At 43.5% G+C, this 72,089-nt stretch overlaps 2 protein-coding genes across 2 annotated transcripts; one reads left to right on the top strand and one right to left on the bottom strand.

The window, feature by feature from the left end:
- Positions 1-22,466: 22,466 nt before the first annotated feature.
- NR2F6 (nuclear receptor subfamily 2 group F member 6) lies at positions 22,467-53,060 on the bottom strand. The gene is made up of 4 exons (XM_044285225.1): positions 52,242-53,060; positions 37,465-37,559; positions 24,726-25,253; positions 22,467-24,585 (listed from the first exon to the last, which is right to left on the bottom strand). The coding sequence occupies exons 1-4, from the start codon at positions 52,511-52,513 to the stop codon at positions 24,311-24,313; spliced, it is 1,170 nt and encodes a 389-aa protein (XP_044141160.1). The 5' UTR covers positions 52,514-53,060; the 3' UTR covers positions 22,467-24,310.
- Positions 53,061-54,347: 1,287 nt separating this feature from the next.
- LOC122931194 (E3 SUMO-protein ligase ZBED1-like) lies at positions 54,348-59,122 on the top strand. The gene is made up of 3 exons (XM_044285213.1): positions 54,348-54,610; positions 55,937-56,848; positions 56,939-59,122. Exons 2-3 carry the CDS (start codon positions 55,966-55,968, stop codon positions 57,976-57,978), a joined length of 1,923 nt encoding a protein of 640 aa, XP_044141148.1. The 5' UTR covers positions 54,348-54,610; positions 55,937-55,965; the 3' UTR covers positions 57,979-59,122.
- Positions 59,123-72,089: the final 12,967 nt, after the last annotated feature.

The raw sequence follows: 72,089 nt of genomic DNA, 5'->3' as shown, positions 1-72,089 counted from the left end.
TATTATTGTTTTTGCCTCCATGTATTTCTACCCACAGTGACTCCACATGTTCATGTCCCTCACTTATATCTTCCTGGAGTGTGGGCTTTAGACAGGACTTTACATAAAGGCAGACCCCTCCCCCTTTCTGGTTTTGGTGATCCTTTCTAAACAGACTGTAACCCTATACATTAACTTCCCAGTCATAGCCATCATCCAGCCATGTCTCAGTTATTCCCAATGTGTCATGGTCCTTCTCACACATGACTAATTCCAGCTCCCCAGTTGTATTAGTCAGGCTTCTGGCATTAGTATACATACATTTAAGAGGTTTATGTATATTTTGTACCCTACACTATTCCTTCTGAGCTGTTCTAGTTCCTCCTTCCATTTCTCCCCCCGTCCCATTAGCTCGCCCCCGGTCTCTATCGGCACTATCTTCCCATCCGTAATTACTAGTGTTGATCGAGCACCAAAGTGCTTGTGTGCTCGAGTAGAGCACTTCCCGATGCTCAGGTGCTCTACCGAGCACAATGCAAGTCAAGGGGAGAACCCGAGCATCAAACCAGGCACTCCCTGCTATGAAGAGGGGAGGGTGTCAGGACTCTAGTTCGGCTTATGTGTCCCTGCTCTGACTCCATATATAGCTATGTCCATATATGGAGTCAGTGCTTGGGAACACCACAGTCTACTTAAAGGGAACCTGTCACCGGGATTTTGTGTATAGAGCTGAGGACATGGGTTGCTAGATGGCCGCTAGCACATCCGCAATACCCAGTCCCCATAGCTCTGTGCGCTTTTATTGTGTCAAAAAACGATTTGATACATATGCAAATTAACCTGAGATGAGTCCTGTATGTGAGATGAGTCAGGGACAGGACTCATCTCAGGTTAATTTGCATATGTATCAAATCGTTTTTTTGACACAGTAAAAGCACACAGAGCTATGGGAACTGGCTATTGCGGATGTGCTAGCGGCCATCTAGCAACCCCTGTCTTCAGCTCTATACACAAAATCCCGGTGACAGGTTCCCTTTAAATATAATTTAGCCTGTATTTCAGAAAAGTTTCTGCTGGGATTCGAACTCACGACCTGCATTAGAGGCAAGACACTTAACCACTGAGCTATAATAGCTGCATAGCTAGTTTAAAAAAAATATGAGACTTCTACTGTACTTCTACTGAGACCTATACAGTAAAAGTCTTTTTTTTTTTTTTTGATGACTGGCTACGCAGCTATATAGAATAGTGGCTAAAGTTCTGTGCTGTGATGCAGAAGCTGTGAGTTTAATTCCTGTCACAAACTTTTTCAGAAATAGAGGCTAAACTTAAGATATATATATATATATAGATATATAGATATATAGATATAGATATATATTTATTTATTTTAGCCATAATATATTTACACATATATTTAGAATTTATAATAAATTATAATATAAGTAAATATATTATGGCTAAAACATCAGTAATAGTTTCCCACATATTATGCATTCATATACACTCACCTAAAGAATTATTAGGAATACCATACTAATACGGTGTTGGACCCCCTTTTGCTTTCAGAACTGCCTTAAATCTACGTGGCATTGATTTAACAAGGTGCTGATAGCATTCTTTAGAAATGTTGGCCCATATTGATAGGATAGCATCTTGCAGTTGATGGATATTTGAGGGTGCACATCCAGGGCACGAAGCTCCCGTTCCACCACATCCCAAAGATGCTCTATTGGGTTGAGATCTGGTGACTGTGGGGGCTATTTTAGTACAGTGAACTCATTGTCATGTTCAAGAAACCAATTTGAAATGATTTGAGCTTTGTGACATGGTGCATTATCCTGCTGGAAGTAGCCATCAGAGGATGGGTACATGGTGGTCATGAAGGGATGGACATGGTCAGAAACAATGCTCAGGTAGCCCGTGGCATTTAAACGATGGCCAATTGGCACTAAGGGGCCTAAAGTGTGCCCAGAAAATATTTCTCACACCATTACACCACCACCAGCCTGCACAGTGGTAAAAAGGCATGATGGATACATGTTCTCATTCTGTTTACGCCAAATTTGGACTCTACCATTTGAATGTCTCAACAGAAATCGAGACTCATCAGACCAGGCAACATTTTTCCAGTCTTCAACAGTCAAATTTTGGTGAGCTTGTGCAAATTGTAGCCTCTTTTTCCTATTTGTAGTGGAGATGAGTGGTACCCGGTGGGGTCTTCTGCTGTTGTTGCCCATCCGCCTCAAAGTTGTGTGTTGTGGCTTCACAAATGCTTTGCTGCATACCTCGGTTGTAACGAATGGTTATTTCAGTCAACGTTGCTCTTCTATCAGCTTGAATCAGTCGGCCCATTCTCCTCTGACCTCTAGCATCAACAAGGCATTTTTGCCCACAGGACTGCCGCATACTGGATGTTTTTCCCTTTTCACACCATTCTTTGTAAACTCTAGAAATGGTTGTGCGTGAAAATCCCAGTAACTGAGCAGATTGTGAAATACTCAGACCGGCCCGTCTGGCACCAACAACCATGCCACACTCAAAATTGCTTAAATCACCTTCTTTCCCATTCTGACATTCAGTTTGGAGTTCAGGAGATTGTCTTGACCAGGACCACAACCCTACATGCATTGAAGCAACTGCCATGTGATTAGTTGACGAGATACTCGCATTAATGAGAAATAGAACAGGTGTTCCTAATAATTCTTTAGGTGAGTGTATATCAGAAGTATGAGATTATATGTATATATATATATATATATATATATATATATATTTTCTATTTTTAGTAGTAATTACACATTTATTTACACATAGTAGTAATTACACATTTATTTTGTGCCATACACTTTTTACAATTAAAATATATAAATCTAATTTAACCTCTCTTTCTGAAAAAGTTTGTGACAGGATTTGAACTCACAGCTTCTGCATTATAGCCCAGAACTGTATCCACTACACTATATAGCTGCATAGCTAGTCACAAAAAAAACCTCACACTGTATAGTACAGTACAGAAGAAGTCTCTTTTTTTTTTTTTTTTTTGTTAGTAACTGGCTATGCAGCTATTATAGCTGAGTGGTTAAGTGCCCTGCCTCTAATGCAGAAGTTCGTGAGCTCGAATCCCGGCAGAAACTTTTCTGAAATAAGGCTAAATTAGATTTAAATACACTGGGGTGTCCCCAAGCACTGACTCCATATATGGACATAGCTATATACGGAGTCAGAGCAGGGACTCCTAAGCTGCGGACTCAGACTGAGGGATTCCCTCACTGTACAGCGATCTCCTGCATAGAAATAGAGGCTAAATTTAATTTAGCATGCTCGCTCAACACTAGTAATTACCCCCAAGGTAGATGTGCAGTCCGGAGGCGGCAGCGCTGCGCACAGTCACGCATATACGCGCATGCGCAGTTCGCGCCGGCATTTCGTAGAGGGGGGTCGGGTCACCAGCCTGTCAGCCAATGATCGCGGCTGGCAGGCTGGCGATTTTTAAAAAAAACAATCAAAGGCCAGATATCAGATCATATTAGTAAATATGATCTGATATATGGCTGCCTGCTCCTCTGCCGGTTCTTTTCGTCGGTTGGATCCAGCAGAGGAGCAGGCTTCACAGTGAGTACACCAAACAGCACACTTTAGCCCCAGATCACCCCCCTGAACCCCAATTAACCCTTTGATCACCCCTTTGTCAATCACTAGTGAAAGAAAAAAAGTGATCAGTGTAAACTGTCACTTTTTTTTTTCACTGGTATTGACCGTTAGGTTTTAGGTATAGTTTAGGCCCCTTGGTTAGGTAGTTAGCGATCAGTTAGCGCCCAGCCCACCGCAGTCCGTTATTCGCTGATTAGCGTATCGCTAATCAGCATTTGTACTTTTATAGTATCTGGAAGTGATCAAAACTGATCACGGTCAGATCTATAATAGTACTAGTGTCACTTTAGTTCGCCCTCCACCCAAAACGCAGTGTTTGCCCGATCAGGCCTGATCGGTCGCCCACACGTGCGTTCGCCCACACCCGCCCCACCGCAGTGACAAAAAAAATTTTTTTGGGGGTTCACTGCACAATCACTTTACACGCACTGCGGCGATAAAAAAAATCAGTTTTGATATTTTTTATCAACCGCAGTGGCCTCCGGTACTTCGCTAGCCTCCCCTTTGTAAGACAGGCTTGCTTTTTTTTTCTTGGGTAGTCTCAGGAAATACCCCTAAATTTAGTTGCCCACATGTCTAACAGGGGGTATTCTTCTGAAGAGGCCTACAGGCTTCTGACCCAGTCGGATGAGGAGTGGGAACCCTCATCTGATGAATCCAGCGGGTCAGAATACGAACCTGTAGAAAGCAGTGGCTCTCTGACCCAAAGTTCGGACGAGGAGGCTGAGGTCCCTGATACCACCAGGCGTACCCGGCCCCGTGTCGCTAGACCACAGGTTGCGCAGGATCCGCTTCAAGAGCAGCAGAGTGGGGCTGGTGCTGTCGGATTACGTGGTGAGGCATACACCAGCAGCCCAGCCCTCCCTGGACCTAGTACTAGCACTGCCGTACAACCTGGTGAAGTAGCGAGCACCAGAAGGGCAGTTGAAGCTGGTACGGTGGCACGTGCAGTAGTGACCCCGTCGCAGCCACCGCAAAGACGTGCCCGTAGAGCCCCTAGAATCCCAGAGGTGCTGGCAAACCCTGATTGGCAGTCCCCAACTTCAGCCGCACCCGTAGTTTTCCCTTTCACTGCCCAGTCTGGAGTTCGGGTTGAGACAGCTCAGATCGGTTCGGCCCTGGGATTTTTTGAGCTGTTCTTGACTGCGGAGCTTTTAGACATAGTTGTGGCCGAAACAAACAGATATGCCACACAATTTATCACCGCTAACCCGGGAAGCTTTTATGCCCAGCCTTTCCGGTGGAAACCAGTCCAAGTTTCCGAAATTAAAACTTTTCTGGGCCTCCTCCTCAACATGGGCCTGACAAAAAAGCATGAATTGCGGTCATATTGGTCCACGAACCCGATTCATCACATGCCCATGTTCTCTGCTGCTATGTCCAGGGCACGTTTTGAGGCCATCCTGCGTTTCCTGCACTTTAGTGACAACACCGCCTCCCGTCCCAGGGGCCACCCTGCTTTTGACCGGCTCCACAAAATTCGGCCCCTCATAGACCATTTCAACCAGAAATTTGCAGATATTTATACCCCAGAGCAAAACATCTGCGTAGACGAGTCCCTGATACATTTTACCGGGCGCCTTGGCTTCAAACAATACATCCCAAGCAAGCGCGCCCGGTATGGGGTCAAATTGTATAAGCTCTGTGAAAGGGCCACAGGCTATACCCACAAATTTCGGATCTATGAGGGAAAAGATCAGACCCTGGAGCCGGTCGGTTGCCCTGACTACCTGGGGAGCAGTGGGAAGACAGTTTGGGACTTGGTGTCACCCTTATTCGGCAAGGGGTACCATCTTTATGTGGACAATTTTTACACAAGTGTGGCCCTCTTTAGGCATTTGTTTCTAGAACGGATTGGCGCCTGTGGTACCGCGCAAACTAGTCACGCGGGCTTCCCCCAACGGCTCGTTACCACCCATCTTGCAAGGGGGCAGAGGGCCGCACTGTGTAACGAAGAACTGCTCGCGGTGAAATGGAGAGACAAGCGTGACGTTTACATGCTCTCCTCCATTCACGCAGACACGACAATACAAATTGAGCGAGCAACCCGTGTCATTGAAAAGCCCCTCTCAGTCCACGACTATAACCTCCACATGGGAGGGGTGGACTTCAATGACCAGATGTTGTCTCCGTATTTAGTTTCCCGCAGAACCAGGCGCTGGTATAAGAAGGTGTCTGTATATTTAATTCAATTGGCTCTGTACAATAGTTTTGTTCTCTACAGTAAGGCTGGGAGAACTGGATCCTTCCTCAAATTTCAGGAAGAGATCATCGAGAACCTCCTGTACCCAGGAGGTTCCGTGGCCCCATCCACCAGTGTAGTTAGCCGTCTACACGAGCGACATTTCCCCAATGTCGTTCCTGGTACCTCAACCCAACCGTCACCCCGAAAAAGATGTCGTGTCTGTAGCAGGAGTGGAATAAGGCGTGACACCCGCTATTTCTGTTCTGACTGTCCTGACTGTCCTGACCACCCTGCCCTATGCTTTGGAGAGTGTTTCCGGAAGTACCACTCACAGGTACACTATTAGCATAGGGATCATCTCACCAGGATAGGCACACAGGGCTATTAGGGCCCATTCACTCACTGCTGCTGCAAATGTCTCCTTTCACATGGGACAAAGTGCATAACGCACTTCGCCACATCTTTGGGCGATTTGCGCTTTGCACATTGACCCATGGGGAAGGAGAGGTTTGTTCTATAAAGGTAAAAAAACAAAAAAAACAAAAAAAAAACACCAGTAAGCAAAAAGGTTAATGTTCAGTTAAAAAGTTAAAGTTACATGTTCTGTTGCAAAGTTAATAAAATTATTGCGTTGCGGCCTGGTTTTTTCTTTTTTTTTTTTTTGTCTTTTTACCTTCCAGGTGGACCAACCGATCGACCAGCTGCAGCACCGATGTGCATTCTGACAGAAGCATTGCGCTGCTGTCAGATTACACGCAAGTCGGTGTATGCGGCGCTGCAAGACGGGATTTTCTCCTCTGCAGTAACAGATATGTTTGCCGAGGCATACGAGCTGAGGAGGAGGCGGCGTTCCTATGCTTTGGCAAACACTTTGTACATATATATATATATATATATATATATAAAAAATAAAAAATCCCGGCAATGATTTATTCATCCACATCGATTGATGTGAATGGAGAAATCTGGTTTGCCAGGGCATACGAGCTAAGTGGGTATGGATGTAGGGCGGAGCTCCTATGTCCTGGCAGACGCCTTTCCCCTCCATCTTTTTTTTTTTGGCAGAGATTTTTTCATCCACATTGATCGATGCGAATGAAGAAATCTGTGCCGTTCATTTTTTTCTTTCAGCCCAGAGGCTGAACGGAAAAAAAAATCTCATTACCTGTATGCTCAATATAAGGAGAATAGCAGAAACTCCTAATGCTGGCCATACATGTAATGATTGCGGAGACCCTCAAATGCCAGGGCAGTACAAACACCCCACAACTGACCCCATTTTGGAAAGAAGACACCCCAAGGTATTTGCTGAGGGGCATATTGAGTCCATGAAAGATTAAAATTTTTGTCCTAAGTTAGCGGAAAGTGAGACTTTGTGAGAAAAAATAAATAAAATCAATTTCCGCTAACTTATGCGAAAAAAAAAAAAATTCTATGAACTTGCCAGGCCCCTCATTGGATACCTTGGGGTGTCTTCTTTCCAAAGTGGGGTCACATGTGGGGTATTTATACTGCCCTGGCTTTTTAGGGGCCCTAAAGTGTGAGAAGAAGTCTGGGATCCAAATGTCTAAAAATGCCCTCCTAAAAGGAATTTGGGCACCTTTGCGCATCTAGGCTGCAAAAAAGTGTGACACATCTGGTATCGCCGTACTCAGGAGAAGTTGGGGAATGTGTTTTGGGGTGTCATTTTACATATACCCATGCTGGGTGAGAAAAATATCTTGGTCAAATGCCAACTTTGTATAAAAAAATGGGAAAAGTTGTCTTTTGCCAAGATATTTCTCTCACCCAGCATGGGTATATGTAAAATGACACCCAAAAACACATTCCCCAACTTCTCCTGAGTACGGCGATACCAGATGTGTCACACTTTTTTGCTGCCAAGGTGGGCAAAGGGGTACATATTCCAAAGTTCACCTTTCAGATTTTGCAGGCCATTTTTTACACATTTTGATTGCAAGGTACTTCTCACACATTTGGGCCCCTAAATTGCCAGGGCAGTATAACTATGCCACAAGTGACCCCATTTTGGAAAGAAGACACCCCAAGGTATTCCGTGAGGGGCATGGCGAGTTCCTAGAATATTTTTTTTTTGTCACAAGTTAGCGGAAAATGATGATTTTTTTTTTTTTCTCTTTTTTCCTTACAAAGTCTCATATTCCACTAACTTGCGACAAAAAATAAAAAATTATAGGAACTCGCCATGCCCCTCACGGAATACCTTGGGGTGTCTTCTTTCCAAAATGGGGTCACTTGTGGCGTAGTTATACTGCCCTGGCAATTTAGGGGCCCAAATGTGTGAGAAGAACTTTGCAATCAAAATGTGTAAAAAATGCCCTGCAAAATCCGAAAGGTGCACTTTGGAATATGTGCCCCTTTGCCCACCTTGGCAGCAAAAAAGTGTGACACATCTGGTATCGCCGTACTCAGGAGAAGTTGGGGAATGTGTTTTGGGGTGTCATTTTACATATACCCATGCTGGGTGAGAAAAATATCTTGGTCAAATGCCAACTTTGTATAAAAAAATGGGAAAAGTTGTCTTTTGCCAAGATATTTCTCTCACCCAGCATGGGTATATGTAAAATGACACCCCAAAACACATTCCCCAACTTCTCCTGAGTACGGCGATACCAGATGTGTGACACTTTTTTGATGCCAAGGTGGGCAAAGGGGCACATATTCCAAAGTGCACCTTTCGGATTTCACCGGTCATTTTTTACAGATTTTGATTGCAAAGTACTTCTCACACATATGGGCCCCTAAATTGCCAGGGCAGTATAACTACGCCACAAGTGACCCCATTTTGGAAATAAGACACCCCAAGGTATTCCGTGAGGGGCATGGCGAGTTCCTAGAATTTTTTATTTTTTGTCGCAAGTTAGTGGAATATGAGACTTTGTAAGGAAAAAAGAGAAAAAAAAAAATCATCATTTTCCGCTAACTTGTGACAAAAATAAATAAATTCTAGGAACTCGCCATGCCCATCACGGAATACCTTGGGGTGTCTTCTTTCCAAAATGGGGTCACTTGTGGCGTAGTTATACTGCCCTGGCAATTTAGGGGCCCAAATGTGTGAGAAGTACCTTGCAATCAAAATGTGTAAAAAATGGCCTGCAAAATCTGAAAGGTGCACTTTGGAATATGTGCCCCTTTGCCCACCTTGGCAGCAAAAAAGTGTGACACATCTGGTCTCGCCGTACTCAGGAGAAGTTGGGGAATGTGTTTTGGGGTGTCATTTTACATATACCCATGCTGGATGAGAGAAATATCTTGGCAAAAGACAACTTTTCCCATTTTGTTATACAAAGTTGGCATTTGACCAAGATATTTTTCTCACCCAGCATGGGTATATGTAAAATGACACCCCAAAACACATTCCCCAACTTCTCCTGAGTACGGCGATACCAGATGTGTGACACTTTTTTGCTGCCAAGGTGGGCAAAGGGGCACATATTCCAAAGTGCACCTTTTGGATTTCACCGGTCATTTTTTACACATTTTGATTGCAAAGTTCTTCTCACACATTTGGGCCCCTAAATTGTCAGGGCAGTATAACTACCCCACAAGTGACCCCATTTTGGAAAGAAGACACCCCAAGGTATTCTGCGAGGGGCATGGTGAGTTCCTAGAATTTTTTATTTTTTGTCGCAAGTTAGTGGAATATGAGACTTTGTAAGAAAAAAAAATAAATAAAAAATCATCATCATTTTCCGCTAACTTGTGACAAAAAATAAAAAGTTCTATGAACTCACTATGCCCATCAGCGAATACCTTAGGGTGTCTACTTTCCGAAATGGGGTCATTTGTGGGGTAGTTATACTGCCCTGGCAATTTAGGGGCCCAAATGTGTGAGAAGAACTTTGCAATCAAAATGTGTAAAAAATGACCGGTGAAATCCAAAAGGTGCACTTTGGAATATGTGCCCCTTTGCCCACCTTGGCAGCAAAAAAGTGTCACACATCTGGTATCGCCGTACTCAGGAGAAGTTGGGGAATGTGTTTTGGGGTGTCATTTTACATATACCCATGCTGGGTGAGAAAAATATCTTGGTCAAATGCCAACTTTGTATAACAAAATGGGAAAAGTTGTCTTTTGCCAAGATATTTCTCTCATCCAGCATGGGTATATGTAAAATGACACCCCAAAACACATTCCCCAACTTCTCCTGAGTACGGTGAGACCAGATGTGTCACACTTTTTTGCTGGAATCATGACAGGTGCTCAGAAAGTCAGAGCTGTTTCAAAAAGCGGAAATTCACATTTTTGTACCATAGTTTGTAAATGCTATAACTTTTACCCAAACCATTTTTTTTTTTGCCCAAACATTTTTTTTTTTATCAAAGACATGTAGAACAATAAATTTGGCGAAAAATTTATATATGGATGTCGTTTTTTTTGCAAAATTTTACAGCTGAAAGTGAAAAATGTCATTTTTTTGCAAAAAAATCGTTACATTTTGATTAATAACAAAAAAAGTAAAAATGTCAGCAGCAATAAAATACCACCAAATGAAAGCTCCATTAGTGAGAAGAAAAGGAGGTAAAATTCATTTGGGTGGTAAGTTGCATGACCGAGCGATAAACGGTGAAAGGAGTGTAGTGCCGAAGTGTAAAAAGTGCTCTGGTCATGAAGGGGGTTTCACCTAGCGGGGCTGAAGTGGTTAAACACTCCGCCAACCTTCTAGCCATCTTCTCCCCTAAAACAGCTGTCCCTTCCCCATTGAGGTGCAGCCCATCCCTAGGATAGAGCCTGTAGCCAACAGAGAGGTCGGCCCAGTTCTCCAGGAACCCAAACCTCTCCTTCCTACACCAGTTCTTGAGCCACTTGTTGACCTCCCTAATCTCCTGCTGCCTTTCTTGTGTGGCTCGTGGTACCGGTAGTATTTCCGAAAATAAGCTTTTGTCCTAAATCCCTAAAATCATTTTTAAGGATGTTCCACCTACCTCTAAGTTTTTCATTGGTTCCGATATGGACCATGACCGCTGGATCTTCTCCAGCCCCTCCCAGTAATCTGTCAACCCGATCCGCGATGTGTCGAACTTGAGCGCCAGGAAGACAACACACTGTTCGACGATCCCGGTCTTTGTGACAGATTGCCCTATCTGTACCCCTAATAATTGAGTCTCCCACTACCAGCACCTGTCTGGCCTGCCCTGCTCTCCTGCTTACTGGAGCTGACATTCCCCTGACTGGCAGAGGAAGTGTCCGGCTGCAGCAGTGCTCTACCTGAACTGACATACCCCTCATTTGCCAACCGTGCAAACTTGTTGGGGTGTGTCAGATCAGGGCTAGCATCCCTGGCACTCTTCCCTCTACCCAGCTTTTTAACTGCTACCCAGCTAGATACCTCATTATCCTGAGTCTCCTCGCTACCACCCTTCCCCACATCTACCCTATAGAGTGCTTGCTCAGAGAGCAGCAAACTCTTTTCCAAATTGTCAACACTTCTCAGTGTTGAAATTTTCCCGTTTAGATACTTGATGTGCGACTCCAAACAGGCAATTTGCTCACATTTTGAACAAATATATGCACCCTCAAACGGCTGTTCCAGGACTGCATACATTAGACAAGATGTGTACTGGACTGCGCTGTCAATAATGGAACACATACTAAGTGGGGATTACGCAAGAAAAGAGAAAAATACAATATAGTGCATTGATAAGAATCTAACTTACTGTAGTCCCCTCCTACAGTCCCTGAATCTGAAGTCACGTAATCTAAAGTCACACACTTAATAAAAGCACACACTTGAAATCTAACACGCGAACGAGGAAAAGTTCCTATTTAATCCAGATAACATAGCAGAGCTGAAAGAGTAGATATAGCAGAGCTAAATGTGTTTGCCTGCCATTTTCATGCCTAAACCTGCTAAAGACCAAGATAAAGTTGGAAGAAATTACAATTTTGGTGTAAAGGTTTGTCAGGCCAATAGTTGGTGTTAATGTGGTTGTCAAGGTCAGTTCCCAGTGGGTGCCACAAATTTTGATGCACGAGCAAAAAAACTTGTCAGCAATTTAGCCAAGAGAATTTAGACATGCTTAGAGAAAATCCAGGAGACTTCTATTCTCAAATTATTGTGGGTGATGAAACATGGGTCCATGCTTTTTTGGGATACAGAAGGCACTTTATTGCTAGAATTCATGCCACACAAAACAATTATTGGAGACACCCAAACAGTTTTTGATTGAGAGTATTGTGCCTGACATATTATTTAGCATCACAATTGTATTCTAATGTGTGTGGCCCCAATGGATCAATGGACAAACCCATATACAGGGAATATGCTGAAGTCTGGGCAGGCAGTGTACATTCAATCCAAAAATCTGTGCAAAAAGGCAGGCAGTGAAGGGTCAAATCCAGAAAACAGACCTGAGTTCAGGCACAGGCCAACAACGAACCATAGTGCACCTTCGCAGAACTAGCAAGTAAGACAAACCCATTGCTCAGGTTAGGAAGATGTAGAGGCAGATATGCAGGTGCAGACTGCTGGAGCAGAACTAGGCACCAGAAAAAGAAAGACTCGAGTTCTACCTGGCAATCTGCAAAGGGGAAAAAAAAATTAAGGATTCCTTTTTTCAGACAAGTCCTCCCGCCCGTCCACCCAATGAAGACAGAAGTCCGGTCAGGGGAAGGTAGAAACAATATGTTCAGGCCTGGGAAAGTATTCACACCTCCGTGAGCACTGTCTACAATAAAATCAGGATACCGGCTGGAACTAGCAAACATTCCCCCACCCCTCCCCCGACAAATACCTGGAAAATGTAAGATTGAAAGGAGAAAAGCAGGAAGAGATGGAATTGCAAATCTCGCTTTTCCTACAAAAAAAAATTATCAATCTTTCTAGTCAAGAAACCAAACTGTTCATTCCGTGCAATTATAAATCTGGAGGAACTTAAACAAATATGTAACATAAAAAAATTCAAGATGAAAACGGTGAGATCCACAATCAATCTTCTGTCAAGAGACTGTGAAATGGTAACAATAGACCTTACTGATGCCTACTACCATATTCCGATCCATACAGTTTACCAAAAATATTTAAGCATGGAGGTATGGTTTCAGGGATATATCAACCACTTCCAGTTCCAGGTTCTCCCTTTCAGTCTGTGTTCTGCACTGAGAATATTTAGGAAAGTCATGGAAGAGGTATCGGGTTTCTTTCATCTATCAAAAATTCTTCTGATTCCACATCTGGACGACCTCCTGATTGCAGCTCCAACGAGGTTGGATTACCAATGCTCAGAAGTCAAATCTCCTTCCAGATCAGATAATTTTTTCTAGGAGTCCTTCTGGATTTTCAACTGATGTCCTCCTTCCTTCCATTAGACAAACAGGACATTTTAATCCAGAGAATATCAAGTTTCCATCAGATGCACAAGGCTTCCATCAGAGAAATCATTGCAGTCCTGGGTCTCATGACGTCTACTATACCTTTGGTGAAATGGGCTCAGGCCCATTCAATAATTCTACAGTCCTTCCTATTACAATACTTGGACAGGAAGCATACATCATTGAACAGAAGATTGAAGATCCCTTCCATAGTAAAGCGCTCCTTGGCATGGTGGCTCAAAACGAAAAATCTTTCCCAGGGAGTAGAGTGGCGCCAATCAGAACAGCTGGTAATAACTACGGACCCAAGCAGACAGGGCTGGGGTGCTCATCTGAACAGCTCGGTAGGTCAGGGAGTATGGCAGAAGATTCTTTCCTAGGCTTCTTCCAACAGCTATGTGCAGTATGGTAAGCCTTAAGGGTTTTCGCCCCTTCAATACATCAAAATCATGTAAAGATTATTTCAGACAATTCCACTACAGTGGTGTATATAAACAAACAGGGAGGGACAAGAAGTCATTGTCTCTCTTCAGTAGCAAAGGAAATATTTGCTTGGGCTGAGAGTAACCTGAAATCTCTGTCGGCTGTTCACAGAAAAGGGGGGGAAAAAATCAACTGGCAGATTACCAGAGCATAGAAAGGTTAAAGCAGGGAGAATGGAGTCTGAGAGTGTTCAAGGAAATCTGTGCGAAATGGGGTGTTCCTATATTATTATTATTTGCTTCAAAGAATAACAGAAAACTTAATAACTTCTCCCTCTCATTCAGGGACCATCCCCTTTAGGTGGATGCGCTAGCATGCCAGTGGCCATAGGGGCTCATTTCCGCCTTCCCACCATTTTCTCTAATTCCCAGGGTTTTGACAAAAACAGTAGAGAACGCTCAGGTCATCTTGATTGCACCCTTCTGGCCCAGAAGAGCATGGTTTCTCATTCTCAGAAACCTTGCAGGAGAGAATTACTGGATTCTCCCCCTCTTTCCAGATCTGCTGTCCCAAGGCCCGATACTTCATCCAAGCATCCCTTAACTTTGACGGCTTGTATGTTGAACGGTCTAGTCTAAAGATGAAGGGTCTTTCTGACAGTGTAATATATACCATAACCTAATGCAGTGTAGAAAACCTATAACATCTAAGATATACCTAAGATCCTGGAAGGTGTTTCATTTATTTGTTGAAGCCTCTTGGGACCCATCCATACCTCCAGAGGTCAGTTTCATTTTGGACTTCGAGTCTGGTCTGGTTAAAGGACCAAGAGTAAGTACACTGAATGTTCAAGTAGCAGCTCTAAGTGCCTTCATGGGTATAAAACTAGCAGATATGGACTTGATTAGATGATTTATTTTTATTTATTTTTTTAAAAGGAGCAAGTAGAATATGTCCTGCCTTCAGATCTTCTTTTCCTCCTTGGGATCTTAATCTAGTTCTTTCTGTCCTCATGAATTCCCCCTTTGAATCTCTTTAAGATATACCTTTGAGATTTTTAACTCTTAAAAACTTACCTGGCAATTACAACAGCCAGAAGAGTAAAGAGAAAAAGAAAGGACATTCAGAAACTAGGACGTAATAAGATGTGTCCTTCAATATTTAGATACAACTAACACCTTCGAAAAAACAAATCAATTATTGGTTTTAATACCTCGGGTGAATCGGGGTAGAGCAGCTAGCAAAGTGTCCATAACACATTGGATTGAGTCTTGTATTATTTTGTGCTACAATGATAAGATTGCTCCCCCTTTAGGACTAAAAGCCCATTCTACCGGGACCTTAGCTACCTCATGGGCAGAGGGTGCCTCTGTGTCACTTGAAGACATTTGCCGGGCAGCCACCTGGTCAAACCCTTCTACTTTTTTTTTCAGACATTATAAACTGGACGTGCTATCTAACAAACACTTGGCCTTTGGTAGGCAGATTTTGTCTATGGTGGCCCCCCTAGCGGTTTCTTTATTATTCCTCCAGGTTGTGCCGTTGTGGAGGCCTGGGGAAAAGATGAAATTTTTTTTTTTATCGGTAATTGGATTTTCCTTTTGCTTCCACAATGGCACGGGGAATTCCCACCTTTTTTTTTTTAAACGTCTTCAATTTGCATAATTTTTCTTCTTCGGTTTACAATGTTATGTTGATTTACTTTATTATATCGTACATCTATTTTTGAGTCCTAGGCTATTAACTGGTTAAGGTAAAGGGGAGGGGCCTTGTATAGGCTGATCTCTGTTGTTTTCCTCTCCCTGAGCAGGCGGGGTACCCTCCAGATGGTGCCGTTGTGGAGGCTAAAGTAAATTCAATTACTGGTAAGAGTAATAAAAAAAAAAATTTTTCACTAATCCCGGCCCAACAGTGTACAAACCCAACTTGAGACACTTTAAAAAAAAAAATGATATTTGGCACAAACATATTAGTAAAGCTGGGCTAGTGTTTACGAATGGGTAATAGTAACATAGTACATAAGGCCGAAAAAAGACATTTGTCCATCCAGTTCGGCCTGTCATCCTGCAAGTTGATCCAGAGGAAGGCAAAAAAAAAACTGGGAGGTAGAAGCCAATTTTCCTCACTTTAGGGGAATAAAAAAATTCCTTCCCGACTCCAATCAGGCAATCAGAATAACTGCCTGGATCAACGATCCCTCTCTAGTAGCTATATCCTGTAATATTATTACACTCCAGAAATACATCCAGGCCCCTCTTGAATTCCTTTATTGTACTCACCATCACCACCTCCTAAGGCAGAGAGTTCCATAGTCTCACTGCTCTTACCGTAAAGAATCCTCTTCTATGTTTGTGTACAAACCTTCTTTCCTCTAGACGCAGAGGATGTCCCCTCATCACAGTCACAGTCCTGGGGATAAACAGATGATGGGATAGATCTCTGTACTGACCCCTGATATATTTATACATAGTAATTAGATCTCCCCTCAGTCGTCTTTTTTCTAAAGTGAATAACCCTAATTTTGATAATCTTTCAGGGTACTGTAGTTGCCCCATTCCAGTTATTACTTTAGTTGCCCTCCTCTGGACCCTCTCCAGCTCTGCTATGTTCACTGGAGCCCAGAACTGTACACAGTACTCCATGTGTGGTCTGACTAGTGATTTGTAAAGTGGTAGGACTATGTTCTCATCACGGGCATCTATGCCCCTTTTGATGCAACTCATTATCTTATTGGCCTTGGCAGCAGCTGCCTGACACTGGTTTTTGCAGCTTAGTTTGCTGTTTATTAAAATTCCTAGATCCCTTTCCATTTCAGTTTTACCATTTAATATGTACGGGTGACTTGCATTATTCCTTCCCATGTGCATAACTTTACATTTGTCAGTGTTAAACCTCATCTGCCACTTTTCTGCCCAAGCCTCCAGTCTATCCAGATCCCTCTGTAGTAGTATACTGTCCTCTTCAGTGTTAATTACTTTACACAATTTAGTGTCATCTGAGAAAATTGATATTTTACTAGGCAAGCCTTCTACAAGATCATTAATAAATATATTTAAGAGAATAGGGCCCAATACTGACCCCTGAGGTACTCCACTAGTGACAGTGACCCAATCTGAATATGTATCGTTAATAACCACCCTTTGTTTTCTATCATTGAGCCTTACTTACCCACTTACAGACGTTTTCTCCCAGTCCGAGCATTCTCATTTTATATACTAACCTTTTATGTGGTACAGTGTCAAATGCTTTGGATAAGTCCAGATATACGACATCCATTGATTCGCCGCTGTCAAGTCTAGAACTTACCTCCTCATAGAAACTGATTAAATTAGTTTGGCATGACCGATCCCTCATAAAACCATGCTGATATGGCGTTATTTTCTTATTTCCGTTAAGATGCTCTAACATAGCATCTCTCAGAAAACCTTCAGTTTACCCACAACAGATGTTAAACTTACCGGCCTATAGTTTCCAGGCTCTGTTTTTGGATCCTTTTTGAACATTGGCACCACATTTGCCATGCGCCAATCCTGTGGGACATTCCCTGTCAGTATAGAATCTGCAAATATCAGAAATAAGGGTCTGGCTATGACATTACTTAATTCCCTTAGGATACGGGGGTGTATGCCATCCGGTCCTGGCGATTTGTCTATTTTAATATTTTCAAGTCGCTGTTGTACTTCTTCCTGGGTCAGACAGGACACTTTTAATGGGGAATTTATTTCAACATTCAGCATGTCATCTGACGGTTTATTTTCCTCAGTGAATACATTGGAGAAAAAAATATTTAACAGCTTTGCTTTCTCCTCGTCGCTCTCTGCGACTCCCACCTCATTACTCTTTAAAGGGCCAACACCTTCAGATTTATACTTTTTAACATTTATATAATTGAAGAACATTTTAGTTTTACTCTCTTTGGCAATGAATCTCTCAGTCTCTAGTTTGGCCGCTTTTATTTGTTTTTTACATGTTCTATTTTTTTCCTTATAGTTTTTTAGTGCTTCCGTGCTACCCTCCTGTTTTAGTGTTTTATATGCTTTCTTTTTGTCATTTATTGCTTTCTTTACAGTTCTATTTATCCACATTGGTTTCTTTTTGTTCCTTAACCTTTTATTCCCATACGGTATGTACCTCTCACAATGAGATTTTAGGATGCTTTTAAAGATATCCCATTTTGTGGCTATTTTTATTTGTGAGGACTTTATCCCATTTAGTTAGGCCTATGGCCTCTCTTAGTTGGCTAAATTTAGCTTATTTGAAGTTTGGTATTTTTGTTCCTCCCTGTAGAAACGCTCTTTTGAATTGATAATATAAAACTAAAGGCTAGGTGGCAGTAGCACAAGTAGGAGCAGCAGTACTGTCAGTACCAGCTGTCCAGCCGGAAGCAGCAGGCCACAGCTGTACTTCACCTTCAGTAGTCAATGGCGTGTTTTTGCTAAGAAAGTAGATGACATTGTGGACTCGATGAGTTACTCATCAGCTCAGTCACAGGTGAATGATGTTGATGCTACCTCTGAGTTTGACACTGTGACTTGAAACTAGCGTTCAGTACATTCCTCCTATATAACAGTTCATTTGATTGACAAAATTTATTTTCTGTGCAGGAACCTACACTAAATACTACCCCCACTGAATCCAGGTTCCACATACTGTACATGCTGAGCCCACACTGTATTATACTTTTTTTGTTGCCACTAATTCATTAGCATTAGTACATTTTCTCTAGTATGGCACTATGGTATTTACTTTATTATTTGTGTTTGCAGAGTGCTGTTGCATTGTGTTTGTTTTTCCTTTTCTTTGTTACCATTGGCTATCATCACCTTACCTGTACCCAAGTAAGACTAATGAGGACCTGGATTTTAAGAGCTTGAAAGGGGTAAAGGGGTTAGATACAGTCCTAGGGGGAGCCCAGAAGGTCATAACTTTTCAGGGCAACTGCAGCACTTTTTGTTTGGAGGTGAATTTATTTGTACTGAATCAAAAGGTGACAGCTAAATTGATAGAATCAGAAACTAAAACATACTGTTTTTCAGGAAATTCTCTCATCTCTAGTAATAACCATCATATTCCGCATTTTTCCGTCGCTGTGGACTCAAGTTTTACCGGAGAGGAAAGCCCCTGAAAGCACAGAGACTTTCTATAAACTGCACACACAGAAGAGGAGCCTCAGCTGCCCTGTCTTTATCTGACACACAAAGAAGTGCAGAATAAGTGACATTATACAGGAGAACAGCACAGTGCCGTGGTAAATCCAGCCCTGGGGTATCATAATAACTTAATTCTGCAGAATGCAGTTTTTCTGATTTCTCTTATAGTAATGCCCTGCATTTCTGACAATATAGTATGTTATTAAGCATGAACAACCTTTCCCCTTTCGTGCAGATACAACATGCTATAATGCCCCTCCCTTTTCTTTGCTACCTTCTTGATCCTTCTTTCACCTCCTTAAAGGCCCTTTATTTTTTTTGCAGCACACTGGAGTGTAACTGTTATGCTGACATCTAGTGATCAATATGAAAACTGCATTTCAGTGTTCTTTTATAGTACTTATTTTACGCACACAGCACTGACAATCTGCAGTGCTTTACGGAATATGCCTAAAATATTACCTTATTTTCTCTTACTCATTAAAAATACTGAAACATACCTTTTTTTGCAATCTGTTTTTATCCTCTGATTTTATTTGTTCTTTTATTATAAAGCTGGTGGTAATCACCTCTTGCACCACATAGCTTCCAGGGAAATATATTTGTACAGGTAAATCTGACTTGTCCTATCCACTGCCCCCTGGTGAGAACCTAAAAAGCTACATAAACAGTTTTTCAATGGGGCTACACAAATCAGTACTATCTGACCAATCTAAAGTACAATGGTAACAACAATGTACATGTTCCATTGCTTAATTTTAAGATATTATACTTGTTTGCCTTTTGCAAATGTGTAATAGTATACGTCTAAGCAAATGGGTATTCTTCTCAAAAAAATAACTTTTGGAGAAGTTTCACTTTATACTTGTGTGTTTCGTGTATTGTCTTCCTCCCACAGCATGTCTTGATAAAGAAGATATATACTGTTATATGCAGATTAAAAAAATACTTTCCATACTTCCATGTAAGTTTCTTTTTTTTTTTATTATCATCATTTGTTGTTTTCAATCTGACATTCCTTCTTTGGCAAAATTCCCTTGCACCCATTTTTGGCATCAGCAGAATGTGAATACACACACATTTAAGAGTAGAAATACACAGAACAAAAGCTTTGCACAAACACAATGACCTCTTGCCTGTCCGAGAAAAACTGCAGTCAACAAAAACATTTATTGATTTGGAATAAGGATCTTTGGTGCCAGAATGGCCGACTCACAGGTATAGTAGAAGAATAATACACAAGACGGAACCGTAGTTTCAAAATATACATAGCAAATGGTCATAAATGAATAGGAAAATAAACCATCTCAAAACAAGACAAGTGAGTGACCATCGTGGGCAGGGTGCATCAAGACTACCAGCTAGCACATTTGGCAGAAGTATATTTCAAAAAGCCCCACGTTTTTTTAGGGTCTAATTCACACTTTTTATTTTTTCATAGCAGCATGTTTTTCTTAGAGCATGTGTAATGATGGAGAGTGAGGCAGACATATTTTTCACAATATGATGTTTACTACATAATCCACACACTGGGGCCTTTCTTCTAATGCATTAAGAAACCCAACATGGCCCACTTTGGATGCACATTATTGGCATAATCAAAATCTACTTGACAGTTCCCACAAATATCAGTGTGCACTAGTGTATTATATAATCCATACTTTATTTTAAAAGGGTTGTCTCACTATTAAATATTATATTCATTACAGAGATGATAAGAGTGGAAAATATTTGGCCGTAACGTGCTGTTGAAAAGAAAAGTTATCCAGTGAGGTGAAAAGAAAAATTATCCAGTGAGGAGTTATGACATTTTACCAAATGCAACCTTTTACTGCAAATGTGACAGGTCCACCAGACAACTTAATATTTGTACTGATGACCTATCCAGTATCCGTGGGGGTCTGACACCTGAGACCCCTACCGATCTGCTATTTGAGAAGGCACCGGCTTTTGCAGTAGCACTGCGGCCTTCTCTCCGCTTTCCCTAGGCCATTTGATGTCACAGACATCGGTCACATGGCCTAGGGGCATATCAACCCCCTTGAAGTGAATGGGGCTGAGCTGCAATACCAAGCGCAGCTACTATCGAATGGACGGCGCCTTCTCAAACAGCTGTTCAGTGGGGGTCCCGGCTGTCAAACCCCCACAGATCAGATACTGGATAGGTCATCAGTAAAAATATCTCGGAAAACCCTTTTAAAAACTACTGAACCACTGTAGAACCTACCAGAGTAGATGGTTCTGAGAAGAGAAGACTGATCCTGGGGCGTTTCTTCCTGTATAAGAAAATACCCACAGCGTCGGCCGTGTCAGATACAGTTCCAGATAGTCTTGGGAGCAAGCCCTGGCCAGCAGCATGCTTCCCTTACTCCAAGCTCGTGCTCTGTACAGTGCGAAAAGTGACGTCACCAGCTCAGCACCAGCTACAGATGATCAAAAAGTAATCCAACGTGTTTCAGAAAATACTGTAGTTTTCCTTCATCAGGGAGTTATGAAATTTACTTACATAGTATGATATCACCTAGTGGTCAGAGTAAATAGCAGTGTGCGCATCCATTTACTATGCAGAGTGCTACTGGTCAGACATGCTCAGTCACTCTCTCCGCCGCCAGGTCTCTGCATAGTGATCCGCTGTTCACTGCAGAGCAGCTAATAGAAATTGCCCAGTGTTCTACAGAGAAACTTATAAAAATGTCCCTCTTCCCTGCAAAAGGTGACGGAGCTTGCCTGACCACTCATTAGGCGACTATGCACTTTGCTACACTCTCACCAGCAGGCAGTGCTATACCATATAAATTAATATCATAACTCTTCACTGGATCATTTCAACAACATGCCAATTAGCAAATATGCTTCATTTTTTTTAATGATCTATACAATGAATATGAACGTGTAATGGTTGAACAAGACCTTTATTTCTAGCCTTGAGCGTTCAAGTTGTACAAAGTTATTCTATGCTGGTAGGAGAAAGTAAATAATTGGGGAGAAATCTGCCCCCACCTTGTTTTGGGATTTGCCAGAAATAATTTCAAATATCTACATTACATTTGAACAGACGGCCACTCAAGTGACCTAGAAGTGAAATGGGCCAGGTGCTTTAGTCAACAATAAAATGCATGAAGAGAGGGCCAAAAATGTCACTTAAAGCGAACCTTTCACCTGCATTTCACTTAATAAACTATCAAAAGTACCTTATAGATTATTCTCATTGTGTTATCATACAGTCTTGTCCCGCTTTTCTGCCAAGTATATGCATGAAAAAAAATCGCCTTATAAAGTACTCTTCTCCAGCTCCACAAGTCACGATAGAAGTCAAGGGGGTAGCCCTTCTCTCACTCCAGGCTGTAACTCCCCTGCCCTAACCCCGCCTCTATGCAGTCTAATTGACACCTGGCTCAGTCGCCGGGACAGCGCTTGTACAGGCGGCGCATGCGCCGTCAGCCTCAGTAGCAGCGCGCTTGAGTCCACGCGATAGACGGGATCAAGCTGCTACTGAGGCTGACGGCGCATGTGCCGCCTGTACTGAGCCAGGTGTCAATTAGACTGCATAGAGGCGGGGTTAGGGCAGGGGAGTTACAGCCTGGAGTGAGAGAAGGGCTACCCCCTTGACTTCTATCGTGACTTGTGGAGCTGGAGAAGAGTACTTTATAAGGCGATTTTTTCATGCATATACATGGCAGAAAAGCGGGACAAGACTGTATGATAACACAATGAGAATGATCTATAAGGTACTTTTGATAGTTTATTAAGTGAAATGCAGGTGAAAGGTTCGCTTTAAAGGGGATGTCCAGAACCGAAATATTGATGACCTATCCTTAGGAGTCTGACCCCCACCGATCTGACACTAATATGCTATGCTGGGGACAAGTCATAATCAATATTTCAATCCCATACAACCCATTTTAAATAGGTTTTCCCACTTTAGTAAGTTATGACACATGAATAAGTTATGGCATATAGTAGAGTGAATGCTCCACCTGCTGCACATCCATGGAAACCAAAAATGAAGAGAACATGACCCATACGGCTTCCTCTCTGAATAGCTTTCTTTCCAACCCTTGCTGTGCTTAAAATTGCAACACAGCCTAATTCCAGGATCCAAGTGAATGGCAATGAATTGTGAATGCTACACAGCACTGGGTTTATAGTGGTACTGTGCTTAAGGGCCCTTGCACATGACCGTATGCCCTCCGAGACATGCGGTCTGTGAGCGGGCCATATGTTCCCGAGCGGCATTGATCGTGCACACAGGAGCACACAGCATCATAGATTACAAATGATCCTGTGCACGTCAGGCCACCCGCGGTGCTATTCTCCTGCACTCATAAGATCATATGTGTGCAGGACAATAGTCCCGTGGGCTGCCCGACGTGGCTAGTATCACAGTAACCTATAATGGTGTGCGCTCCCCTGCACACGATCAATGCCGATCCGGAACATATGGCCCGCTCACGGATCGTATGTCTCGGAGGGCATACAGTCGTGTGCAAGAACCCTTATTAGCATAGTGGCCCATTTTGGCAGCAACTGATGGAGGCCCTGAGGTTGTACCACCATGATCAGTTATGACATATAATAATGCTATGCACAACTTACTATAGAGGGAAACACAAATGGATATACCACTATGCTGAGAGAAGTAAAACTGTATATACAACCCTATCTTCCCTCTCCATTTTTGCTAAACACAAAATAACATGTAAAAATTATTATTATAGAAATTGTACTTCCTATGTTTGCCTGGACTATACTCTTATTCTGTCAAGCACCAGAAATCAAATAAATCATACAAAGAACAGACCGATTAAGAACCTTTTAGCATAAAGGGAAAAAAATAAAAATAACTCAACTGTATAAATCTTTCAATGCACTTAAAAATGCAACGCATTCGATGGAAAAGATGAATACAACCAGAGTTTGTGTTTGGCCTGTTGATTGATTAGTCAAAAACTATGACATATTATAAGGAAGTGAAGAATAATAAGAAAGGAAATTAAAAAGTTATAACGTTATTACAACAAAGTAATACAACCAAGAGAAACGTTACCAGGTCTTCAACCATATTATGTTAGCATTTCCCTGCTCCTAAAAGACAGGGACCTTGTCTAGTCTGTTAATATAATAATAATAATGGATTCCAAAGAGCTGCCTTTGATAAATGTTTATAATGGCAGTTTTTCTTTTTTTAATCCTTGGTGCAGTCTTCTTCTTGGACAATAAAATGTAGACATTCAGGAGGTAGAGAGGATGCAGAGTGAGCTATACACTCAAAATCAATAAAACGCCTAGGGTTTTCATGGAAATGGTTTATTGAGAGTGTGTTGTAGAGTGCCTCTTGCTACTGCTAGAGGCCTATTTAGTGCTTTTATCAAAAACAACCAGGCTAAACATAATGGCTTAGTTCCACAGACAGGGTACCAACAGTATGTGTGTGTGTGTGATATATATATATATCTCACAGGGGAAGCCATTTCTGGAAGTGCCTTGGCAAGATGCAGAAGAAACTCACAAGGAGAAAAGTGTATTAAGCTGTCTCCATGTAGTGTAGAAGATTCAAGCAACTTTAGAAGCACCCAAGTGCTAGCTGCTGTTATTGACCAGTTGAGTAGGGCCAATTAAAACTGCTTCCAGAAAGAAGCATGTCTCGAATAAGTGTCTCTATTGGAGTTTTGCCAACAAGCCTCATAAAAAACAGCTGGGAAATGAGGGAGGCAGGTACAGCTCTGAGGGCAGGCAAGCGCAGAAGAAGCCTTCCAAATCGTTGAGGTTGAGAAGGGTACTGAGCACGGACATACTCTGTGAGAGCAACTTGGGCTTTTTCCTGTAAACTCTCCACATGGGCTGGATCTGTAAGACCACAGGCATCTAAAGTAAAAGGAAAAAAGGTAAAAGAAATTAGAAAAAAATAGAATAAAAAAATCATTAAAAACAAGAGAAAATGCACTAAAACAAAACAAGAACTGTATTGGAAGCAATAACTCTGGTATTAATAGGAACTACATTACCAGAAGTGAAGAGAGCAATGGCTTTCAGACAGGCATACTCCGCAGAATCCACTTGGAGACGATTTAGCTTTTCTACCTGGTCCTGAAAAACACGTATCTGGTCCATAAAGGAGACCACCCTTTCAGCAGACATTGGAGAAGCATGGAAACCAGCAGCAGCCAGCAGTGGAGCCATGTGTAGTGGAAGGGCTGACTGTGCTGCATTTAGGACAAACAGTTCGCTCCAACTTAATCTCAGCAGGGAAACTTGATCTGCCATGGTAAGCTCTGGAAAGTAGGGGATGTTCCGGGACCACTCCACTGTGCTAAAAAGTAGTCTGGCAGCCAGCTCGCAGATGTTGTCAATGCCCATAACACTGCCCTGCTGAGCATACTGTGAACCATAACGTGATGCTGGGTAAGGCTCTGCTCGAAGAAGCTGAGAGATAAGTTCAGAAACTGGCTGTCCATTAAAATATTCAGCTCCCCCAGGTGCTGTAGTGGGGCTTGCACTGGAGTGAGAAGGAGGAATCCGTCCACGCTGGACAGCTAGAAACAAAATAAAGGGTAAGTGGAGAAATTCAGTCAGTCAATCTGTAAAACAAGCGATTTTCTTGTTTCATTTCAGGTAAAATGAAGGTTCACCTTTACAGCCACACTATAGTTTAATACAGTCATGTTCCCTATGGCTGCCCTGTTAACTTACCCCAAATGCTTCCTCTCCAAACAGAATAAAATGATATATATATATATATATCAGGTTGATGTAGAGTTTTATGGGAGAAGAGTCAATAAAACGTAGTATTTTCCGTCTGGGTGCAACAACCAAGTGGGCGTCCTATCAGTGATTGGCTGCTATCTAAGTACGCACACTTTTCCAGGGAAGGCTGTCGATCACTTGGCTAGTGAACCCAGAAAAAGCAGAGATTGTCCTGAATCTTTTATTTAAGGGAGCATTTTTTTTTTTAAATGTAGGTGTATGGGAACTTGTGTTCCCAACTGCACTATTTTACTTCCCTATTACTTACTGATTAGTTTGCATAGACTTTTGTGAGTGGGGGTGAAGGGTTATAAAAAAAATAAAAATAATAAAAAGCACTGTTTAACGTTTTATACTTAGTGCCATTCACCACCAACCATAAATAACATGTTAACCTTTTTCTACGAGTCAGTTTTACAATTATTGCAATACCAAATTTATGTAGTTGTTTTTGCATGATAAACTTTAGAGACAGAAAAAAAAAGGGTTTTTGGTGGGACAATCTGTAGTTTTACAGCATTTACCAGGGTGGATAAATAGCATAATATAATATAATATAAGGGCTTTGACGGCAAAGCTAGAACCATTATTTTGAAGGTGTTTTCCAGGATTTCTATATTGATGGCCTATTCTTGGGAAAGAGACTATTAGCACCCCCAGCGTTCAGCTGTTTGAAGAGGTGGAGTTGTTCAACTGGACAACTATACAACACAGAGGACAAGGGGTTGATGACAGCAAGCAGAAAACCAGAAAAATTACACACAAAAAACTAAACTAAAACAGCACATTTTTGCATAGTTCAATAAATAAACTATTTGCTGAAAGTGGAATATTCCTATCAAGTAGCTTTAAGGACAAATACTGCGTTAGAATATGCCAATGAGGTTGGAAAGCAGAGGTTCACTGAAAACAGCTTTCTAGTATTAATGGCATTATTTAAAAGGGGTAAAACACCCTTTGTTGTATCGCTCTACAAAGCAGAAAGAAACTAAAAAACTTTGCATCAGTCTTTTCCCTGATCCTGATCTAAATGAACAAGCCTATGTTGCATTAATGTTTTGCCACACATCAATGACACCAAACACTGGGCCTCATTAACAGGCCACAGGCAGAAACGTTCCCATTGTGAGAGGATTATTAGCAATGAATAAGACTGGCAGAAGGGTTCTGATGGAGGGGAAAGGATTACAGAGTAAAACAACTGAGCAAGTTCAAATCTGTGAGCAGTGATGGTAAAGTTAAAAGGACACTTCTGTCAAAAAGGTCTATCATTTCTGAACACAATATTCATAGGAAACTGTTTTTTAGAACCTTTGGCTACTTTTCAGCAGAACAATACACTGAAAACGATATGCAAAATGTTTTCCTTCTGTAGCACCGAGATAAACCTCTCATTCTGCTGTGAAAGATTATCTGATAGTATAATAGTAGACTGTAGAATGTGGATAACAGTATGACAGCTCTATTCTCTTGATAAGCCTGGCTAAAGATGCCAACAGAAGGGCATTGCACATATCAGTGTAATGCTCTAATTGAAGCTACTCATCTCCCTTCCCTCTCTGGTAGGAGTGAATGGTCCGAATGACAAAGTCAAGTGAGACTATCTGCCGTGCTAACAGTCCAAACAAAGAAGGAAGCTGAAGAGCCAGGACAGGATGTAAAATACAGTGGTCAGATTTACTAATGTGCCTGTGCCAAAAATGGCACATCTAGGGTTTCTGCACTTTTTCCCCCAACATGCTTGACAAGTGGACGAGGGCCTAGTAGGAAAGGGGCAGCCTGAGATGTGCCATAATTTTGCCACAATTCTAGGGTACAAATTGGCCTTAAAATAAGCCAACCTTTAGTTGGTATATAGCTGTGATGGCTAACCTCTGGCACTGTAGCTGTGGTAAAACTACAACTCCCAAGATGCATACTTGCTTGGCTGTTCTCAGAACTCCATAGAAATGAATGGAGCATGCTGGGAGTCGTAGTTTCATCAAAGCTGGAGTGCCGGAGGTTAGTCATTACTGGTATAGAGTAAGAGAAAGGTGTCTATCCTTAAACCAGATTTATCATCCTCCCTGAGCCCCTGTGACAAATTACAAATATGGCATTGGCATCCTCATTCACTTCTATGGGACGGCTCTGTAGTATTCACTTGAACAGACAGAGCCGTCCCAAAGAAGTGAATGGTGAGGCCGTACTTGTAATTAACCTGCTCACTGCTGCAATTGCAGCGTTGAGCAGGTAAACAGAACAGAGATGGCAGTGTTTGTACGAGTGCTGCCTTCTCTTCACACAACTGATCGGCAGGGGTGCTGGGTATCAGGCCTCCGCAGATCTGAAATTGATGACCTGAGGATAGGTCATCAATGGTGAAAAAGCAGACAACTCCTTTAAGGACCAGTAACATTTCTCATCTGTGTTCTAGCGGTCACGACTTTTAAATTTCTTCTTCAATGTTGCAATAGCAGACGTTGGATTTTATAGGATGTGTTGTTTTTATTTGGAACCATTTTTGGGAACATACAGTTAAATCACTATTTTTTAGGAGGGACGATAAAAGATACCAATTTTAACATTTTGCGGGATTATTTTTTATGTCAATCACTGTGTGGTATCAATCATTTAACTTTATTCTTTGGGTCAGTATGATTATAATGATGCCAAATTTACACAGTTTTTATTATGTTCTACTACATGTACAATAAAATAACTTGTTTTTACAAAATAATGTATTTTAGTGTAAATGCATTACAAGACCCAGAACATTTTTATTTTTCTAACCGACACAATGTATTAGATTCCTCTCTAGTGATGATCATTATCGCCATTACTGTAGCGTGTAATGGATATCACTAGAGACGTTAGATAGAATATGGACAGGAGAAGCAGTGTAAAACATAAGCTTCATTGAAGTTTGTGTGTGCATGGGGGGGGGGGGGGGGGGGGGGAGAGACGAGTGTTCGGTGCGACTTATTTGATGCTGTAATCCAGACACTGGTAAACAACTGGGTCATAGCTTCAATACATAACCTAATTTGGGGCAGATGGGGTTATTAGATGGGGAAAACACAATTTTTTTCCCCCCCACCATATATGACAGACAGCAAGTATTCTTTCTGATTTAATGGAGGAGAGGGGAGATACGTAGTATGCACACCCAGGGGTTAGGATAGTTTTTTTTTTCACTCTTCCCTGTAGGTTCCCCAACGATCTCCCTCTCCTCCTCCATGCTGGCTAAGATCATAGCCAGCTTGGGGGTGGGTGCTTTAATCATTCATCTATCAGGCTAGTCTTGTTTGAAAGCTGGCAATCTAAGTTTTAAAATAAGACCAGGATCATAGCATTATATCTTGTATGTCGGGAGATATACCCTTTAGAAATCGGGTCATGAGTAATAGCAGCTGTAACTTGCTTAGATTGCCATCTTTCAAACAAAACCAGGCCCATACGTGTAGCTACTACACAGCCAGATATATGAAGGGTTCAACCATCCCTCTATTCTTCAACCTGCTGATAGGGCTGAACTATTCTTTTCTCAAAGCCCAAGCCGAGCTCGGGCAAGACCGCTAGGGCCCTTGCAGACGAGAGTTGGTCACACTGCAAGTCCGCAGCGCAACTCCCGGCCTGAACTCCCAGAAGTGACGGGGTCATATAGCATTATATTGATTTATGATGCTATGTAACCCTTACAGTTCTGGAATGTATTGTACAACACTGGCATAATGATGTCAGTTATATACAATACATTCCAGAACTGTAAGGGTTACATAGCATCATAAATCAATATAATGCTATGTGACCCCCGGCAGCGCGCAGCGTGACCAACGCTCGTCTGCAAGGGCCCTTAGGGTTAAATTTAACCCCTTCACAACCACAATGGGGGAAGTTTACTAAAAACAAAATGCACCTGAATTATACCTTAATTACACCTGCCCTGTGTATCTAGTCATGTCCTATTTGTATGTGTTCCATGCAGCTAGTTTGCAAATAAGAGTGCCTCAGGACACATCTTCCAATTGTAGGCTCACTAAAGATCAGCTGAATGCCAGAAGTGCATCAGCTTATACAGAGAGTGATTAGCTGATATAGCCGGGTTACTCTGTGGGCAGTCACACACCCCTGCCAGGAAATCTAGCATTATATTCACCCAACTAGACGACAATGCAATATCAGGATGTGCTGCATCCCTAAAGAGAACCAGTCACCACAAAATGAAATGCAATCTGCAGGCAGCATGTTATAGAGCAGAAGGAGCTGAGCAGACAGATTTATAGATTTATGAGAAGATTCAGTGAAACATCAGTAAGCCTCTGCCCTTTCTGAACTCCTCGCACCCCTGCGATCAGCAGTTTGGAGGGGGTTGTGGAGCTTGTGCGAGCACTGCTTCCTCTCAGAGTTTACCTGTGCTCATCTCCTCTGTAGTGGCAGTGCAGGGTAATTGCACCTTCCTTATAATCATAATGCAAGGGGTGTATGAAGCAGGCTCAGAAGCTGAGACTGTTCTATATGCAACTGTTCTGGCTGTCTAATATAGCTGACACTGGTTGGGATTGGAGAGAATGCTGATCCCGGCTATTTAAAGAGGACCTTTCACTCGTATACAAACTAAAAACTAACTCTATCTGTGGGCAGAGCGGCGCCCAGGGGTCCCCCTGCACTTACTAGTATGCCTGGGCGCCGCTCCGTTCGCCCGGTATAGGCTCCAGTGTCTCAGCTCCGTCTGTTGTATTGGACTGATTTTTTGTAGGAGGCGTGTCCCTTGCTGCAGTGCTGGCCAATCGCAGCACACAGCTCATAGACTGGAACGGAGCGGCGCCCAGGCATACTAGTAAGTGCAGGGGGACCCCTGGGCGCCGCTCTGCCCACAGATAGAGTTAGTTTGTATACGAGTGAAAGGTCCTCTTTAACCTCTCAGATGCTGCAGCCAAATTTTCACCACAGCATCTGAGGAGTTAGAGGGAAAGGAATATGTCTGTTCCTCTGCCACACACTTGCAGCGTTTCCATCAGTGCTCATGGTGGGCCGAGACCTAAGGCAGACTGGATAACCTCTTTAGTCGGAGATAAAATATACACTTGCTCAATCTACCTCCTGTGCTCACTTTGATACACTTCCGACAAGCTGCTCATGAATATAACGTTGTTACACCAGTCATTTTGGACAACAAATAATCCATCTAAGCTGCCAGAAAATCGCTGCACAAAGTTCAGAAGGTTTGCGTTCCACCTTAGAAATCTAACCACTGCTTGAAAGAACGTTTTTCATAATATACAGTACAGACCAAAAGTTTGGACACACCTTCTCATTCAAAGAGTTTTCTTTATTTTCATGACTATGAAAATTGTAGATTTACACTGAAGGCATCAAATGAATTAACACATGTGGAATTAAATACATAACAAAAAAGTGTGAAACAACTGAAAATATGTCATATTCTAGGTTCTTCAAAGTAGCCACCTTTTGCTTTGATTACTGCTTTGTACACTCTTGGCATTCTCTTGATGAGCTTCAAACCTGAAATGGTCTTCCAACAGTCTTGAAGGAGTTCCCAGAGATGCTTAGCACTTGTTAGCCCTTTTGCCTTCACTCTGCGGTCCAGCTCACCCCAAACCATCTCGATTGGGTTCAGGTCCGGTGACTGTGGAGGCCAGGTCATCTGGCGCAGCACCCCATCACTCTCCTTCATGGTCAAATAGCCCTTACACAGCCTGGAGGTGTGTTTGGGGTCATTGTCCTGTTGAAAAATAAATGATGGTCCAACTAAACGCAAACCGGATGGAATAGCATGCCGCTGCAAGATGCTGTGGAAGCCATGCTGGTTCAGTATGCCTTCAATTTTGAATAAATCCCCAACAGTGTCACCAGCAAAGCACCCCCACACCATCACACCTCCTCCTCCTTGCTTCATGGTGGGAACCAGGCATGTAGAGTCCATCTGTTAACCTTTTCTGCGTCGCACAAAGACACGGTGGTTGGAACCAAAGATCTCAAATTTTGACTCGTCAGACCAAAGCACAGATTTCCACTGGTCTAATGTCCATTCCTTGTGTTCTTTAGCCCAAACAAGTCTCCTCTGCTTGTTGCCTGTCCTTAGCAGTGGTTTCCTAGCAGATATTCTACCATGAATGCCTGATTCACACAGTCTCCTCTTAACAGTTGTTCTAGAGATGTGTCTGCTGCTAGAATTCTGAGGCTGGTGACTCGGATGAACTTATCCTCCGCAGCAGAGGTGACTCTTGGTCTTCCTTTCCTGGGGCGGTCCACATGTGAGCCAGTTTCTTTGTAGCGCTTGATGGTTTTTGTGACTGCACTTGGGGACACTTTCAAAGTTTTCCCAATTTTTCGGACTGACTGACCTTCATTTCTTAAAGTAATGATGGCCACTCGTTTTTTTCTTTACTTAGCTGCTTTTTTCTTGCCATAATACAAATTCTAACAGTCTATTCAGTAGGACTATCGGCCGTGTATCCACCTGACTTCTCCACAACGCAATTGATGGTCCCAACCCCATTTATAAGGCAAGAAATCCCACTTATTAAACCTGACAGGGAACACCTGTGAAGTGAAAACCATTTCAGGTGACTACCTCTTGAAGTTCATCAAGAGAATGCCAAGAGAGTGCAAAGCAGTAATCAAAGCAAAAGGTGGCTACTTTGAAGAACCTAGAATATGACATTTTCAGTTGTTTCACACTTTTTTGTTATGTATATAATTCCACATGTGTTAATTCATTTGATGCCTTCAGTGTAAATCTACAATTTTCATAGTCATGAAAATAAAGAAAACTCTTTGAATGAGAAGGTGTGTCCAAACTTTTGGTCTGTACTGTGTGTGTGTGTGTGTGTGTGTATGTGTAATATATATATATATATATATATATATATATATATATATATATATATATATAAATATATATATTTTTTTTTTAAAAGGTTAAACTTTGTTTTTAATGAGACTTGAAATAATGTGGAAAAGCAGTAACTATGGTCAATCGAACTTAACCCTAAGGAGCCAGGGAGGTATAGGTCTGGTATTAGGTTTGTAGCTGGAGGTCACTGCACTTGCTGACCTCCTCAAGGGTGGTACAAAACGAACCTGAATTGAAATAAAGTTTGACCTTTTAAAATATAATATAAATAAATAAATATATATATATATATATATATATATATATATATATATATATATATATATATATATATATATCACATTCTTTTAAGCTGCCAGAACCAGAAAATAAACTATTAAAAGTGTTATCGCTACAATTTCAGCACATCCTTTCTGAATCTTCACCCAACATAAAATTCTGATACATTCTTTTTACCTTTATTCACTCCATTTGTGGAACACAGCTAAACTATACCACTAGTAACCCCTGGTTTAGGACAATATGCATAATACGTATTTCATATATACTTTCAGGGGCCAGGCAACAGCCATTGTGAGAGCAGCTGTGGCCTACACCCCCTCTAATCTAATGTTCTTGGAGATGACCTTCCACCTCCTTGTCTCTGGGCAGATGCAAACAACTCCCATCCCTTCCCATCGTTACAGAAGTCGTTTTTTCCCACCATGTTATGTGCAGTTTGAAAGCTAACAGTCTCAATACAGTTATGGACTTCATCCCTGAATAGATACAATGAGCCCCACTCAATAGGGCTTCAGACCTCTTGTATAAACACATGCAAACAGTGCTGAGGTTTTTTCCATTCCAGGCTGACCACTCCCCTGTGTGCACACAGGCAGTGCCTGCCTCCCCCTCCTCTCTGTACACAAGCAGCCCTGACCCCTTTCTACACTTCTCTGGGCTGATAAAAGCAGCGTGACCTTTCTCTCCCTGCACAGATGCACAATATCAGCCTCCAGCAATTCTACAGTGTGCACCACCATGCTGCCAGCAGAGACATGCACCATCTCTGAATAGAAATGGAGACCCCATCTTCTCTCACAAGCCCCCCCCCAAAAAAAAAAATATATATAACTGCCTAGCGATCACTATGATCTACCTGTATTCATAAATAGAAAAACATATACACACACTATAAAATATAAATGTATCATATATACTGCCCTACTAATAATAATATTGCTGCAACTCCCGGCATGCAAATATATTATAGGAAGAAGGTACAGGGATATTGTCTGCAATCTTTACACCGAATGCTCTCTTCTGTCCATTCAGGTCATGAGTATACCACACACACACACACACACACACACACACACACACACGGTTCGCTCCATGTTTGCTGAGCCCTGTGAGGAATGTGCTGAAGTGAGGAAGTGGCAGAGGAATGAGGGTGGCGAGGGGATAAGAAAGAGCTTTTATTTGCTTTCTGATGCCTGAACTGCCGCTTAGGATTCACTCAAGCAAGGAAAAGGGCACAGAGCGTTAAAGCTCATCAAAAGAAGGGCCTAATGAAAGAAACAGAGGCTTGGGTTAATGAGAGCAGCACGGACAGATCGCTGAAATGCTGGAAGACCGTGACTGGTGCAGGGCAAAACTGGGAAAAGTTAAGATGAGAACAGAGACCATGTGGGTCGTGTACCAACGTTCTACACCAGTTCTTCTGGTGTCAAAAAGTAGCAAAATTTTAAATGTTTTCGTTTTTTTCACCAAAAAATGTCCAGGGTGTGGGCAGTAGGAAGCGGGCTGCTGGAGGCCCAACTCCTTTTACCAACATGTGCACCAGAAAACTGGCGCACAGACACCAGAAGATGCAACAAATTTCTTAAAAAGGTGTGTGCGCCTTGTATTAAACTGGTCGCACCTTCAACCCGCAGGGCCTTCACCAAGACAGGGGTGTAAAACACCCCTCCCGAAAAAAACTATGGTCAGGCTTTGCTCACATCAAGTATGCCTCCACTCCAGCAGAAGTCTGCTATTTATGACAGAGCATACATCTTCTCCTGGTCAAACTTACAAAGTGCCTTTGTATTAGGTAGCATAGTATACTATAAAAGAAAAAAAAAAAGGTATGCTGTCACATTTTGCATACATAAGGTCAATGGCGCCTTATGGCTATCAAGATGCAGTTCCCTTCACTACCTGCAAAACTGCAGTCACATGTGACTCACTGCCATGACCTTATCTGTATAAAGGTCATGTGATCATGTGAAAGTGCCATTCCTGGTTGTCACCTGCCTCTTCCAGTTCATCTACATTAGTAACTCCTTCACCTTCCAAACAAGAACATCTAAAACACAATTAAAAGATCCTCAAGTGATGTTGACATATCAACAAATACCCATTGCTGAGGAATGAGAAGGGAACATAACAAGGAATAACCACAACTTTATTACTGTTTAGAGCATAACATTCCTGGCTTGTAAAATAGGAGCACAACACTATAATGATAATGTAATGTCCGAGTTGTATAAAGCAGTATTTCTGAGCCAAGCACTAAATCAACTAAACTGTCTCAATGTACCCCCAAAAGCTATGCTCATACTCTATGCTGCCTAATAAAGTCATGTGCAAAGTGTGGGTACTTCCTAAAGACAAAATACCTACCCTCTAGGGAGGGGTGTATATATATATATATATATATATATATATATATATATATATATATATATATATATATACATACATACACACACACACATATATACATACACACATATATACATACACACACAAAAGGTTGAAAAGCTAAAGGTACTGAAAAAAAAATCCCAATTTTATAGAATGGAGAACTGAAAAGATAAATAAAAAAAAAAAAATATTAATAATAAATATATATATATATATATTATATACACACACACACACACTCTTCATAATATACGTACAACCCGAATTTAAAAAAAGTTTCTTTGTGTCAAATGTTAATAAATGTACATAAAAACACAATATAATGATTTACAAAAGGAGACATTTTACAATTTCAGGAAAAAAATTACTAATTTATAACTTGATGGCAGCACTGCATCTCAAAAAGGTTCGGGCCATTGTGTAGCATCCCCTCTTCTCTTGACAACAGTCTAAACATCTGGGAAGGGAGGAGACCAATTGCTGGAGTTCTGGGAGAGGAATGTTGCCCCTTTCTTGTCTGTTGTAGGATTCTTACTGCTCAGCAGTCCTGGGTCTTCTTTGCTGGATTTTTCCATTTCATGATGCAGCAAATGATTTCTACTGGTGAAAGGTCTGGACTGCAGGTAGGCGAGTTCAGCTCCCGGACTCTTCTTCTGTGAAGCCATGCACTGCTGAGATGGATGTAGTATGTGGTTTAGCATTGTCTTGCTGAAATATACAGCAGTTGTCTGAATGGGAGCAGATGTTGTTATAAACCTCTATATTGTTCAGCATTGATAGTGCCTTTCCAGATGTGTACACTGCCCACACCACAGGCAGTAATACAACTCCATACCATCAGAGATGCAGGCTTTTGATAAGCTGGATGGTCCCTCTCCTCTTGAGCTCGCAGAACACAGTTTCTGTGGTTTTTAAAAATGATTTCAAATTTTGATTCATCTGACCACAGAACAGATTTCCATTGTGCCTCAGCCCTGGGGTCATTTGGTGATTGTTTTAACATATGGCTTCTTTGCATGATACTGTTTTAACTTGCATTTGTGGATTGCACAACAAACTGTGTTCACAGATACTAATTTCTGGAAGTGTTCCTGACCACATGCAGTGATTTTCAGTACAAAATCAGGCCTGTTTTAATGCAGTGCCGTCTCAGGGCCCGTAGATCACAAGCATCTAATAATGACCATCGGCCTTGTCCCTTGTGCACATGGATTTCTCCAGATTCTCTGAATGTGTTGAAGATACATACTCGAGATGGTGGGATATTCAAAGTCTTCACAATTTTACATTGAGGAACAGACACAGTTTTTAGCAGATTGGGGAATCTCTGCTTCTGACAGTTTTCCTCTCTAGCATGCTCTTTTCATACCCAATCATGTGACTAAGCTTCCTTTTACACAGATGATCTGGCAGATTAACGGGAACGAAGCAGCTGCTCCCGATAACTGTCAGATCCTCAGCGGTGAGGAGGGCTGCATTTACATGGGGACAGTACGATCTGCTGCATAGGAACAATGGATTTTGGTGCCGGCAGAACACAGTCACCCAATAAACTAGCATTCTCTCATTTATTAGGTGACTGGTACCTTTTACACAGGCAGATTATTAGGAATGAGCATATATACAAACACTCATCTCTGATAATTTGCCAATCAGTCTGTGTAAAAGGATGTTTAGTTGCAAATTGCTCCTCCAGCTGCTTTTTAGTACCACTTAGGCTACTTTCACACTAGCGTTCGGGTGTCCGCTTATGAGCTCCGTTTGAAGGGGCTCACAAGCGGCCCTGAACGCATCCGTCCAGCCCTAATGCATTCTGAGTGGATGCGGATCCGCTCAGAATGCATCAGTCTGGCAGCGTTCAGCCTCCGCTCCGCTCAGCAGGCGGACACCCGAACGCTGCTTGCAGCGTTCGGGTGTCCGCCTGGCCGTGCGGAGGCGTGCGGATCCGTCCAGACTTACAATGTAAGTCAATGGGGACGGATCCGTTTGAAGATGACACAATATGGCTCAATCTTCAAACGGATCCGTCCCCCATTGACTTTCAATGTAAAAGTCTGGACGGATCCGTTCAGGCTACTTTCACACTTAGAATTTTTTTTACAATATAATGCAGACGGATCCGTTCTGAACGGATCCACCGTCTGCATTATATGAGCGGATCCGTCTCAGACGGATCAGCTCTGAACGCAAGTGTGAAAGTAGCCTTACTATTCCAGCCTTTTCTTGTCAGTCCTAGCTTTTTCTGAGATGTGCTGCTGCCATCAAGTTGTAAACGACTACATATTTTTCATGAAATGTTAAAAGGTCTCACTATCAACATCCGATGATGTTCTATTGTGAATAAAATGTGGGTCTATGAGATTTCCACAGTTTTACTTAGTGCCCCAACTTCTTTTGAATTGGGGTGGGTATATATATATATATGTATGAAGATATATAAAATACACACACAAAGGCTGCAGATACAGTACCTTCTTTCCTCATGCCCACACGGAAGCATTTCTTAAGTCGGCAGTACTGGCACTGGTTACGGTGATGTTGGTCTATTTGACAGTCACGATTTGACCTACAAATTTATATAAAAGAAAGGTAAATGGAGGGAACAATTTACTATGACCTATGTTGTCCTACATATAACACACAGGTACAAAACCATAGTAGGTCCCATGCAATCAACAAGCCAAGCCATGGGAGGAAAATACAGCCGTGCACACATTTCTCATAGCTGTCGAGTGATAAATAAATTACTTTGTGGCTTATTAAAATTTCATAGGCGATGCTTGCATAAACATCTTCCCATTTCACACTGGGTCAGACATGCCCAGCATCTGTGCACAGGAGCAGGCCCACACAAAGCCCTCTGCATTCAAAAGAACTCAATAACCACTTGAAGTGTTATTTCTACAATAACATACTGGGGCCTCATTCAGACAGGCAGATTGCAGCTGTATTTCACTGCCCATATTCCAGATCTAACACATGATGCCCGGCGATTCTACTGGACAAAACCTACAGCACCATAGAACCATGGAAGAATCACCATGTTATATCCAGAAAAAGGACATTTACACACAGTTCCAACCGCTTCTCTGAAAGAGAGAGAGAGAGAGAGCGAGAGCTCTAATATTATATTACCAAACAATTAATTTGTCCATATTTTTCAAAAGATGCCGATTTACAACAATACCAAGTTACTGATAGAGTAGGAGTTTAAAACTACCCATATGCCCGAGATAAAAGTGGGCCGTGAAGCTCAATTTTGTTCAATTGGCCTGCCTATCATTTGAAAAATGAATTCAAACAGTCTTGTGCCATGGCCAACTGCAGACTTCTGCCTGGTGAAAACGTGATCTGCCTGGTTGGAAACTTTTGGCCAAATCTACATGTGTATGGAATGATTGGCCAAATCCAGTCAACTATTTGCCATTTTGAACAAACCTGAACCTGTGGGCAGGTGGCCTTAAACAGGCTTTGAGACATAACTTAGCATTACAGCCAATCAAGTACCTCCTAAATGTATGTCTCAAGGCCTGTTTAAAAAAGGTCGAACATTGGGTTGGTTATAGGATAGCAACCTTCCAAATAGTGGCACCAGAGGCACAAGCTAATTTGCATACATTGTTCCCAGATACACAGAAGAACCAGACACAAACTACATGCAGATGATTTTGCTGTGGATTTGCCACAAATTTTACCCTCGGCAAAAGGGTGAACTCTGCAGTGGATATTCTTAACATACATTGACATCGCTGGTGACCTGGTGCGGGTTTTGAGCATGGAAATCCATTGCGGAAAATCCACAGTACATCTGCTGTGTATGGAGTAGGGCTGCACGATATGGGAATTTTGTGCGATTGCGATTAGGGCCCTAAAAATTGCAATAACGGTATGCAATGCGATATTTTAAAGGGAATTGTGCTAGAGGTCTATTTGCTTGGATTTTCAAGGCAAAAGCACACACAAATTACTGATAATGCAGAAATGTAGTTATGCTTAACTCAAGAACTGAAATGCAGTGTTTTTCAAAATAAAACATATTTTACTAAATTAAATAACATATTTGCATTACCTGCAAAAGTACAAAGTACAAAACTTGCCATTTCCTTAATAGCACTGTACAGAACAGATAAATAAAAAATAAATAAAACATTTGTTCATTAAAATAATGACTTGCCTCCAGCCCCTCCTCCCTCCCCACACTGTAACTGATGTATCGCCGGCCGCACTGTGCAGCATAGCGGCCGGCGATACATCCGTGTCAACCACGTAAAAAGTCAACCATCGCTTTTATAAGGCGCACTGCCATTCCCCCCCCCCCCTCTTTTGGGGGGGGGGGGGGGAGTTTGTCTTATAAAGCGAAAAATATAGTAATATAATTGCAGCATTTTTGGGTCGGCTAATTGGCGATTGCGATTAATTGCGATTGCTTTGGCGATATATTGTGCAGGCCTAGTATGGATGTAACCAAAAGCAGGATATCCAATCTGATATCTCCTTTATTCCCATTTTATGATTTTTTTTCCTTTACTTTTGCATGATGTACACCGACAATCAGTAATATACAAATTTTTTTCCCCCCTTCTCTTCACACCTTATGGACCTGTTGATTGTCAGCATCAGCCTCCCTGACAGGGTTAATCCATTCTTCCACATGGGTAAAGGTAAATAGAGCAGGAGAAGGAAAAAGGGCAGGGTTGTATCTTAAACAAACACTGCAAAGGTCAAGAGGAATAATGCTGCTCCTCACAAAGGAGAATAGTTCTGCTTTATAACACCACGCTTACCCATTTACAACACTGATTAAACTGCCATTTCAGGTGAGTACATAAGGAATAACACTATATCTGCCATTATTGGCTTGTATTCTGCATTTATCACTGGGTCCCTTAGTGTCCATCTCCAATTGTCAGATTCCCCTGACCTGATGGGTGTAGACTAGCTGTGATGTTGCCCACACACAACACACACAGAAATGGTATGTTCTTCTATCTCTCTGTTGTACCCCCTCATAAGCAAAAGCATGGAGGACATTATACAGCAGTAGGGAGAAGTGTAGCTGTGAATCCAGCACTGGGGCGATATAGTAGAAACTGCTGAATTTCTGTCTCTCTCTGATAACTTTTTCACCTCCTCCCCTCTGCATAAACGTCCATAAGCAGCAACTGTAAACTGATCCCTCAGTGAATAGACTCCTGTCTATGGATTTCATCAGTGAATTCAGAGAGATCAGTACAGGAGGTAGGGGAGGAGAAGAGGAGAGTGGTAATTGGAGAAATACTTTTTTCTAAAAAGTTTCATATCTTTGCTTATCTTGATTTATGGGAAGGAATGTACACTTTATTCTTTAAAGGCTATGGACACCTCAAGATACTAGTTGGAACCAAAGCAGAGTTCAGTTTCAAGTTTTAAAGTGGTTTTCTACTTTGCGACTTCCTGAATAACTTAGCTCGGCTCATCGGAGCCCATACATTCTAACACTGTACAGTATTGTTTTGAACAAAGCGACTTCGGATGTAGTATCCCAAGCTCGCTTCGCTCAACACTAGTTATGACCACCCTACAATCCAGCAGTGGTGGCCATGCCTGCACACTATAGGAAAATGCACCGGCCTCTCTAGTGGCCAGGAACATGAAAGCGTGCATAGGCTGTCCCTATTTCCTATACTGTGAAGGCAGGGCCACCGCTGCTGGATTGCAGGGTGGTCGTAACCCCAGGATACAAGCAGTGTATAATGTGATGGAAAAACAAATGAAGCCAGCAAAGGAAGCAATAAGGACAATCACAGTACAATAGCAAGTGGCTTGTAGTAACTTTCTCTACATGATAAATGCCATTTGCTGAAGTGAGACAACCCTTTAATATCAATATCACTGTCCTTTTCAGTTTAACTGCACACCATCTCCCTTTCAGCGGCACTGCAGCTACAACTGCATATCCCATTCAAGTGGCAGGATAAGGATGCATTTACACCAACAGATTATCTGACTGATTTTCTGACCAATAGTTGGTCAGATGGCCGTTTACACACACAGATCTTTTAAACCTCTGCTCTTTCTGAGCTTAAGAACGCCCCCCTGCACAACTATCAGCGACTGACATATAGGGAAGCTGAAAGAAATAACACTTGAAGACAGCAACAGCGTGCAATTTGTATTCCATGATGCATGGCAGTGGGCAGGCTCAAAAAAAAAAAAAAAAGTGTATGCAGCCAGAATCTTCACCTTGCATCTTTTACTTGATACCCACACCCTGTTGGTGTATTGATGGGTATGGAATAAGACGCAATGTGAAGATGCCAGTTTTCGTTTTTTACTTTTCATTTTTGTCTCACTAGGGGACCCCAACTTTTGGTGATCTGACTGCTTTTACAATGCAATACAGTACATGCTGTATTGTACTGCAGTGCAACTGTCAGTTTTAGGCATCCTGCACACGACCGTATCCGTTTTGAAATCTGCAAAATAAGGATGCAGTCCATGTGCATCCCACACTCTTCGCGGGCCAAGTTGTAGAAATGCCTATTCTTGTCCACAAAATGGACAAAAAAAAAACATGTTCTATAATTTGCAGCACAAGTGCAGACAGCACATGGATGGCCTTATGTGTGCTGTCTGCATTTACTGCGGCCCTATAGAAATGAAGGGATTCACAAAAAATGTTTAGAGAAAGGAAAAGACTGCAACATAAAAACATGAAACCTGGTGGTATGGTATTGTTTGGGCCCATTTTGCTGCATCTGGGCCAGGACTGCTTTCTATCATTGATGGGACCATGAACATCCGAGCTGAATCTCGAGAGAATATGGGGCATGCAGAAAGACAATGACCCTAAGCACACAAGTCGTTCTACCAAAGAATGGTTAAAGAAGAATAAATGGGGTGTAAAGTAGAACTGGCTCAGGCTACTTTCACACTACCTTTCCAGTATTGAAATCCGGTACAGGGTCTCAATACAGGAAAAAAAATGCATCAGTTTTGTCCTAATGCATTCTGAATGGAAAGCAATCCGTTCACTATGCATCAGGATGTCTTCTGTTCCGTCCCTTGTACGGTATTGGACCTGACAAAATACTGGATATAGGAGGAGCTAGTTTCACTTTTGATCTTTGAAAAAAATTAAATAAAGGATCAGTGATTCCGGATGATACGGATCTGGTATATCACCCAATCTGTCTAACGGATCCGGAAAAAAAGCTATCCATTTCTATACGGCTTGCAGGAACTGCCTGCCGGATTCTAACACTAATGTGAAAGTACCCTAAATTGCCTATAGCAACCAATAAAATTCCTCCTTTCATTTTCCAAAGGAGCTGTCAAAAATGAAAGGAGGATTCTGACTGGTTGCTATGGGCAACTGAGCCAGTTCTACTTTACACCAGTTTGCAAAAGTTTTGCAATGGCCAAGTCAAAGTGTTGAACTTAATCCAATTGAAATGTTGTGGAGGGACCTGAAGTGAGCAGTTTATGGGAGGAAACCCACCAACATAACAGAGGTGAAGCTGTGTTATACTGAGGAATGGGCTAAAATTCCTCCAAGCCAATGTACAGGACTAATCAATAATTACCGTAAACATTTAATTGCAGTTATTTCTGCACATGGGGGGGGGGGGGTCACACCAGATGCTGAAAGCAAAGGTTCACATACTTTTGACCCAAGGTCGCAATAACGTCTGTACAAGTGTCATAGACGCCTTTTCAGGCTATTTTACTCTAAAGCCTTCCAATACACCTTAGGCCCCTTTTAGACTTGTCTGACTGAGCACTCGCAGCTAGGCAGGCGTCCTGACCTACCAGCAATGATGGGGTTGCATAGCAATATATTGATTTATAATGCCATGTAACCCTTACAGTTCTGGAATGTATTAGATGACACTGACATAAGGATGTCAGTGTTATCCAATACATTCCAGAACTGTAAGGGTTACTTACCCCTTTAGTCCTGGGAGGTCAGGCTGGGTGCCCCTCTGCCAGCTCGTCTGAAAACTTTTCCCTGCCATTTATCAGCGCAGGGAGCGCTGTGAACGGCACAGGCAGCACAGTGTGCCTGAAATATCCAATAACAAAGCTCCATACAGCAAGAAGCTTTGTTATTGGTTGGTTAGGGTAGGCTGCAAGAGCCATATAGTGTCCTGCAGCAGGGGTGGGGGGGGTCTGTAAGAAGGAGGGGCTAGCTCCCGAGAGTTGTTGTAGTAAGGGCAGCGCCCGAGGATCCCAGCAAACATGATGGCAGTGGAGCTGGGACCCGCACCTATCTCTAAAACTAAGCCAAACACAAAAGCTGGCTGTTCCAGGTCCTGCCACCACAAAGACTTCCTATTGGCTCGCCCAAAATAGGCAAGTGAAGCGCACGGCTATTTTCGGAATCCCCATAGAAATGAATGGGAGTGCACCGCGCTTGTGGGACCATCTCCCCCAATCATTTTTATGGGGCCGTCAGAAAAAGCCGAGCCACTCTGCTATTTTTGGTGGTCCCACAGAAATGAATGGAGGGCAGCTGTGCTTGTGCGGTGGGCCCTCCTAGACTTTCCCGGCCCTGTTTATAAAGGTGGGTCCCAGACCTATCAGACAATGGCGAAAAGCTACAATTATCTGAGATGACAACCCCTTTAAATTACAGTGATCCAGATACCATGAGAAAAACATTAAGGAGATTTAACAAAACTTGTAGAAAAGCAAAGGTGTAGTCACACGGTTGTGTCTGTTTTGTGGACGGCAAAACATGGACAATGGCTGTGTGCATACTGCATTGCGTTTTGGACCCATTGACTTCAAGGGGTCCGTGATCCACATGTTACAGCCAAAAATAGGACATGTTCTATCCGTGTGCTTCTGGGTCCATGCAGCTGTACCACAAAACATAAGGCATGTCCTATCTTTGACTGCTACATGCAGATCACGGACCCATCGAAGTCAACGGGTCCGCACTATAATGCGTGGTGCACACGGCCGGTGTCCGTGTTTTGCAGATCTGCGGTTTGCAGTCTGCAAAACGGACACAGCCATGGGAATACACCCCAATACAGTATCAACTAAGTAGATCGGATTTTCAAAATCTCATCTACATGTTGCTGAAATTTTCCAAGCAGTAATTGACCTGCGTTGTGGACTCTGAAATCCGTAGCATGTCAATTGTTTGTGCAGATTTTAAGTGCAGATCTAGGGCAAGTAACACGTGCGGAATTTGGTGTGGAAATGCAGCAAAATGTGGGTACCATAACTGTCCATAGCAACCAATTAGACTGCAGATCTCAATGAATGCTCCATATTCCATATATATCACCAGTTTTGACAAGTGTATGTACACACGTGGCAGCTACAGTATGCTTCCGTCACAGAATAAATAAATTCTGCGGTGTGTTACAGTACCAGCAAAGTGGATGAGATTTTACCTGCACTTGCAGTAGCGGAGTCTTTTTACATGGGGCATCACAGTCTGTTACACGGCCCTATGCAAACTGAATGGGGGACTAACCATTTTTTACTACGATATTTTCTCCCGCCATACAGTTAGCAGCACATTGCATGTTTCCGCTGGGCTATGCACTGCTGACAAAAGATAAGGCTTAGGCTACTTTCACACTTGCGGCAGTGTGATCCGGCGGGCGTTCAGGCATGTCTTCAGTTTTTTTCGCCGGAGAAAAAACCGTAGCATGCTACGGTTTTCTCTTTTGCCTGATCAGTCAAAACGACTGAACTGAAGACATTCTGATGCAAACTGAACGGATTACTCTCCATTCAGAATGCATGGGGATATGCCTGATCAGTTCTTTTCCGGTATAGAGCCCCTGTAACGGAACTCTATGCCGGAAAAGAAAAACGCTAGTGTGAAAGTACCCTAAGTCCAGCGTAAAATGTCCAGTCAGGATTGTCAGAGGATCGGTGGTCCTTCTACATGGGCCAATGATCAATTCCTTTCGGCTCAACATCACCCCATAATGCTGATATATAACTAACCACATAAGTAGGTTTGAAGAAGTTCTCCAGGACTTCTACCAAACACCAGTTTTGTAGATGCCTGCTGGACTCCACCGACTGTAATGGGTCCAACAGGTTTCCGTCAGCACTGTTGAAGGAATCTGCAACAGGGGCACTAACGGAGCCACCAAAACAGGAATCAACATATCAAACTGTAACCAGCATCAGTCCCATTGCCTTGCTGAAAACTTTGGGTGTACAGGACAACTTGCAGGTTCCACACACAGCACTGCAGATGCCCGCTGGTCACCTCTTTAGCAGCTGGTTTAAATTTTAGCAATGTACTGTGGGGGAAGGGGGTCTGAACACAGGTCAGGAACAGCTGCATCATTTCTAAGTGACAGAATTAGAAGCGTCATGGGAATTATGTACAGCATAATCTTGTGCCACTTTGCTGTTTATACTCTCCCCTATAAAACCACATAAAATTCTAATATTTGTAAATTATTGCTAAAAGTTGCTCTGCTGACACCACAATGGGCTGCTTGTCATATGACGAGCATGTGAACATACAGCAGTAAAAGCGCTCACTTTTTGTATCTTCCCTCTCTGCAAAGGAAGCTGGAGGACATTGCCCCTGTAGGGCATTTCCAGGAAGCAATTTTTAACCAAATGATTAACAGGTACCGGCCCATAAAAACAGTTCATATTCAGTGCATTTTTTTGGGCATGTAAAATAAAGCCAGAAAATTCAAGCTTTTTTATTTTATTTTTAGTTGTTACACATTTTACGTTTTTGCCACACCTTTTTGCTTCCTATAAGGCTGCCTGCACACGATGTGGATTACGTGTGGGAAAGTCGCAGTGTAATACAGTACCAGTAAAGTGAATGTGATCAGACAAATCTCATGTACACTCTGCTTTTTTTCTTAGGTGCAGGAATTGACCTGCTGTGAGGATTTTGAAATCTGGAGTGTGTCTATAATTGTTGCATTTTTCTTGCGCAGATCTTACGCTTTTCAAAAGGAAGGGTGAGGCCTGCAACAAAACCGCAGCAGATACACACCAAAAACTGCATAAAAAAACACCACACCAAAAATACAATAAAGGCTACATGCACACCACCGTATGTGATTTGTGTGCATGAGGCCAAATAGTGTGGATTTCTGCGTGTTTTTTTTGTGTAGTTTTCTTGTGCATTTTCAGCACATAAATCTGCTCTGTCTGCAGTCACCCTAAGGCAACGTCTACACAACGATATTTGTCGTGCGACAGAAAGGGCACAACTACACTGCAACATTTGTAGCGCAACATTTTGTTGCACCAATGTCGCGCGACAATTTTTATAATGGCAGTCTATGGTGTCGCACTGCAACATTCAACATGCTGCGACTGCGAATGGATTTTCTGCGACTGTTGCGTCGCAGCATGTTGCAGTGCGATACCATAGACTGACATTATAAAAATTGTCGCGCGACATTGGTGCAACAAAATGTTGTGCGACAAATGTCGTTGTGTAGACCTAGCCTAAAAAGGTCTAAGATAACACTACACCCAGAGCATGAGAAATCAGGTAACATCTGACTGAAGCAGTTTTTGCTAAATAAATAAAAAAAATACTGACAAAAAAAGCTGCATTTTTCAATAAAAAGTATGAAGGCACCACTACAGCTGTCAAATGTATTCAAACTATTCACACACAGGAGCTATCGAGACAAATCTGAGATAAAAAAAGATAAAAGAAAATTGCTTCTCAATGGCCCACGGCTGGCTGTTCAGAAGCAATGACCTGATGCATACCTTCACCATAACATTGGTGCCATTCACTGGCCTCTGATCACATGCTGTTCATGCGCAGGTGGCCTCTGCAGTCATATAAAGGTGAATGAGATGTCATAACTTCTGGACGATGAGGACCACAGTGGTAGGCCTTTTCAAAATGCGAGGGAATAGCTTATTTCACAATTTTGTAAGGCTTCCTGGTTATAGCCTTTTTTAGTATGGTGACCAACTACTTTAAATTTTCAGTGAGAAATACTGTAAAGGGAATCAGTCACCTAATTTTATTCTATGTAACCCGTGGCAATGCTATGTAGTACTGCCTAGCACAATCAAAACCATAACTTTCCTGAACTTCAGAAAAAGTTTTATTGGTATGCTAATAAGGCCTCAAAGTGACCAGCGGGATGAGGATGACAGTTCCAGAAGCCCCATCCCGCCCCCTTTAATCAACCCAGTACCTACTCTTGTACCATCCAGTCTGCCCCCTCCTCAGTGATGTCACGATCATCATACAACTCCGTCCACCTGGACAGCATGCTCCTCAGCGAAATCCTGTGCAAGCGCAGAACTGGAAGCTGTCTGCGGTTGCAAACGGACTTCCCTGCAGTGGGAATCGGCCTCACTTTACTTAAGATGCATGCGCCAAGCCACAGGACACACTGACCAGGAGGGCGTAACATTGAAGAGGGAGGGGGCAGAGGGGATGACGCAAGGGGAGGTACTGGGATCAAGTGAGGAGTCGGGCTTCTGGAACAGTTATTCACGTCCTGCAAGGCACCTTGAAGCCACATGAACATACCAAACTGTTTTCTGGAGTTCAGGAATAGGGGCAATCAAAGGTATGGTTTTGATTACCGTATGTTAGGCAGCACTACACAACATAGAGTAAAATCAGAGATTAAATAAATAAACTTTACTTACCTCCCCTGCTCTGACAGTCACGCTACCTTGTCTTCTTTGGTCGGCAATGCACTGTTACCAGATTTCATGCACAACAAGGTCATAGTGCGCACACTACATCCTGATGCTGTACGAGGTCAGGACAGCGCAGCCCCAGGGAGGGTGCGTACCAGCAGCACTTCACTCCCTCCTTATGCATAATGGAGGCGCTAGCTAGTATTCGTTTTATAAGACACACTGTCATTTTTCCCCCCACTTTGGGGGAGAGCGTTTTAGACAGCAAGTCTCTAACAAACCGCTCCCACTACTATCAATAAGCTAAATCAATGTATATGTCACATTGTACATGAAGTACAGGCCAGATGTTTTAGAAGAGAAGTTAGACTTTGTTCACATTTGGGTCAAAAATATGTGACAACAGAGCAGCATATTGCTCTATTTTGTTTGGTAAAATGCCAGACTCCCAAAAAGAAATACGGGGACCCCATTAAAGCCATTGGGGACAAATGGGGCAGAAAAAACAAAACAAGATTGGTGTGGAGTGAACTCAGGCTTATAACAAATCTATTTATCATCCTGCTCACCTCCTCCTATTCTATACTATGAGGCCTGCAGAAGGCGCCACATTTTCATGGTGACAGGTGCCCTTTACTGGAAATGCAGCTGGTCACATTCAAGAGTGAATGGGATGAGCTACAGCATCAGTACTGCTGTTTTTTAAAGCTCTAACTGGCAGACCCCACACTGATGAAATGCTGATGGTGGCAGGATCCCAGAGGTCAGACCCCCACTGATCAAATGCTGATGGTGGCAGGATCCCGGAGGTCAGACCCCCACTGATCAAATGCTGATGGTGGCAGGATCCCGGAGGTCAGACCCCCACTGATCAAATGCTGATGGTGGCAGGATCCCGGAGGTCAGACCCCCACTGATCAAATGCTGATGGTGGCAGGATCCCGGAGGTCAGACCCCCACTGATCAAATGCTGATGATGGCAGGATCCCGGAGGTCAGACCCCCACTGATCAAATGCTGATGGTGGCAGGATCCCGGAGGTCAGACCCCCACTGATCAAATGCTGATGGTGGCAGGATCCCAGAGGTCAGACCCCCACTGATCAAATGCTGATGGTGACCGGACAGTCATTCTCCACAATTTCCAGATAAAGGGGCATATCATTTCATTAGGGCTCATGCACACGAATTTTGCGGTCCGCAAAAAACATGGACAATGTCCATGTGCATTCCGTATTCTGCGGAACGGAACAGCTGGCCCCTAATAGAACAGTCCTATCCTTGTCTGTAATAGGACATGTTCTATTTTTTGCGGAACGGACATATGGAAATGGAATGCACACTGAGTAACTTCAGTTTTTTTGCGGACCCGTTGAAATGAATGGTTTCACATGAGGTTCGCAAAAAATAAATAAAATTAAAAAGACGGAATTGACACGGAAAGGAAATACAGTTCTGTGCATGAGCCCTTACTGGTAGCTGGATAAGCGAGTGCCAGACACCTCTATAATCCAACTTTCAGATTTAAACAAACCCTCATAGAAATGATGCAGCGAAAAAAATCCCATAAAAATTGTCAACAAATATCTTATATGCGCAAATTGTGGATCCGCAAAACACAGAATCCGCCCGTGTGCCTTCTGCAATTTGCAGAACGGAACAGAAGGCTCATTGTAGAAAGGCCTATTCTTGTCCGTAAAACGGACAAGAATAAGACATGTTATATTTTTTTGCTGTGCCACGGAACGGCGCAACAGATGCGGACCAGATCAACGGTCGTGCACGAGGCCTAATTAAGATGCATGTCTGGAACTTTTATAAACATTTTTAAAACGGTAAAACTTGGCACAAGTGTTGAGCGAACTTGTGTTTTAAGTTCGGCGTCTAAAGTTCGGGTTTGGGTTATCGAAGAATCGCGTTATGGATTCTAAATTCCATTATGGTCCGTGGTAGCGGAAATCAATAACGCGAATCTTCGATAACCCGAACTTTAGACTCTGAACTTAAAACACAAGTTCGCTCAACACTACTTGGCACAAGTCTTTCACGTGTATCGGAGTTTCTTGACACGACAGCAGGGGGTAAAAAGGATTGGACATGTTGTATTTGAACATACCCAAACCTATGTTCTCACAGGAGGGAGTGCCTCATACTGAAGAGTGGAATACCAACACATGACAACCAAACATGTCAAAATGACCCTCTCATGGCATAACGCTGGCACCATTTAATGCTATTAGACTATGGTGTGAAGACAGCCTAAATAAACACAGGCTTTGCCAAAGGCCATGGTTCCAGGATCTAGCCGAGAGGATTGAATTTCTAGGCTGGATATTAAAGGGGTTGCTCAAATATATTTTTTTTATGGGGGGGCAAACCTGCAAAGGGAAGCATACTTACCTGCCTCCCACTGCCAAAAGACATAACAGGGGGTAGGTCATCGCTTTGGCGAGTTTTCACACGAGCGAGTTCATTGTGGGAATCACGTTCCGTGTGCGAGTGTCATGATTTATAATGCTATGTGCCTCTGCTTGACCTTATTTCTACAGAATCGTACTGACAGCTTTATGTCACTATGATTCTGTGGAAAAAAGGCCAAGCAAGCAGAGACACATAGCATTATAAATCATGATAATGCCGTGCGCTCCTGCAAGTCCAGAGCAGAGGATCACACTCACACATGGAGCGTGATTCCCGCAATGGACTCGCTCGTGTGAAACAGCCCTAAGGCTACTTTCACACTTGCGTTTTGGCTTTCAGTTTGTGAGATCCGTTTTGGACCGATTGTGAGAGCCCTGAACGGATTAGTTTTGCCCTAATGCATTCTGAATGGAAAAGGATCCGCTCAGAATGCATCAGTTTGCCTCCGATCAGTCTCCATTCTGCTCTGGAGGCGGACACCAAAACGCTGCCTGCAGCGCTTTACTGTCCGCTTGACGAAACTAAGCCAAATAGAAAACAGATCCGTCTCCCATTGACTTTCAATTGTGTTCAAGATGGATCCGTCTTGGCTATGTTACAGATAATACAAACGGATCCGTTCATTATGGATGCAGACGGTTGTATTATTGTAAAGGTCCCGCCCAAAACGCGAGAGTGAAAGTAGCCTAAGGCAGCGGCGGCTGGGAAGCGAAGGAGCCTGGACCCAGCAGCGGAGAGCGGGTAAAAATGCTTCCCTTCGAAATGTCCAGCCAGGCTGGGTGTCTGCCCACCCCCAAAAAAGGTGAACAACCCCTTTAAACTATTATATTAGATTAAAGGGTTTTTGCAGAGAGCAAGATAAAACCTGATTCATCATTATCAGCTTATTTATAGGTCTTGCCACTTCTCACCCTATAGATGAAATAAGGTACTGGCACTGGACACATCCCAGCACCAGAACCAATATACCTGCAGCGGGCACGTAACAAGGATGGTTGTGGTGGCGGCAGAGATCTCATTCTACAGCGGGATACATGCCAACATATAGCCACTCTTCTGTAATACTTAGACCGCTTTCACACAGTCAGTGTTTGTGAGCCAAAACCAGTAGATAATACACAGAGATAAGGTATAAGGGAAAGATCTGCACCTGGTCTGGGTCTTTGACCCGCACCTGGATTTGGCTCACAATCACTGATCAAACACTGATGTGTGAAAGCGACCTGTCACATTACACAGTTTCATAGGTTCAGGAACCGCTGACACTCCAGCTGTTGTGAAACTACAACTCCCAGCATGCTTCATTCACTGCTATGGGAGTTCTGAGGACAGCTGAGCAAGTGTGCATGCTGGGAGCTGTAGTGCCCCTGTTCTAGTGTACCGCATATAGTGAGGATCACAACACACAGGTTGACAACTGTGACCCTTCCCTAGATGTCTACACATCACACCCTTTGTATGCTACTTACTCTGGATACATATGGCTGTGTATTTTACGGAGATTATCCATGCGGATCCTTGCACCAACATCTGCATGTGTTCCTTACGGATTTTAACATTAAATCTGCTCTGAAAACCCGCACAAACAATTGACGAGCTGGAGATTCCAAAATGTGAGACTTTGAAAAACGTATCTACTTAGCTGCTACTGTATTAGGGTACATTCACACGACCATATGTACTTTGGGGTACGCAGATGACGGACTACAAAGAGTCCACGAACCATATTTTGCTGCCAACTATAGAACTAGTTATGTATTTTGCAGAACTGATATGCAGAAAGCACATGGATGTCTTTTAGCATCCATATGTCAGTTCCGCAAAAAAGATAGAACATGTCCTATTCTTGTCCACAGATGTGGACCACTGCTCCATCGAAGTCAATGGGTCTGCAAAAAAAGAAAAACTGAGCGTATGTTTTTTTGTGGACCTCAAAATACAATGACATCCGTGTTGCATCCATTATTTGGCGGATCCACTCTAACAATGCCTGTCCTTGTCCGCGAAATGGACAAGAACATGACATGTTCTATCTCTTTTGCGGAGCGGACACGGAGAGCACACAGTCATTTCAGTTTTTGTTGTTTTTACAGTGAATGGTTCTGCATATGGACCTGTAAAAAAACGGAATGGAAACCAAAGACGTTCATATGCAGGAGCCCTTGTGCTCGCCATATGCCCTACAGCAGAGAAACAACCTAGCACAGAGGTACTTACCTGCAGGTGTAACTAAGATTTCGGCGGATACTCCTTTTGAAGAAGCTCTTGCACCCCTCGCAGGTGAAGACGCCATAGTGCTTGCCGCTAGATTTGTCACCACACACCACACAGTCCACCTGGATGCCAGGGCGCTCCTCATCACCTTGCTCTGGGTCACTCATACCCCCCGGCGGCGAGGCCTCATCCTCCTCTGAGTTTCTGGGGTACCCCTTCCCCATCCCATTAGTGTCACCGTTGGGGTCTCCCCAGCCCCCAGACACCATGGCCATAACAGCACCAGAATCAAGGAAAGTTAGGAAAGGAGCAGAAGAGAAATCCGGGTAATGCTTCTAGCCAGGTCTGGGCATTATGTAGAAAATGCCAGGCTGCCAGCACTTGTGCCCTTCTCCTTTGGGACTGTCTGGGACACAGGAACAGGACAGACCGGTTGTGTAGGACCGAACAGAATGAAATGCCCTGAGGGGCGGTGAGGGCAATGACAGAGCAGCTGCTATGGCGACTCTGTAAAGGTGAAACCAACGGCGGCGAGGAAGTTTAGTGTGGGCGGCAGTGTGTGCGGAGCGTCCTGTGTGCAGCCAGGCTGTGTGCCCCGGATGTGCCGGACTGTGCAGCGGACGAGACTGGCGTGGTGTAGACAGATGGATGCGCGCCCTCTGAGGCAGTGACGCCTGCCACCCGATAGAGGAGTGTGTGAGGCCCCCTGCGGGGTGCAGTTACCCAGCAAAGCCCCCTTCCGTTCGCCCCATGCCCAGTGCCCGGTCCGGAGTGCGGCCGATGGGAGCGGGGAGGGCGGGCAGTTGGGGCCCCTCCTACCATGTGACACCCGGGAGGAGGGTCCTGGACAGAGGAGGGATTCTGCGGCCGGAGGTGGGGGCGGAGGGGAAGCAGGAATTACCTCACAGGACAGGTGCCTGCGCGCGCCGGGACTTCGCCTCACACTCAAGTCGTGGTTCCCTCATAGGTCTCAATCTGTCTCTAGTTCTGGGTAGTGGCGGGCACAACGTGTGAGGGGCAGTTATACCAGAGGGCATGGCATAAGACCGAGGTGAACAGGGGCGTAGATATAGGAGGTGGAGAGGGCTAGCACCCGGCCATGATGCCTGAGGGAGACCAAAGTCCACTCTGCGGTGTAAGAAGACACGAGTGGTGGAAATGGGACTTGATAATGTCGTTTCTGAACTGACAACATAGTGCAGGTCCATCCCCTGAGGGAACATGTTCTAGTCTAATGGCCGCTCTTGGTTTCAGTGGTGTGCCAACCAGGGGGCATACTAAAAGGAATGACAGAGTGGAATGCCCATTGAGAATAATGGAAATGTAATATTTGAATTAGACACAAAACCATTTGACATATCTAATAATTATTTAGCAGGCTTACTCTCCAAATTCAGTGGGATTATTTAATGTTCAGATTAAGTGGAATTATCACTATTTCCTGCAGAATGACACAATGGAATGCCCATAGACTATAATGGGAAGTAAAATATGAGCTTATTTGCAGGTAAATCTGTGTTATGTAGGAAATTAACCTTTACCGCAAGTGTTCCCTGAGTACAGTCGTGGCCAAAAGTTTTGAGAATTACATAAATATTGGAAATTTGAAAAAGTTGCTGCTTAAGTTTTTATAATAGCAATTTGCTTAAACTCCAGAATGTTATGAAGAGTGGTCAGATGAATTGCATAGTCCTTCTTTGGCATGAAAATTAACTTAATCCCCAAAAAACCTTTCCACTGCATTTCATTGCTGTCATTAAAGGACCTGCTGAGATCATTTCATTAATCGTCTTGTTAATGTTGACGAGCACAAGGCTGGAGATCATTATGTCAGGCTAATTGGGTTAAAATGGCAGACTTGACCTGTTAAAAGGAGGGTGATGCTTGAAATCATTGTTCTTCCATTGTTAACCATGGTGACCTGCAAAGAAACGCGTGCAGTCATCATTGCGTTGCATAAAAATGGCTTCACAGGCAAGGATATTGTGGCTACTAAGATTGCACCTCAATCAACAATTTATACGATCATCAAGAACTTCAAGGAAAGAGGTTCAATTCTTGTTAAGAAGGCTTCAGGGTAGGGGTGGGCGATATAGGCGATATGCGATATTAATTTGGGCCACGATATGGATTTTCGCCTATATCGCCGTACTGCAATATCACCACCTGAATCATTACCTTTAGCTTCTTTTGGACTCCGCAATACCGCTGTAGTACTGGCCAGGGCCGGCGTGCGCACAGCGTCAGGCCGCTGAGCTGACGCTGTGTGTGACGTCAGTGAGCTCCCGCCAGTGCTGGAAGAAGACGCCACACCGCGGACTCCATTAACCAGCCGCTGCCGAGCCGTGCGCGCACCCTGGCCTGCAGGAAAGGTAAGTGTTATCACAGCTGCTGTCGCTCTTGTAGGGGGGCTGTCTGGGACTCTGTCGACTGCGGAGGATCGGAGGGGGCACTCTGTCGACTGCGGAGGATCGGAGGGGGCACTCTGTCGACTGCGGAGGATCGGGGTGGGGGGGGGTGGTTGGTTAGAGAAAACTGATAAGGAAAGGATGGCCATGGATGGGGGCTGATGCCTCAGAAGTGAATGATAATCTTCTGCTGATGGCCTGAGAGTCTAAGACCATGATGGCATGATGCTCTCTGAATGTATAGCAGCCGCAGGGGAGGAGAGTGAGACGCATGAAGTCCGATGATGTGATGGCAAATCCAAATGCCACATTATCTGATTCTGGCACTGGGCCACTGGCTCACACTGCTGGGGGACACATGTCTGATCTGATGGCCACATTATGTGATGGCACTGGCTCACACTGCTGGGGGACACATGTCTGATATGATGGCCACATTATCTGATGGCACTGGCTCACACTGCTGGGGGACACATGTCTGATCTGATGGCCACATTATCTGATGGCACTGGCTCACTGCTGCTGGCGGACACATCTCTGATGGCAAATGCCACATGGGGTTGAGATCGAGTCTGATTGGCACTGCCACTGACTCACTTCTGGGGGACAGGACACAAGTCTGATGATGGCAAAATGCAAATGCCACATGGGGCTGATCTGATGGCACTGGCTCAAATGCTGGGGGGGCCATGTCTGATGTGTCCCCCAGTGCGCCAGTGCCATCAGATCCTCCCCATGGCATTTGCAGTCATCAGACATGTGTCCCCCAGCAGTGAGCCAGTGCCATCAGATTAGCCCCATGTGGCATTTGCCATCAGACATGTGTCCCCCAGCAGTGAGCCAGTGCCATCAGATTAGCCCCATCATGTGGCATTTGCCATCAGACATGTGTCCCCCAGCAGTGAGCCAGTGCCATCAGATTAGCCCCATGTGGCATTTGCCATCAGACATGTGTCCCCCAGCAGTGAGCCAGTGCCATCAGATTAGCCCCATGGCATTTGCACAGTCATCACACAGTCTGATAGAAGATGATGGCACTGGCTCTGGGGGACATGTCTGATGATGGCAATTGGCTAATGCCATGGGTCTACTCTGTCTGACGCTGACTGACAGCAAATGGCCGCTGAATCTGATCGCTGATGATTTGCTAGCTATACAATGAATTGAATACCACATAAAAATATTGTTTTTAAAAAGCAATTAGCGATACGTTAGTAATAGTTTAAGAGATGGTTTGTCTTATTAGAGACGAGTACTCGATTCGATTGCTAAAATAATAGTTTCCTGCAGGTGCCCTATATGTCATCAAGATCAACTTCATGGAGGAGCTTACAGCATGTGGGGAGGAGGAGCCGGAGGTGCTCATAAAGAAGACCGGTGCAACATCTGTCATATGGACCTGGTTTGGGTTTAAGGAGTCGGATGTGGAGCAGAAAAATATAATCTGCAAAATATGCCGGGCGACAATAATTACGAAGAGAGGGAATACAACCAATTTGTTTCATCACCTCAAAATGAAGCACGTTTTGGAATACCAAGATAGCCAAAAACTGCGCCCTCCTCCACAAACGGCCAGTCAGTCTATTGGAAAGAAAAAAGGTGGCCCTGCAGGGCCTGCCCACCAGCAGACCGATATTGTGAAAGCATTTTCTAAAGGCACTCCGTATGACAAAAAAAATCGGCGGTGGATTGATATTACAAATGCCATTACCCTGTACCTGTGTAAGGACATAGTGCCGTTTCTTACAGTGGAGAAAAGCGGCTTTCAGAACATGATTAAGACACTTGATCCACGTTACGAGGTACCTAGCCGCAAATACTTTAGCCAAACTGAAGTGCCCAAACTGTATGACAAAGTCCGCGAGCAAGTAAAGAACGAACTCCGGAGCATAAAATACTATGCAACTACTACGGACTTGTGGTCAAGTCGCACAATGGAGCCTTACATTAGTCTCACAATCCACTTCATCAATGACGAGTGGAAGTTGTGCAGCAGATGCCTACAGACATCTTATTTTCCCGAGGATCATACAGGTGAACTGATATCTCAGGGATTGAAGGAAGCGCTCGAGTCATGGGGACTTAAAGAAGAGTTACAAGTCTGCATAACCACCGACAATGGCGCAAATATTGTGAAAGCAGTGGAAATTAACGGCTGGACAAGACTGCAGTGCTTTGGTCACAGGCTCCACCTCGCCATAGGTAGGTAGACGACCTGTATCTTTTAGTCCTAGACTAGTTACATTATGCAGGGGTTGATGTGCTGCTAACGATATACAATTTTGTCCTTAGAGAGAAGTGTGAGAGACGCCCGTGTTGAACATGCCATTGGCAAATGTAAGAAAATAGTGAGTGCCTTTTCTTACGCTTGGAAAAGGAAGAGAGAAATGGCTAATGCCCAGGCTGAGCTAAACCTGCCTCCTCACCGCCTCATCACTGAAACACCAACAAGATGGGGGTCTCGACAACAGATGATTCAGCGGCTGCTCGAACAAGAGAAGGCCATATCACAGGTCCTGAAAGCAGACCGGAAAACCAGGCACCTGGTACCAACTTGGCAGGACATTGATGTGTTGGAATCTATGAACAAGACCCTCAGTCCCCTGTTGGAGTTTACAGATGCTCTGTCTGGAGAAGAGTATGTGAGTGTGTCGACTGTCAAACCTGTGCTTCACCTTCTAAACAACACAGTTCTTCCTCTAGCTGATGATGACATTGACACAGAACTGACGAAGGACATGAAGACAGCCATCCTCAAGTATTTAAATGAGAAGTACTCGGACGTTGCAACTGATGACCTCCTGGATATGGCCTCCTTGGTCGACCCACGCTTCAGATCATCATATATAGCAGATGACCGAAGAGAGTTCATCTTTACAAAGGCAGCAGCAGAAATTCAGGCACTGCTAGAGAATCAAGCTGTGTCTGCCACAGAGTCACCACCATCACACACAAGCACAGGAGCTGATGGAGAAGCCCAGAAAGAACCCAAGAGGAGTAAACGAAGTCTGGGCAGCTTTTTAAAAAATGCATCTGCTCAGCCTGGCCCAGCCGCCCTCACCGACAGAGAAGCGATTAAAATTGAGCTTAAGAGTTACCTGCAGGCACTGGATGTAGAAGGAGAAGCTGACCCACTGGAGTGGTGGAGGTTGCACCAGGCTAATTTTCCCAGGGTGGCAAGCCTAGCCAAGAAATATCTTTGCATTCCTGCCACAAGTGCCCCTTCAGAAAGGGCATTCAGCACCAGTGGCAATATAGTAACATGCCACCGATCTGCACTGAAGCCCGAGACTGTGGACAAACTTGTGTTCCTGGCGAAAAACCTTGGCTGAAGTGCATTTTACTGCATTATGTAATTGACAGGACCCCTCAGGAGGCGTGCAACGCTATACTCCTTCATTTATTATCTCCTTGATGACTCCAGAGGACCTGAGCGTTACGCACCCGAGGCCACTGAATAGTTTTATTGAGAGATTCTACTTTATTGATATATCCTTTAAAATCACTAGTGTTAGACAAGGAAGTGGAACTCAAAAATGTGATAAAAAAATTACTCAGGGAGTTTAGTTTATAGGGAAGGGACGTGGCCTCCCTCAGTAATTTTAATCACATTTTTTAGTTCCTTGTCTAACACGAAGTGATTTTAAAAGGATATCAATAAAGTAGAATTTTAATAAAACTATTCAGTGAGTGTGCGAAGGTAACGCTCGCTCAGGTCCTCTGGACCAATAAGGAGATATTAAATGTAACGGCACGCAAGGCTGATGTTCAGTCGCACTCGCACTACATTTTGATTTGCAAGTTTGCAATTTGTTATATATTTAAAGGGAACCTGTACTGTCCTGTCCTGTCATCACCTTTATGCTGACCTCACTGACACAGCGCAGCATAAAATAATGACAAAAATGCTGATTTCAGCAGTGTGTCACTCATCAGCTAAAAGTAAGTGGTTGCTGAGAACCAGCGTCATAAACATTGCAGCTCAGGCCTCGAAAATAGTCAAATCTACCTGAGAAGAGTCCTGGGACGGTTATTCATATTCTCCTTCTCCTGCTCTCCACCATCAGCTGATGATTGGCAGTTCTCTCCTAGAAAGAAAGGGAGCTAGGCAGAAGCCTGTCATTCATCAGCAGGGGGGCAGGGAGAGCAGGAATTCATGAATAACCAGGACTCTTCTCAGGTGGCCGGGACTCTCTTCCAGGCCCAGTCTGTAATGAGTGTGATGTTGGTTCTCGGGCAACCACTTACTTTTAAACTACACAGACTGATGAAATCAACTCACCTGTCCTTACTTTATGCTGCCCAGACTAACAGCAGCACAAAGTTGATGACACTTGTCAAGTTCCCTTTAACTGTTTACCGTAAAGAAACCTGTTGAACTTGAAGGCTTTTTCGTTCAAATATGTGCAGCTTTTTATTTTTGTGCAATATAAGTAAGGGCTCGTTCGTTCACACATCACTGTTTCTCCTTTCCGTTCTCCAGCTCCGTTAAGGAGCAGGAGAACTGAAAGGACGGATTCTGCAGTTAACTGATCACTAACTGAGCGTAACAGAGCCTAAAGACCCCATAGACTATAATGGGGTCCGTTCAGTGTCCGCTAAGAACATGATTATTTTTTTTTTTTTGCGGAGACGAAAGTGCACTACTTTTGTCTCCGCTCAAAAATCATGTTCTGAGCGGACACAGAACGGACCCCATTATAGTCTATGGGGTCTTTAGGCTCTGTTACGCTCAGTTAGTGGTCAGTTATGTGCCGAATCCGTCCTTTCCGTTCTCCTGCTCCTCAACCGAGCCAAAAAGGAGAAACGGCGATGTGAATGGAGGGGGGCCTAAGTAATCAGGATAGGAGGAAAAGAAATGTGATGTTATTTATTTAACATTTTGCAATTTGCACTTTATTTTCAAGAAATGTGTGTTTTAATAACACTTCATCTTTACATTGTTTGGAAAAAGATGTGTTACACAATACACATATTAAAAATTTCTTGCAAAGTTTATTAATTTGCTTTTTTTGTATAAATACAGAAGAAAATAATATATTGCAATATATATCGCATATCGCACATGATTCAAATTATATTGCAATATAGATTTTAGGCCATATCGCCCACCCCTACTTCAGGGCGTCCAAGAAAGTCCAGCAAGCGCCAGGATTGTCTCCTAAAGAGGATTCAGCTGCGGGATCGGAGTGCCACCAGTGCAGAGCTTGCTCAGGAATGGCAGCAGGCAGGTGTGAGCGCATCTGCAAGCACAGTGAGGCGAAGACTTTTGGAAGATGGCCTGGTGTCAAGAAGGGCAGCAAAGAAGCCACTTCTCTCCAACAAAAACATCAGGGACAAATTGATCTTCTGCAGAAAATATGGTGAATGGACTGCTGAGGACTGGGGCAAAGTCATATTCTCAGATGAAGCCTCTTTCCGATTGTTTGGGGCATCAGGAAAAAGGCTTGTCAGGAGAAGAAAAGGTAAGCGCTACCATCAGTCCTGTGTCATGCCAACAGTTAAGCATCCTGAGACCATTCATGTGTGGGGTTGCTTCTCATCCAAGGGAGTGGGCTCACTCACAATTTTGCCCAAAAACACAGCCATGAATAAAGAATGGTACCAAAACACCCTCCAACAGCAACTTCTTCCAACAACAGTTTGGTGAAGAACAATGCATTTTCCAGCACGATGGAGCACCGTGCCATAAGGCAAAAGTGATAACTAAGTGGCTCGGGGACCAAAATGTTGACATTTTGGGTCCATGCCCTGGAACCGCCCCCAGATCTTAATCCCATTGAGAACTTGTGGTCGATCCTCAAGAGGCGGGTGGACAAACAAAAACCCACTAATTCTGACAAACTCCAAGAAGTGATTATGAAAGAACGGGTTGCTATCGGTCAGGAATTTGCCCAGAAGTTGATTGAGAGCATGCCCAGTTGAATTGCAGAGGTCCTGAAAAAGAAGGGCCAACACTGCAAATACTGACTCTTTGCATAAATGTCATGTAATTGTCAATAAAAGCCTTTGAAACGTATGAAGTGCATGTAATTACACTCACCTAAAGAATTATTAGGAACACCTGTTCTATTTCTCATTAATGCAATTATCTAGTCAACCAATCACATGGCAGTTGCTTCAATGCATGTAGGGTTGTGGTCCTGGTCAAGACAATCTCCTGAACTCCAAACTGAATGTCAGAATGGAAAAGAAAGGTGATTTAAGCAATTTTGAGCGTGCAATGGTTGTTGGTGCCAGACGGGCCGGTCTGAGTATTTCACAATCTGCTCAGTTGCTGGGATTTTCACGCACAACCATTTCTAAGGTTTACAAAGAATGGTGTGAAAAGGGAAAAACATCCAGTATGCGGCAGTACTGTGGGTGAAAATGCCTTGTTGATGCTAGAGGTCAGAGGAGAATGGGCCAACTGATTCAAGCTGATAGAAGAGCAACGTTGACTGAAATAACCACTTGTTACAACCGAGGTATGCAGCAAAGCATTTGTGAAGCCACAACCTTGAGGCGGATGGGCTACAACAGCAGAAGACCCTACCGGGTACCACTCATCTCCACTACAAATAGGAAAAAGAGGCTACAATCCGCACGAGCTCACCAAAATTGGACTGTTGAAGACTGGAAAAATGTTGCCTGGTCTGATGAGTCTCGATTTCTGTTGAGACATTCAAATGGTAGAGTCCGAATTTGGCGTAAACAGAATGAGAACATGTATCCATCATGCCTTGTTACCACTGTGCAGGCTGGTGGTGGTGTAATGGTGTGGGGGATGTTTTCTGGGCACACTTTAGGCCCCTTAGTGCCAATTGGCCATCGTTTAAATGCCACAGGCTACCTGAGCATTGTTTCTGACCATGTCCATCCCTTCATGACCACCATGTACCCATCCTCTGATGGCTACTTCCAGCAGGATAATGCACCATGTCACAAAGCTCGAATCATTTCAAATTGGTTTCTTGAACATGACAATGAGTTCACTGTACTAAAATGGCCCCTACAGTCACCAGATCTCAACCCAATAGAGCATCTTTGGGATGTGGTGGAACGGGAGCTTCGTGCCCTGGATGTGCATCCCTGAAATCTCCATCAACTGCAAGATGCTATCCTATCAATATGTGCCAACATTTCTAAAGAATGCTATCAGCACCTTGTTGAATCAATGCCACGTAGAATTAAGGCAGTCCTGAAGGCAAAAGGGGGTCCAACACCGTATTAGTATCGTGTTCCTAATAATTCTTTAGGTGAGTGTATATTTCACTACATCACAGAAACAACTGGAACAAAGATCTAAAAGCAGTTTAGCAGCAAACTTTGTGAAAACTAATATTTGTGTCATTCTCAAAACTTTTGGCCACGACTGTAACATATTGTAAAATGAAAATTACCTTGGATTATAACAGTTTTCTATAGAATGCAAAGGTGAGTAACATAATGGAATGCCTATAGACTATAATGGGAAGCAAAATTTGATTTGGAGTCTGAACCATTTAATACATCAAGTAAATCTGTAGCAGGCTTACTCTTCAAATTCAGTGTGATTATTTAAAATTGAGATTAAAGGGGTTGTCCGGGTTCAGAGCTGAACCCGGACATACCCTTATTTTCACCCAGACACCCCCCCTGAGGCTAGCATCGGAGCATCTCATGCTGCGGTGCGCTCCCTTGCCCTGCGCTACATCGTGCAGGGCACGGGTTCTTTTGTTTTCAATAACACACTGCCGGGCAGAAACTTCCGCCTGGCAGTGTGTTTGGTGACGTCACTGGCTCTGATGGGGGTGGGCTTTAGCGCTGCCCTAGCCGTTTTACTGGCTAGGGCAGCGCTAAATACTGCCCATCAGTGCCGGTGATGCCACCGGGGTTCCTGGCAGCCCCATGGAGAACCCGGTACGTCACTGGATCTCCCAAAAATTGAACTGCTCCGATGCTCAAGTCAGAGGGGGTTGCCGGGGGGGGGGGAAATGGAGGGATGACCGGGTTCAGCTCTCAACCCGGACAACACCTTTAAGTGGGATTATCATTGGATTCTATGAAATGACAAGGGGAATGACATAATGGAATGCCTATAGAATTTAATGGGAAGTAAACTATGAGCTCATTTGCAGGTAAATCTGTGTTATGTAGGAAATTAACCTTTACCACAAGTGTTACCTGGGTAGAGTAGCATATTGTAAAATGAAAATTACCTTGGATTATAACCGTTTTCTATAGACTGACTGAACACAGCGTCAAGTCTACAGCATCAAATATGTGCAGGATACAGTACGTTTGAATACACCCTTAGGGTAGGGTTACACTGAGCGCATGCGAGAAATGTGCCGCACAGCGGGGAAATACACTACGTATGCGCTAGGAGCAGACACACAGGGCTTTCCCTCCGTGGCCCTGTGTGTGCAGTAAGGTTCGGAGGCGGGCCGAGCGCACCGACGTAACTGACGCGCGGGGCCACATCCAAACCTCACTGCAGACACAGCGGAGAAAAGCCCTGTGTGTCCTAGCGCATACACAGTGTATTTTCTGCTGCCAGGCACATTTTTTCGCAGCGTCAGATACGCTGTGTATGCGCTTAGTGTGACCCTACCCTTAATTTGGAAAAAAAAAAAAAAAGCCTCTGAAAAATTAACGGAGCAATCTGGTTGCTATGGGCAACTATTGGTGTTTCTCTGTACAGATTTTGATAAATGTTCCCCTATGTTTTTAGGTTTATCAATTTATTGTACCATTGTTCTTGGTTTGTTTACCCTTTTCTCTGACAATGTACTTTGTTACTTCATACACTCCCCTATGGCGCTGCCATTGTTTACCACGGCGTTCTTTTTGTCTCGGAGTGTCATGTTTCTCCTGCTGGGACAGAACTGTCGGTTTATTTGTATACTTTTTATTTTGACCCCTCCCCACTTCCCATCCCTTCTTTGTTTTTGCCTCCCTTCTATTTTTGATTCCTGTTCTACAAAAAAAAATTCAATAAAAGTTCTGTTGAATGCAAAAAAAATTAAAGAAGGTTATTCGTCAATAAAAAAACTGAGCTTATTTCTTCCAAAAACAGCACCACACCTGTCTTCAGGTTGTGGGTGGTATTCACCTGGCAGAGCTGCAATACCACACACAAACTGTGGTGCTGTTTTTGGAAGAAAACTGTAGTTTTTCGAATCCTGGATTACCCCTTTAAATAAGAAAAGTTTTAACTAAAATAAGTATTTACACATTTTCTATAAACTTATCAGTTTTTATTCTCAGTAATACCAACTACTATACTGCTATAGGAGTTTCTTCAGTTCCCCCTTACAATTTACTAGTAAAATTCTGCTCCGGAATTACACTTGGAAATTTTGATGCAGCAGAGTCCCTTTGCAATCAATGGGATTCCGCTGCACAGTGCACACTACAGAATTTCACTGGTGAAGCTTTCCACTGAAATTTCTCTGTCGAAAGAATGAACATGTTAATTCTTTCAGCGGAATGCACTGCCAGCTATAGGGAACAGCAATAGCTGCGCTGCCCAACCCCCGACTAAATCAGTTGGGCCGGACGCATTTGGAATTTCCAAACTGAATTTCTCCGCTTGTAAATTCCGTAGTGTGCATGGACCCGTAATTGCCCCCATGTATCCTCCACCCCAAAATCAGAGCCCATTCCTAGTCCTGGGCCTATAGTTGGTGAGGGGGAGGAAAGCTGTTGTGTCTTTAGTTCAAAAATTATATTTCCATTATTCTCTAGGGTTATTCCACTTCCCATTATACCCTTCAATCCCCTTTCATCTCCACTTTATTATTTCCCACTGAACTTGGAGATTATGTCTGCTAAAGATTTATTTGATATGTTGAATGGTTCACCCTCCAAATCACATTTTACTTCCCATTATACTGTATGGGCAATCCATTCTGCCATTCACATGTTATTCCATAGAAAGCAGCTTTAATCCCAGATAGTTTTACATTTACAATGTGCTACTCCACCCAGGGAACATTTGCGGTAAAGGTTAATTTCCTATATAACACAGATTTAGGGTGGGTCCACACTAGCGTCATGGAGTCCGTTATGGCTTTCCGTTATAACAGGGTTATAACGGAATCCATAGGATGGAATGCAAAACGGAAGCCTTTAAAAGGCATTCCGTTTGCTTTCCATCCTAATAGACGTCTATGGGAAAACATAACGGATCCGTCTGGGTCCCGTTATGCAAAACGGAAAGCAAAGTCCTGTCGACAGGACTTTGTTTTCCGTCTTGCATAACGGGAACCAGACAGATCCATTTTGATTCCCATAGACTTCTATTAGGACGGAGAGCAAACGGAATGCCTTTTAAAGGATCCGCCCTTCCGTTTTATGGATTTCTTTATGTTCCGTTATAACCCTGTTATAACGGAAAGCCATAACGGACTCCATAACGCTAGTGTGAACCCACCCTTACCTGCAAATGAGCTCATAGTTTACTTCCCATTATAGTCTATGGGCATTCCATTGTGTCATTCCCCTTGTCATTTCATAGAAACCAATGATAATCCCACTTAATCTCAATTTTAATAATCCCACTGAATTTGAAGAGTTATGCCTCATTCACACGTCAGTGTTTGGTCAGTGATTTCCATCAGTGATTTTGAACCAAAACCAGGGACGGCTCTAAACACAGAACAGGTGCAGATCTTTCCCTTAGACCTCATCTCTGTGGAGGCTCCAATCCTGGTTTTGTCTCACAGTCACTGATGGAAATCACTGACCAAAACACTGATGTGCGAATGAGGCTTAAGCCTGCTAAAGATTTACTTGATATGTTAAATGGTTCAGACACAAAGTCACGTTTTACTACCCATTATTGTCTATGGGCATTCCATTGTGTCACTCATCTTTGCTTTCATTAGAAAACATTTATAATCCAAGGTAATTTTCATTTTACAATATGCTACTCTACCCAGGGAACATTTGCCGGAAAGGTTAATTTCCTAAATAACACAGATTTACCTGTAAATGAGCCCATAGTTTCTTGTCACTATAGTCTATGGGCATTCCATTGTGTCATTCACACTTTTGATTCCATAGAAAATAATGATAATACCACCTAATATCAATTTAGAACAATGCTACTGTGCTTGGAGAGTATGCCTGTTTAAGATTAATTTGATGTGTCATATGGTTCTCGACTCCAAGGCCCATCGTTCTTCCCATTATACTCTATGGGCATTCCATTGTGCTATTCACCTGTCATTCCATAGAAAACAAGAAAAATCCAAAGTTATTTCAATTGTAAAAGATGTTACGGGGAAGATCTGTGGTAAAGGATAAGTTGATATTTTTTTGCAGATTTGCCTACAAATTGTCTGATTATACTCTATGGGCATTCCGTTTGGCTTCATTACAGTCTATGGGCATTCTTGGTGTCATTCCCACTTGTCATTTCATAGAAAATAATGTTAATCCCACCTAATCTCAATTTAGATCAATGCTACTGTGCTTGGAGAGTATGCCTGCTAAAGATTTATTTGATGTGTCATATGGTTCTCGGCTCCATGGCCCATCTTTCTTCCCATTATACTCTATGGGCATTCCGTTTGGCTTCATTATAATCTATGGGCATTCCATTCTGTCATTCATTTTAGTATGCCCTCCAACCAGGGGCGGACTGGCCATAGACCCTACAGGGAAATTCTCAGGTGGGCGGATGTACAGGGTCACCCAGCTCTCCTCTGTGCAGCTGGCTGGGTACAGCATCAGACTGGCCCACTACAGTACCAGAGGATCTCCTGTTCGACCTACTCTAGGTTCAGATACCATAGTGGGACCCAAAGGTTAAAAAAACACTTGGAACTACTTGGAAACACTAAAATCTAGACATCTCTATCTAAACTATTTCATAACAATGTATCTGTCTCATATCTTTCCATCTAACTTATATTTATCTTATATCTATCCCCAATAATGAATCCCCCCTTCCCAGTGTGTTCTGTGAGCATAGAGGAAGCCGGAGAACCTCCATAGATACCTGCTGTAGCCTCTGACCATGCAGGTCGCCCTCATGCAAAGGAATGATCCGCCTCAATAGTGTCTTGTCTTCTACAAGGACCATCATTGTGATGTCTGTGTTTATATGCCTCTGGCAATCTGATGTCTTAAACTGTGGACAACCCCTTTAAATTGTCTCCCAGACTAAAAATGGCTTACTCATTGGATCCTATGGATCCGTCTTATACCTTCCTATCTACCTGTCTCATATCTATCCTACAATGATTCCTTAAGTGCATCCTGTGAGCTGAAGAATGTACATACCTGCTGTAGCCCAGGGCCGTAGTTAAAGGCACATGGGCCCTGGTGCAAGAGTTCAGCTTGGGCCCCCTTTCCTCAGTGCTTTGTAGCCAGGGGCAGGGAAGCACATAGTCTTTGTGCTGCCTGAGGCAAAAATTGAAACTAACCCTTTCCTTCCAGCCAGAGGTGTAACTTGACGAGCATGCACTTTCTATAATACTGCTGGAGTTAGTTAACATGGATCGGCGCGCCCGGTCATTGAGGCCGGGTATGTGATCTGGCGCTGCAGCCTACATTTGTATTTAGGGGTAAATAATATACATTGGTGGTGCAGTGGCCCCCCCCCTCAGTATAAAAATCATGTTCATTATATGCATTGGTGGTGCAGTGCGCCCCCCACTCCAGTATTATATTTATTGGTGGTAGTGGCCACAGGGTTCCCTCCCCTCCTCCTCAAAATATTAATTGGTGGCGCAGTGAGCTCTATTAGGGTGAATAGGACAAGGGTTCTATCCCCCTAAGGTGGCTAAAGTAAAAAAAATATATATATATATTAAAAGTTTAAATCATCCCCTTTCCCAGTTTTACAGATAAAATATAAACACAATAAAAAATATATTGGGTATTGCCACGTCTGAACTATTAAAATATTAAAAAATATCTCCTATGCCAGGGGTGGCCAACCTTACAGACACAAAGAGCCCAAAAAAACAAAACAATGTATGACTACCAGGAGCCACGAGCTATACATTTACACACGAGTCACCGTATTTTTCGCCCTACAAGATGCACCTAGATTTTGACAAGAAAAATAAGATACAAAAATATTTTTAATCTGATCTAAGGTCTGATAAAAATATTTTTTTCTTATTTTTCATTAGCAGAGAAAAAATATATTTTTCATCAGACCTCAGATCAGACTTCTAAATCAGATCCCCAATCCTCATCTGACCTAAAATAAGATCCCCAAACCTCATCAGACCTCAAAATAAGACCCCCAATGCTCGGATCTGACAACACAAATCAGACTCCCAGAGTCAGACCCTCAGGGCTCAGATCTCTCCCCCTAATGCTCACATCTCCCCCCAATGCTCTGATCTGACCCCCCCCCCGTGCTCAGACCTAACCAACCCGTGCTCAAACAAGACCCCCAATGCTCAGATCTGACCCCCATGCTCAAATCTGAACCCCCATGCTCAGATAAGACCCCCATTGCTCAGATGAGGACCTCCCCATTGCCCAGATCAAGACCCCTCCATGCTCAGATCAGAACCTCCCATGCTTAGATCAGACCTCCATCCTCAGTTCTATAATTTTTTCTATTCTTATCAGGCACTGGGCTCCTGCTCGGGCACCTGCTACTCTGCAGGTCTGACATGCTCACCATTGTGACCTGATGAGAACAACATTAGGTCATAGTGCGTGTCTCCACGTACTAAGTTCTCACACTGTGTGCATCAGGACATAATAGGGAGTGAGCTGGAGCTGCAAAGTAGCAACAGTGCCTGATTAGGAAAAGAGATTTCAGCATAGGGTGGAGAGTGAGTCGGCCTGACTGCTTCCCGGCTCCACAGCTAGAGCCGCACTTGGAGAAGCAAAGAGCCGCATGCGGCTCAAGAGCCACGGGTTTGCCACCCCTGTCCTATGCCGTGAACAAAATAAAAAAAACTTGCTATTTGCCATTTTTTTGTCACCTTTTTGTCACCTTGTTCTCCCCAAAAAATAGGATTGGATTGTTCTATTACACCACGCAACCCAAAAAAAACTTTTCGTCTGCTACTGGGCAAAAACCATTTGTCCTATACTAAATCGAGTGTGCGGATTACAAATCCAAAGTCAGAATTTTTGTAACACGTCACAAAATTTTGCTATGCATAAGTATGCCTAAATGAATTAAGCCCTTGGAAAGCACTGAATAATTTTTAACAGAACGCGTTTTACTCCAACAATTACCTGATCTACATCAAAGTTTGCGTAGTAAACAGTGTATGAAAATGTAATGGAATAACAACATTTCAAAAATTCTTGTTAATTCTGTTAAAAGTGCTTCAGGCATCTGCTTTTGCGTTTGTGAACGGTCAGATTTTCCTGTTGCAAAAATCAGCAGTAGTCCCCATCATTTTGGCATTCCAGCGGCCTTCATACCTGTTCTCCATTGTGGAAATATTTTTATGGAACTGCTATCCATGTTCGTCACTTACATGTCCCAAATTGGGTGGGAAAAAGTCACGATGGGAATGTAAGAAATGCACTTTTAATGACATTCGGCAGCCAAGTTGTTCATATGCTGTAAGCATGTTGTCTACTAATTCAGCATAGTTTGCAACTCGTCTGTTCCCAAGGAAGTTCTGCACTACTAGAAAAAATGCATCCCAAGCTGCAAGACGCATTCACTTTTTCAGATTCTTGCGCTGATCATAAGTAGTGTATTTGCCACATATGTAGCAGAAATTTTCTGGATCGTTAAAACATTTGCGTTTATCCATCTTGAAGGGAGTCTTTCACCTAAAATGACCATTATACACCCCAAACATGATGATATCCATTACATTCCCCATTTTATAATCTTACCTTTCATATTGCTGTCCGTCGCCTATTCGCTCTTAAAAACACTTTTATTCCATATGCTAATCAGGTTCTGAAGGTGCCCAGGGGCGGCGTTTATGCGGCCGGTGCCCAGGCTCCACGGCGCTGTTCAAATCAAACCCCTCCCCTTTCACCCCTCTGGTCCGCCCTCGGTTCTTCAGATACCATCCTCCAGTCAATGACAAATCCGGCGCCTGCGCCTGCGCACTCCATTACTCACTAGGGCAGAGGCAGCAGAGCGTTTAATGCGCATGCGCCGGCCCGTACATCCCGATATTTTGGCAGTTTACTTCCGCCGGCTAGATCGGGATGTACGGGCCGGCGCATGCGCATTAAACGCTCTGCTGCCTCTGCCCTAGTGAGTAATGGAGTGCGCAGGCGCCGGATTGGTCATTGACTGGAGGATGGTATCTGAAGAACCGAGGGCGGGCCAGAGGGGTGAAAGGGGAGGGGTTTGATTTGAACAGCGCCGTGGAGCCTGGGCACCGGCCGCATAAACGCCGCCCCTGGGCACCTTCAGAACCTGATTAGCATATGGAATAAAAGTGTTTTTAAGAGCGAATAGGCGACGGACAGCAATATGAAAGGTAAGATTATAATATGGGGAATGTAATGGATATCATCATGTTTGTGGTGTATAATGGTCATTTTAGGTGAAAGACTCCCTTTAAGTTTCAAAACTGATAGCACTATAACAGATCACTTTATCAAAATCTGTCCAGCTTGCCTTATATACTTACTGCTGACATCAGCCTGAGTGCGTCCAAACAGGTCTGGACATGTCCATTGGAATATCTCCAATATAATGCATTAATATTATAACTGAATAGGCTTTGCATGTATAACTTAACCCTTTAAGGACCTCCGCTGTACATGTACGGCGGAAATCCGGTACCCAGACATGGCACCCGCTCGCACGTGCAGCGGGCGCCATAGCCGCTGGGTTTCTGCTATTTTAAATAGCAGAGACCAGTGGCACATTTTCCCTTTTAGATGCACTTCTGCTGCGGTAACAGCATTCCCCAGTTGAGATCGGGGAACCTGTTACATTAATCTAATAGGCCGAAGCCTCAATAAAATTGCTGTGTTAAAAGTGGAAAAAAAGCATGTTTTTGTGTCAACAACACTGTTTGCTTTCAGTGAATGGACTTTTGCATTGAACCTAAAATGGCCACCGGAGGCCTTCTTGATTAATTTACTGCGCCATCTTTGTGTAAATGCACTGCTAGCAGTGGGAAAATTGAGGTACACCCCCTCAAGAGCGGGAAAAGCTATTGTGCCACCGCTTATGCAAAGTAATTCAAAATGTGCCTACCTTCAATGTTACACTGCCCAAGAGCCGGCGCCTCCCCTATGCAAAGGGAACCCAGTGGGAGGGTCGCACACCAGAAGAGCGTGACGTATGTGCGCACGCTGAACACGCCTAGTGACGCTGAGCCCACAGAAAAGAAAGCCGTACAGAGAGAGACAACATGGCGGAGTGGAGCCCTGATACAGCGCCGGAGGAGAGCGTGATCCTCACACCTAAGGCAGCGCTAAGGAGATCGGAAGAAATGTCACTCGCTGCACCCCTCGTAGTTGTCAGGTCGGTCTCAACTCAAGGCCCATGATGAAAAAGAGCTGCAGGCCCGCATTCAGGAAGTGTGGGAGCACTACTGGAGGCAAAGCGAAGTGGATCCTCCACCTAGGCGCCGACCTATTGCATAGGTCAGTCGCCTGCAACGGCGCCCGCTACTAGCAACCAAGCCAAAAGGTCCAGTCCAGACCAAGCAACAGTGGAATGGCCAGCGACTTCCCATGCCGAGTTGTGGACTAAGCTGTCGGCTGAAATAAAAACTGCGTGACTACCACTGGCTCACGCCTGCAAAAAGTACAACCAGGATATCACTCGTAAACTCCTGGAGGAGCCAGTGGACAATTTCCCAGTTCCGGTAAAAAGGCTGGGATGAGTTCTTTCATTTTGCAAGATACATGGTTTGGGCTTTAGTCGTGATATAGAGATTACTACGTAAATCGCCGTTCAATTAAGCGCAAAGTCTTGCCTAGCCATCTCCACAGTCTTTATGCCAATGAAGTTGCGAGTTGACCCCAGCAGAGGGCACCCGCGGTCCATATGCAACTGCCGTAACACGGCCAAAGCCAACAGCGGAGTCCTGGGAATCTGAGGAGGAAGGATTAGAACCCTTTGTTGCCCCAAGCGGCCAGACGCTAAATACGTCCCCCGTCTACTACCAAGCCAATATGTTACTGGTTTTGCGAGCAGCAATATTTTGTGGAAACCTACCATAGTCACCAGAGATCCAGTTTCCCCTCCTAAGCCCAAACGGGAGCGTCCAAGCTGGAATCTGCATTTACAAGGGAACATTGCGCACAGCTCGTGCAACAACTTACCTTGCAACACTGCCAGGAGATTGCTGTTCAACCCTCTGTACTGAGGCCGTTTACACACCCATACACTGAAGTTGTTCCTGTTGGCATCCAACGACCCACAGCTACAGTTACACCAACTGCTGCAGAGAAAGAGTCTTTGCATGTTAAGAAACCCATGGTTGGGCCAGAGCCCAGACTGCAGAAATCGGAGGAAAATCCTTCCATCTTTGACAAGGTAAGGAAGCATTCACACCTC

This window comes from Bufo gargarizans, chromosome 1 (genome assembly GCF_014858855.1).
Source record: "Bufo gargarizans isolate SCDJY-AF-19 chromosome 1, ASM1485885v1, whole genome shotgun sequence".
Taxonomy (NCBI): domain Eukaryota; kingdom Metazoa; phylum Chordata; class Amphibia; order Anura; family Bufonidae; genus Bufo; species Bufo gargarizans.
Note: the sequence above shows the minus strand (reverse complement) of the source record. Positions and strands in the feature narration are given on the sequence as shown.

What these genes read in the sequence shown, in the direction of transcription:
- NR2F6 (XM_044285225.1), bottom strand. Translation starts at nt 52,513, where the DNA reads ATGGCCATGGTGTCTGGGGGCTGGGGAGACCCCAACGGTGACACTAAT. An exon ending in TGTGGGCATGAGGAAAGAAG is followed by an intron (nt 25,254 to 37,464) that starts GTACTGTATCTG and finishes TTTTGTTTCTAG; the next exon opens with CTGTCCAGCGTGGACGGATT. An exon ending in CATTGCTCTCTTCACTTCTG is followed by an intron (nt 24,586 to 24,725) that starts GTAATGTAGTTC and finishes CTTTTACTTTAG; the next exon opens with ATGCCTGTGGTCTTACAGAT.
- LOC122931194 (XM_044285213.1), top strand. Translation starts at nt 55,966, where the DNA reads ATGGAGGAGCTTACAGCATGTGGGGAGGAGGAGCCGGAGGTGCTCATA. An exon ending in CAGGCTCCACCTCGCCATAG is followed by an intron (nt 56,849 to 56,938) that starts GTAGGTAGACGA and finishes TTTTGTCCTTAG; the next exon opens with AGAGAAGTGTGAGAGACGCC.